We start from the raw sequence: 71667 nt of genomic DNA, 5'->3' as shown, positions 1-71667 counted from the left end.
AGTGAACCTGGCAGCAGACTTTACCCTCACGCGACCTGAGACGTGGTCTCCCATTCCGGTTATGGTGGGTACAAGTGTGGTCACTGCACGACGGCAGTCGGGGTCAGTGAGGCATTGTACGCCAAGGCAGTGAGCCCTGATCTGTTGACAGGGAATCGATGGGGACGGTTGATGTGTGTGGGGACGGAGTGCCTCGCCACGTCGTGTGTTTAGGTTTACCTTGCAAGGATAAAAACTCGATTCGAATCGTCTGCTTCTCGCAGCTAATGAGACTGCTTGATCCATTGTACTGCATTGAGTAATAAATGCAAATGAGTTGACTGGCAAAAGATGTTGATTTGTAAAAATGTTTGATACCATGTATGACTAGCTAGGTACTCATCTAGTTAAAAAGGAGCATACTAAAACTTGAAAAGCTAAAATATGATTTTAGACTCAGCTAGTGCTTTTGGCAAACCAAACCCCTCAGCCAAACAGCTGCATGTCTAGAGGTAGAGGAGTAGATTCCTCACATCGGGTAAGTCTAGCTGAGTATTAGTATACTCAGCCTTGCTTGTGGCATAATTTTTGCAGGTACTCCTTAGGATGATTGGTTGATGGTGTGACTTGGCCTCCATCCCTGCCACCGGGATAGATGGTCGAGTGGGTTACTACTTCCGCAGGAGAGGACCAGGAGGAGTAGCGCGGCCAGGCTTCACCATGTTACTCGGTTTTCTCCGTTAGTTATTTCCGCTGCATTAAAATTTATGGTTATTATTTCTGAAACCCCGATAATGTAATCACTAATGATATTTCTTAAATTTGTGGTATTATGCTTTATTGTATTTCTCTGTGCCTCACCTTCGAGTGAGCTAGTGGTATTCGATCCTGGTAAGTGGATTTATCGGACTAGATCCGAGGGACTGACAGACTATTCCGGTTTAAGTGTGTTGCTGCCCTTGCGGGTGTGACTTGGGCACTTAAAGCTAAAATAATTTGGGCGGTTCCGCCACAAGATTAATTATTTCTTTACTATATCAAAACCTATAGGAGTCATGAAATGTTACATCATGCTGATCCTAAAATATTTTTTTTATGCACATGTTTGAATTATTTGAATTGTGGTTAAATTTGATTTGAATTCCAAAGAGAAAATAAAAAGAAAAGGCATTTAGAAATTCAGAAAAATAGAAAAACCGTTTTCAGCCCGGTCGGCCCAGCTAGGCCATGCACGCGTGCCCGCCCTCCCTCACAGGTGGGTCTCGCTTGTCAACGCCAGCCGTGCCTGCACGCTCTCACCCTCTCTCTCCCTCTGCCCGGTGGGGCTAACCTATCGGCGCCAACTTCCCCTCGCTCGCGCGCCCATTTCCTCTCGCTGTCCAGTGGGCCCGCCCTGTCAGCGCTGACCGCCCGTCGCACGTCCTCTCTCGCTGGTCTGCGGACCACACCCATCAGCACCCTCCGTTTCCCTAACCTCCCGCTCGCGCACTCCGCCGTGGACGCGCCCGACCCCTTTTTGAGCCTGTGTCCCACTCACTCACTCCCCTCGCCCAGTAGCGCACCTCTGCAGAGCTCTCGCACCGATCTCGCACAACACATGCCCGAGGAGCGCCACCACCATCTGCCATGATCTCGGGTCCGTTTTGTGGCCGCCATCGAGCCTCTGTCGTGTTCGTTGCTACGGTGAGCTTCGCCTGCACACCAGAAACCCAGGACACCCCTTGGTTTGCCCCTTCTCTCTCTATTCCTCTCTGCTTGCACTCACGGAACTCCTCGTTGTGTAGTCGTGTCGCCGCCACCGTCGACCCGGGGCCCGCTGTGTTCTCGCCGTCGCTCAAGCGCTCCAAAGTCGTCTCTCGAGGTAACCCACCTCCCCATGCCCCTGATTTACCATTCTCGGCCTCGTTGCTCGCGCAATTGCTCACCGGAGTAGGCTAGCGCTGCCGTCGGGCCACTCTACTGCAGACTGGTACCCTCTGGTGCCTCTGCGTCGATGTCGTGCCCACGGCCATGTTCGTCGTGTCACCCTGAAACTCCGCCACAGAGTCTGGCGGCGCCTCCGCTGGCAGCCCAGCAAACACGCTCGGGCTCGTCATCAAATCTCGAGCATCCATCTGAGATCTGACTGCCGAACTTTAATTAGACCAGATCTGATCCTAGCCGTTCGATGGAGATTTGTCCGCTTGGGGGCGCGCCCCGGCAGTTAGGCCCCACTGGTCAGCTAGCCCCTCCCCAGCGCCACTAACAACCCTGGCCCGTCTGTCAGCCCGCGCTCGGGGTTGATCTCACCTGTCAATATGTGATCGGATGGCTGAGAACGCCCTGTACCCCTTCGCATGGTCTTTTTGTTAAAGAGACCCTTGGCTTTTAAAAGTCAACACGCCGTCCCTGGTTTTTGCGCTCAGGCCCCTGGTTTCTTGCATAGAAGCCCCCCGAGACTTTATTTTTATCATAGAAATAGGCCTAATTTTGTATTTTGAATTCAAAAACTTATTTATTTCATATATTTTGCATATGAAGTCCAAATTGGGTGGTTCAAATTGCAAAAGTTCATAAGATTATTCCCTACCGCTATTTAAATTATTATATTTCACGGTATGCATGTATTAATTTTATGTCTAGGCTATAGGTGCACTTAAAGTAATGGTTTATTATTTAAAAGGAAATAAAAAGGAAGACACTAATGATAATCAAGTGATTTACTTTGTGGGGTTAATATCATGTAATGTATGAACCCATCCCTCGTATAACTTTAATAATCCATTAAGTTGACTATAGCAAATTGTGTAATCCACTGAGATAAGCAGTACTTAGAGAACCACAAACCTCTGAGTCTATTTGTCTACTGAAAGTCGCCTAGAGGGGGGTGAATAAGCGAAACCTAAAAATTATAAACTTTGAACACGCACTTCACCCGGGTTAGGATTAGAAACAAATAATAATGAATACGGAGTGCGGAAGATAGTTCTTCTTGCTATGAGTTGCTCAATCAATGCGGATAAATTTGGGAGCTAACTCAGAAGGATTGTGAGCAAGAGACCTTTTAGAGAGAGGGGAGAGGGAAGAAACAAATCGAATGGTGATGACCAACACAAATGAACACGACGATTTGTTTCCCGAGGTTAGGTTCCAATGAACCTACTCCCCATTGAGGAGGCCACAAAGGTTAGGTCTTTTTCAACCCTTTCTCTCTCTCAATCGGTCACCTAGACCGGTTGAGTGCTTCTTCTTAATCTCATAGGAAACAAAGACCCCGTAAGGATCACCACACACTTAGGTGTCTCTTGCTAGCTTTACAATCACTTAGAGAGTTTATAAGGAGATGAAGAAAGCACAACCAAGCACCAAGAGCTACAAATGAAACACAAATCTCACTCTCTCATGTCACTAATCACTATTGATCAATTGTCTTAATTGTGGGACTTGGAGAGGATTGGAAGCTTTGAATGTGTCTTGGGAATGTATTCTTTGCTCTTGTATTGAGTATGGACAGTGGAAAGCTTGTATGCATTGAATGGTGGTGGTTGGGGCTATTTATAGCCCCAACCACTATTCTAGCTGTTGGTTGGGCTTTCTATCGACAAGAACATCAGACAGTCCGGTGTGCAACGACACAGCATTGTTCAGTGTCCGGTGCCTGCCATGTCAGTTTTCCATTAGAGTCGACCGTTTGATTTCCTTGCCCCTGTGTCGCACCGGATAGTCCGGTGGCACACCGGACAGTCCGGTGCGACCTGACGTCGCTGACTGTTTCTGAACTTCTGATGTCTCTGACCCATGGCAGTCTTGTGGTAGTCGACCATTGGTGAAGATGATTGTTGGCCCTGGGCTCACTGGACAGTCCGGTGCACACCGAACGGTCCGGTGAATTTTAGCCGCGGAGCTCTTCGTTTTCCCGAGAGCGGCCAGTTTGCTGGGTGCTCTAGCCTGGGCACCGGACAGTCCGGTGCACCAGAGGCTGGTGCAATCCTGATTCGCCCCATATTTATAGAATTGGCCAAGAGTCCTTTTTCCTTATAGATGTATATGAACTTTATGCACCTGAGAAAAGATCAACTAGGCAAACTAGTTAGTCCATAAGATTTGTGATGGTCGTCAAACACCAAAATCGATTATAGGAAATGATTGAGGATATTTCCCTTTCAATCTCCCCCTTTTTGGTGATTGATGCCAACACAAACCAAAGCAAAACAAAGTATAGAAATGTAGCTAGTTTGCATTTTGTCAGATGTGCATAAGTTACTTTGAAATGAAAGCAGTTCTAAGTATATGTGAATGTTTTGATATAGTTAACATTTTGGACCACATTTGCACCACTTAACTTGTTTTTGCAAATCTTTTGGAAAAGTCTTTTCAAATTCTTTTGCAATTAGCCAATGGTATAAGAATATGATTTCTAAAGCATTTTCAAGTTTTGAAAGATTCTCCCCCTTTTTTAAATGCTTTTTCCTTTCGTTAAATTAAATCTCCCCCTGAAAAAGTTCTCCCCTTAGTTGTCAAGAGGGTTTTTGCAAATGCAATTTTTTGTAAAAAGTTTTCAGAAAACAGGGTGGTGGTGTGGTCCTTTTTCTTTGACCTATTAATTTCTCCCCATTTGACATTAAGCGCCGAAAATAGAGAAATCGAGAGGTCTTTATCAATAAATATATGAAAGTAAATACACGAGTAGGGCAAAAGATACTGACAAATATGGAGCAGAAGCCTTTCCTTTGCCTACAACTTCATTTCCCTTTCAATGCAAGACTAAGTATAGAAATACTCTTGGAAGCACATTAGTCTTAGCTACACAAGAAGAATAAGAAATATGCATTTGTACCAAATGAAAGAGATATGACATGATCAAAGGTATAAATTGAGCAATGTGTGCAAGATTTCAATCAAAGTTCCGAGAATCTAAGACATTTAGTTCATTCCTAAGCTTGCTAAAAGTCTTTTCATGTAAAGGCTTGGTGAAGATATCGGCTAACTGGTTGTGGGTGCTAACATAAGCAATTTGGATATCCCCCTTTTGTTGGTGATCTCTCAAAAAGTGATACTGGATGTCTATGTGCTTTGTGCGGCTATGTTCAACAGGATTATCCACTATGCTGATTGCACTCTCATTGTCACATAGGAGAGTAACTTTGTTCAACTTGTAGACATAGTCCCTAAGAGTTTGCTTCATCCAGAGTAATTGTGCACAACAGTGTCCTGCATCAACATACTCGGCTTCGGCGATGGATAGAGCTCCTGAATTTTGTTTCTTTGAAGCCCAAGACACCAAGGATCTCCCTAGAAACTGACAAGTCCATGTTGTACTATTTCTGTCAATTTTACATCTGCCATAATAGGCATCAGAATACTCGATTAGATCAAAGGTAGATCCCTTGAGGTACCATAGCCCAAACTTAGGAGTGTAAACTAAATATCTCATGATTCTTTTCATGGCCCTAAGGTGGATTTCCTTAGGACTGGCCTGGAACCTTTCACACATGCATACTAAAAGCATAATATCCGGTCGTGAAGCATATAAATAGAGTAGAGATCCTATCATCGACAGGTATACCTTTTGATCTACAGATTTACCTCCTATGTCGAGGTCGAGATGCCCATTTGTTCCCATGGGTGTCTTGATGGGTTTAGCATTCTTCATTCCAAACTTCTTTAGAATATCTTGAATGTACTTTGTTTGGCAAATGAAGGTGCCCTCTTGGAGTTGCTTGATTTGGAATCCAAGGAAATACTTCAACTCCCCTATCATGGACATCTCAAATTTCAGTAACATAATTCTACTAAACTCTTCACAAGATGACTTGTTAGTAGACCTGAAAAGGGAAATGTGCCCTTGGGCCATTTCTATAATTGTTTTGGTGATTAGATGCCCAACACATTGTTCTAAGTTTATAAGTGCCAAGATGCAAATCAAGGAACAATGTATGTCTCCGGACTTAGTAAATTGTTTTTGGGTACTAACATGTTTAACTAAGTGCTAGAGGCATGGCCAAGAAAATAGGAAAAGGATTGGAGAAGAAGTGGCAGTAATCAGCCAAACAAGCACCAGCCTGTGGTGCACAAGACTGTCTGGTGGTGCACCGGACAGTGTCCGGTGCCCAAGCTGGCCCGGCGGCGAACTGGCTGCTCTCGAGAATCGGTGGGGAGACATGGCTATAAATCATGGGACTGTCCGGTGGTGCACCAGACTGTCCGGTGAGTCATCAGCGCCCGCGCCCAAGTCTCCGACGACGAACTCGTCGCTCTCACAAAATGAAGAAGGCGCCACAGCTAAAATTCACCGGACCGTCCGGTGGTGCACCGGACTGTCCGGTGAGCCAAAGGCGCCCGCGGCCAACGGTCATCTGCGCGATCAACGGGTGACACGTGACCAAGCCAACAGTCGGTTGGTCACACCGGACTGTCCGCTGCGCCAACGGGCCCGGAGGACCAACGGTCGGGTGCACTCGATATGGAAGGAAATTGAGCATCAGACATGTATTGTTCATGTCCGGTGGTGCACCGGACTGTCCGGTGCACCACTCGACAGAAGGCAAGATTTACCTTCAAAGTTGATCTCCAACTGCTCCTAGCTGCCTTGGGGCTATAAAAAGGACCCCTAGGCGCATGGAGCAGACCACCAAGCATTCTCTAAGCATCTTAAGACTCCTAGACTCTGCCTCCACACATTTGGATTGGGGTGTTAGTGATTTGAGCTCCGTTTGAGTTGTGAACTCCCTGCACCGTGTTTTGAGCTCAAGTCTTGTCTTGTGCGTGTGTGTGTTGCGGATTGAGTCTTGCGTGTGTTGCTTTCCCTCCCTTACTTCTGTGCTTCTTGTGTGATCATCATTGTAAGGGCGAGAGGCTCCAACTTGTGAGATTCCTCGCAAACGGAAAGAGAACTCAAAAAGAAAAGACCGTGGTATTCAAGTTGATCATTGGATCACTTGAAAGGGGTTGAGTGCAACCCTCGTCCATTGGGACGCCACAACATGGAAGTAGGCAAGTATTACTTGGCCGAACCACCGGATAAAAACAACGTGTCTCTTGTGTTGCTTTTCTGTGTGATTGATTCTATCTCAAGAACTTGCTTTATAACCACTTGGTTTAATCAAACTAACATATTATAAACCAAGTTTGTGTTGTTAGTATTGAATTTTGCAGGATCACCTATTCACCCCCGCACTAGGTGCTCTCAATTGGTATCGGAGTCCTAAGGGTAAGGGGATGGTGGTCAACGACAAGGAGAAGGAGTCCCTCTTCAATGAGCCAAGAGACGACAAGCCCACTGACTCAGGCTCGAGTCACAAGAAGAGGGACGGGAAGAAGAAGAGGCGCATCAAGAAGAACATCTACTATGACAGCGACGCCTCCTCTTCTTCACCAAGGGATGACGACGACAACTCCTCGTCGAAAAAGAGAACGATCAGTCAGAATTACTCTTTTGACTATTCTCGCATTCCTTAAAATTCAAATGCGCATTTACTATCAATTCCCCTTGGAAAACCCCCACACTTTGATGGAGAAGACTATTCTTTTTGGAGTCATAAAATGCGTAGTCACTTATTCTCCCTCCATCCTAGCATATGGGAAATTGTAGAAAATGAGATGCATTTTGATAGTACTATTAATCTTGTGTTTATCAATGAACAAATTCATAAAAATGCCCATGCCACTACTGTTTTGCTAGCATCTCTGTGCATAGATGAATATAACAAAGTTAGCGGCTTGGACAACGCCAAACAAATCTGGGACACCCTCAAGATCTCTCATGAGAGAAATGATGCCACCATGATCACCAAGATGGAACTGGTGGAAGGCGAGCTGGGGAGATTCGCGATGATCAGGGGAGAGGAGCCAACACAGACCTGCAACAGGCTCAAGACCCTGGTCAACAAAATTCGAAGCTACGGGAGTACAAGATGGACGGATCATGATGTCGTCCGACTCATGCTCAGGTCATTTATAGTTATTGACCCCCATCGTGAGAACCCCAAGTACACCAAGATGACGCCCGAGGAAATCCTCGAAAAATTCATGAGCGGGCGCATGATGGTGAAGGAGGCACGATACATGGATGATGCCTTGAACGGTCCACTTCCCGTCTACGAGCCACAGCTCATTGCTCTCAAGGCAACCAGCAGCAGGGAGGCGCTACCTAGCAAGGTAGCACAAGTTGAGGCTGTTGGGCTCAATGAAGACAAAATGGCGCTCATCATCAAGCGCTTCAAAGCCACATTGAAAGGACGCAAGGAATACCCCAACAAAAACAAATCAAGGGGAAAACGCTCCTGTTTCAAATGCGGTAAGACTGGTCATGTCATAGCTCAATGCCCCGATAATGATAGTGACCAGGCACAAGAAAAGCATGGGAAGAAGGAGAAAAAGAAGAACTACAGGAAGGTGAAGGGCGAGGCGCACCTTGGAAAGGGATGGGACTCTGACTACTCTTCATCCGACTCCTACGATGAAGGATTGGCTACCGCGGCCTTCGACAAATCTTCGCTCTTCCCCAACGAACTCCATATGTGCCTTATGGCTAAGGAGAAGAAGGTATGTATTCGGGACACTCCCAAGTATACTTCTTCTAGTGATGAAGAGTCATCTGATGATGAAGTAGACTATACTGATTTGTTTAAGGGATTAGATAGAAGTAAAGTAGACAAGATAAATGAATTAATTGATGCCCTTAATGAAAAGGATAGATTGCTAGAAAAGCAAGAAGATATTTTGTATGAGCAACATGATAAATTTATTAGCGTTCAAAAATCTCTTGCTCTAGAAATTAAGATAAATGAAATGCTATCCTCTAAGTTGTCTACTTGTCATGAATCTATCTCTAGCTTAAAGAATTTAAATGATGAATTAAATGACAAGCTAGAGAAAGTAACTAGTTCATGTGTGGAACATGTAGTTATTTGCAATAGGTGTAAAGATGTTGACTTTGATAAACATGCTGCTACTATTGCCCAATTAAACAATGATGTTGCAAGCCTTAATGATCAACTTAAGACTTGCAAAAATGATTATGAGAAACTAAAATTTGCTAAGGATTCCTACACCGTTGGTAGACACCCCTCAATTAAGGATGGACATTGTTTTCAAAAGGAAACCAAGAACTTAACAAGCCAAAGGACTTTCGATCTCAACAAGGGGAAAGGGAAGGCTCCTATGGCTAGTAGCTCATATTCTTCACATGATCAAAGGAACTATGCTTATCTTTATGCTCATGTTAAGAAAGTTTCTCATCATGATAGGAGTTATAATCATGTTGCGTTACCTATTTATCATGATTCATATGCTATGTTTGCATCAAGCTCTACTTATGCACATGGTAGAAATAGGCCTAGACGTAATCATGTTGTGTCTCATGCAATGGTCCTATTACTGTCTATCATGCTTGCAATGCTTCTTTTGTACTCTTATGCAAAAATGCAAAAGTAGTTGCTAGGAAGTTGGGATCCAAATGCAAGGGAGACAAGACTTGCATATGGGTTCCAAAAACTGTTGTGACTAACCTGGTAGAACCCAACAAGAGTTGGGTACCTAAAACCCAAGCTTAAATTCCTTGCAGGTTTATGCATTCGGGGGCTCAAGCTGGATTATCGACAGCGGATGCACAAACCACATGACGGGGGAGAAGAAGATGTTCACCTCCTACGTCAAGAACAGGGATTCCTAGGATACTATTATCTTTGGAGATGGGAACCAAGGCAAGGTTAAAGGATTGGGAAAGATAGCCATCACAAACTAGCACTCAATATCAAATGTATTTTTAGTAGAGTCGCTCGGGTACAATCTATTGTCTGTAAGTCAATTGTGTCACATGGGCTACAATTGTTTATTTACAAATGTTGATGTATCTGTCTTTAGAAGGAGTGATGGTTCATTAGCTTTTAAGGGTGTATTAGACGACAAGCTCTATTTAGTTGATTTTTCGAAAGAGAATGCCGATCTAGATGCATGCTTAATTGCTAAGACCAATATGGGCTGGCTTTGGCATCATCATCTAGCACATGTTGGGATGAAGAACCTTCATAAACTTCTAAAGGGAGATCATATGTTAGGACTAACCGATGTCTGTTTTGAGAAAGACAGACCTTGTGCAGCATGCCAAGCAGGAAAACAGGTGGGAAGCACTCATCATAGCAAAAATGTGATGACGACATCAAGACCACTGAAACTTCTTCACGTGGATCTCTTCGGACCCGTTGCCTACCTCAGCATTGTGGGAAGTAAGTATGGTCTTGTAATAGTTGATGATTTTTCTCGCTTCACTTGGGTATTCTTTTTGTAGGACAAATCCGAAACCCAAGAAACCCTAAAGCGATTCTTAAGGAGAGCTCAAAATGAGTTTGAGCTAAAAGTGAAGAAGATAAGAAGTGACAATGGGTCCGAGTTCAAGAATCTTCAAGTTGAAGAGTTTCTTGAGGAGGAATGCATCAAGCACGAGTTCTCTGCTCCCTACACACCACAACAAAATGGTGTGGTAGAGAGGAAGAACAAGACGCTAATCGACATGGCGAGAACGATGCTTGGAGAGTACAAGACGCCTGAGCGGTTTTGGTCAGAAGCTGTGAACACAGCTTGCCATGCCATAAACCGGCTCTACCTGCATCGTCTCCTCAAGAAGACCTCCTATGAACTCCTAATTGGTAACAAACTCAATGTTTCTTATTTTCGTGTATTTGGGAGCAAATGCTACATTCTGGTGAAGAAAGGTAGACATTCGAAATTTGCTCCCAAGGCAGTAGAAGGGTTTTTACTAGGATATGACTCAAATACAAAGGCGTATAGGGTCTTCAACAAATCATCAGGATTAGTTGAAGTCTCTAGCGACGTTGTATTTGATGAGACTAATGGCTCTCCAAAAGAGCAAGCTGATCTTGATGATATAGATGAAGATGAGGTTCTGACGGCCGCAATGCGAACTATAGTGATAGGAGATGTGCGACCACAGGAACTATAGGAACAACATCAACCATCCTCCTTTACAATGGTGCATCCCCCAACTCAAGACGATATACAGGTACCTCAAGAAGAGGGGCAAGATCAAGGGGGAGCACAGGAAGAACATGTTATGGAGGAAGAAGCACCACGGGCCCCTGCAACCCAAGTCCACGTGACGATCCAAAGACATCACCCCGTCGATCAGATTCTAGGTGACATCAGCAAGGGAGTAACTACTCGCTCATGATTAGCTAATTTTTGTGAGCATTACTCGTTTGTCTCTTCTATTGAGCCTTTCAGGGTAGAAGAGGCCTTGCAGGATCCGAACTGGGTGTTGGCCATACAGGAAGAGCTCAACAACTTCAAAAGGAATGAAGTCTAGAGCCTGGTGCCATGTTCAAAGCAAAACGTTGTGGGAACCAAGTAGGTGTTCCGCAACAAGCAAGACGAGCACGGAGTGGTGACAAGAAACGAGGCTCGACTTGTGGCAAAAGGTTATGCCCAAGTCACAGGTTTGGATTTTGAGGAAACTTTTGCTCCTGTGGCTAGGTTAGAGTCAATTTGGATTTTATTAGCCTATGCTGCTCACCATTCCTTTAAGTTGTTTCAAATGGACGTGAAGTGCGCTTTCCTAAATGGACCAATCAAGGAGAAGGTATACGTGGAACAACCCCCTGGCTTTAAGGATGACAGGTATCTCGACCATGTATATAAGCTCTCTAAGGCGCTCTATGGACTTAAGCAAGCCCGAAGAACATGGTATGAATGCCTTAGAGATTTTCTTATTTCTAATGCTTTCAAGGTTGGGAAAGCAGATCCCACTCTTTTCACAAAGACTTGTAATGGTGATCTTTTTGTTTGCCAAATTTATGTCGATGACATAATATTTGGTTCTACTAACCAAAAGTCTTGTGAGGAGTTTAGCAGGGTGATGATGCAAAAGTTTGAGATGTCGATGATGGGCGAGTTGACCTACTTCCTTGGATTCCAAGTGAAGCAACTCAAGGACTGCATCTTCATCTCCCAAATGAAGTACACTCAAGATCTTCTCAAGAGGTTTGGAATGAAGGATGCTAAGCCCGCAAAGACACCTATGGGAACTGATGGACATCTTGACCTCAACAAAGGAGGTAAGTCTGTTGATCAAAAGGCATACCGATCAATGATATGTTCATTACTTTATCTTTGTGCTAGTAGACCGGACATTATGCTTAGTGTATGCATGTGTGCTAGATTTCAATCTGACCCCAAGGAGTGTCACCTTGTGGTCGTTAAGCGAATTCTTAGGTATTTAGTTTCTACGCCTTGCTTCGGGTTCTGGTATCCAAAGGGGTCTACCTTTGACTTAATCGGATACTCAGATTCCGACTATGCCAGGTGTAAGGTAGATAGGAAGAGCACATTAGGGACGTGCCAGTTTCTAGGAAGGTCCCTGGTGTCCTCGAGCTCCAAGAAACAAACATCTGTTGCCCTATCCACCGCTGAGGTCGAGTACGTTGTCGCAGGACAGTGTTGCGCGCAACTGCTTTGGATGAGGCAAACCCTCTGAGACTTTGGCTACAATCTGAGCAAAGTCCCACTCCTATGTGACAATGAGAGTGCAATCCGCTTGGCGGATAATCCTATTGAACACATCCGCACTAAGCACATAGACATCCGGCATCACTTCCTGAGAGACCACCAGCAAAAGGGAGATATCGATGTTTACGACATTAGCACCGAGAACCAGCTAGCCAATATCTTCACCAAGCCTTTAGATGAGAAAAGGTTTTGCAGGTTGCGTAGTGAGCTAAATGTCTTAGATTCGCGTAACTTTGGATTGATCTATAGCATACATGTGTTTCATGCCTTTGATCATGTTACTTTGAGCATTTACATCATTTATTGTTTATTTGTGGTGCTCAAGGTGTACAAGTCATCCCAACCTCACAAGTCTGTATGCAAATGATGCACATGTTTAGGGGGAGATGAGCTGCAACTTGACTCCTTTGAGACTAACTTGTTTGTTTGAGTACACTTGAAGTAGTCTCGAAGGACCATTGAAAGGGAAATTGAACTTGGACGACGAAAAGACTTCCACTGCACTTCGGTAAAAGTGTATTTAATTCCAAGTTCATACTAATGCTCTCATTGCCTTTTTTCTCTTATTTGACATTTTGGTGAGGCAATGGGGTTAAAGGGCCAAAAGTTTTCCCGTTTTGGTGCTTAATGCCAAAGGGGGAGAAATTAAGGCCAAAGCAAATGGATCAACCAACCACTTGTGAATTTTGAAAAATAGTAAAGTTAGAATTTGTATTTTGTCAAAATCCTCTTATAGCAAAATTTGGTCTCTTATGGGGGAGAATTTTGATTATGGGAAAAAGGGGGAGTTTTTGGCACTTGATCAATTTTACTCTTGGAATATCTCTCTATTTGCCCAAACAAGTGTGTTTGACTTAGAGATTGGAAAAGAATTTGATTTACAAAAACAAACCAAGTGGTGGCAAAAAGTGATCCAAATATGCCAAATACTAAGTGAAGGAAAATTTGGTCTTAAATTTGCACTTCTTAAGCTGATTTTTATGTGTTGGCATGAATCACCAAAAAGGGGAGATTGAAAGGGAAATGTGCCCTTGGGCCATTTCTATAATTGTTTTGGTGATTAGATGCCCAACACATTGTTCTAAGTTTATAAGTACAAGATGCAAATCAAGGAACAAGGTATGTCTCCGGACTTAGTAAATTGTTTTTAAGTACTAACATGTTTAACTAAGTGCTAGAGGCATGGCCAAGAAAAGAGGAAAAGGATTAGAGAAGAAGTGGTTGTAATCAGCCAAACCAGCACCAGCCTGTGGCGCACCGGACTGTCCGGTGGTGCACCGGACTGTCCGGTGGTGCACCGGACAGTGTTCGGTGCCCAGGCTGGCCCGGCGGCGAACTGGCTACCCTCGGGAATCGGCGGGGCGACGTGGCTATAAATCACCGGACTGTCCGGTGGTGCACCGGACTGTCCGGTGAGTCATCAGCGCACGCGCCCAAGTCTCCAGCGACGAACTCGTCGCTCTCGGGAAATGAAGAAGGTGTCGTAGCTAAGATTCATCGGACTGTCCGGTGGTGCACCGGACTGTCCAGTGAGCCAAAGGCGCCCGCGGTCAACGGTCATCTACGCGATCAATGGGCGACACGTGGCCAAGCCAACGGTTGGTTGGTCACACCGGACTGTCCGATCTGCACCGGCAGTGTCCGGTGCGCCAACAGGCCCAGAGGACCAACGGTCGGCTGCGCCCGATATGGAAGGAAATCGAGCACCAGACAGGTACTGTTCATGTCCGGTGCACCACTCGACAGAAGGCAAGATTTGCCTTCCAAGTTGATCTCCAATGGCTCCTAGCTGCCTTGGGGCTATAAAAGGGACCCCTAGGCGCATGGAGCAGAATACCAAGCATTCTCTAAGCATCTTAAGACTCCTAGACTCTGCCTCCACGCATTTGGATTGTTGTGTTAGTGATTTGAGCTCCGTTTGAGTTGTGAACTCCATGCGTCGTGTTTTGAGCTCAAGTCTTGGCTTGTGTGCGTGTGTGTGCTGCGAATTGCGTCTTGCTTGTGTTGCTTTCCCTCCTTACTTTTGTGCTTCTTGTGTGATCATCATTGTAAGGGCGAGAGACTCCAACTTGTGAGATTCCTCGCAAACGGGAAGAGAACTCAAAAAGAAAAGACCGTGGTATTCAAGTTGATCATTGGATCACTTGAAAGGGGTTGAGTGCAACCCTCGTCCATTGGGACGCCACAACGTGGAAGTAGGCAAGTATTACTTGGCCGAACCATAGGATAAAAACAATGTGTCTCTTGTGTTGCTTTTCTGTGTGATTGATTCTATCTCAAGAACTCGCTTTATAACCACTTGGTTTAATCAAACTAACATATTATAAACCAAGTTTGTGTTATTAGTATTGAATTTTGTATGATCACCTATTCACCCCCTCTAGGTGCTCTCAAGACCCAAATATAATATCATCAACATAAATTTGGCATATAAACAAGTCTTTGTCAATTGTTTTAGTGAAGAGAGTAGGGCCAACTTTTTCGACTTTTAAAACCATTAGTGAGAAGAAAGTCTCTTGGGCATTCATACCATGCTCTTGGGGCTTGTTTGAGCCCATAAAGAGCCTTTGAGAGCTTATACACATGTGAAGGATACTCACTATCTTCAAAGTCGGGAGGTTGCTATACATACACCTCTTCCTTGATAGGGCCATTAAGGAAGGCACTTTTCACGTCCATTTGATACAACTTAAAGCCATGGTAAGTAGCATAGGCAAGTAATATTTGAATTGACTCAAGCCTAGCTACGGGTGCATAGGTTTCATCAAAATCCAAACCTTCAACTTGTGAATATCCTAGTAACCACTCCATGCTCATCTTGTTTGTTGCGGAATACCCACTTGGTACCTACAATATTTTGGTTAGGACGTGGAACTAAATGCCATACCTCATTCCTCATGAAGTTGTTGAGCTCCTCTTGCGTTGCCATAACCCAGTCTGGATCTCTTAGTGCCTCCTCTATCCTGTATGGCTCAATAGAGGACACAAAAGAGTAATGTTCACAAAATGAGCAACTCGAGATCGAGTAGTTACCCCCATTTGAATGTCACCAAGTATGGAGTTGATGTGGTGATCTCTTTGAATTGCTTGGTGGACTCTTGGGTGAGGTGGTCTTTGATCTTGAATCTCTTGTTCATCCTCCTTTTCTTGATCAACTTCATCTCCCCCTTGATTGATGCCTTCTTCTTGAGGTGGCTCATCGTCTTGATCTTGATCCTCTTCTTCTTGAGCCATTTCCTCATCTTGGGTTGGTGGAGATGCTTTTATGGAAAATGAAGGTTGATCTTGTGCTTGTGAAGTCTCTTCGGGTTCTTGTGGGCACACATCTCCAATGGACATATTCCTTAGCGCGATGCACGGAGCCTATTCATCATCTAATTCATCAAGATCAAATTGCTCTACTTGAGAGCCATTAGTCTCATCAAACACAATGTCACAAGAAACTTCAACTAATCCAGTGGACTTGTTGAAGACTCTATATGCCCTTGTGTTTGAGTCATAACCAAGTAAAAAGCCTTCTACTGCTTTTGGAGCAAATTTTGAATTTCTATCTCTTTTAATAAGAATAAAGAACTTACTCTCAAAAACTATAAAATAAGAAACATTGGGCTTTTTACCAATGAGGAGTTCATATGATGTTTTCTTTAGGATTCTATGAAGGTAGAGTCGGGTGATGGAGTAGCAAGCGGTGTTAATCGCCTTCGCCTAAAACTGATCTGATGTCTTGTATTCATCAAGCATGGTCCTTGCCATATCCAAAAGAGTTCTATTCTTTCTCTCCACAATACCGTTTTGTTGAGGTGTGTAGGGAGAAGAGAACTCATGCTTGATGCCCTCCTCCTCAAGAAATCCTTCAATTTGAGAGTTCTTGAACTCCGTTCCATTGTCGCGTCTAATTTTCTTGATTCTTAACCCGAACTCATTTTGAGCCTGTCTCAAAAATTTCTTTAACGTTTCTTGGGTTTGTGATTTTTCCGGCAAAAAGAATACTGAAAGGGAAATAGGGTTACCCTTTTCCCATAATTAATTTTGGTGGTTGAATTCCCAACACAAATATATGGACTAACTAGTTTGCTCTAGAATACATGTTCTACAGGTGCATAAAGGTTCAACACAAACCAATAAATATTGAAGTTAGGGATCAAATTCAAAGGAGCAAAAGAAACCAAGTGTGCTGTGGTCTGGCGCATCGGACTGTCCGATGTGCCACCGGACAGTGTCTGGTGCACCAGGACCGTACTGAGTCCAACCAGCCACTCTCGGGTTTTAGCAGGCGCACTCTGCTATAATTCACCGGACTGTTCGGTGCACCAGCGGAGCAACGGCTAACTCGCGCAATGGTCGACTGCAAAAGACACTGACAAGTGAACGGTGAAGAATAGTGTGCGCAGAGTTAGAGCCATAGAGTCAGAGGCGCACTGGACTGTCCGATGCCACAAGAAGACAACGACGCCAATGATCGACTGCTCCCGAACCCTAACGGTTGGGTGACGTGGCGGCGCACCGGACAGTGAACAGGACCTGTCCGGTGGCGCACCGGACTGCCCGGTGCGCCCATCGCCAGCAGCCTTCCCCAACGACTTCTTGGTGGTTGAGGGCTATAAATACCCCCCAACCACCACAACTCCAAGCATCCAAGTCTTCTGAAGTTTTCATTCAATACAAGAGCTAGTGCATTCACTCCTAGACACAATTCAAAAGGATCAAAGCCTCACCAAGTCCCAAATTCATTCCAACCACCTAGTGACTTGAGAGAGTGTGTGTTAGTGTTCATTTGCGCTCTTGTTGCTTGGATCGCTTTCTTCCTTCCTCATTCTTGTTCCCAAGTGATGTGTAATCAAAGCAAGAGACACCTAAGTGTGTGGTGGTCCTTGCGGGGTCTAAGTGACCCGTTTGATTAAGGAGAAAGCTCACTCGGTCTAAGTGACCGTTTGAGAGAGGGAAAGGGTTGAAAGAGACCCGGTCTTTGTGACCACCTCAACGGAGATTAGGTTCTTTAGAACCGAACCTTGGTAAAACAAATCACCGTGTTCATTCGCTTGATTTCCATTTGATTTGTTTTTGCCTCTCCCGGACTTGATTTTAGTTCTAACGCTAACCCCGGCTTGTAGTGTGTGTTTAAAGTTGTAAATTTCAGATTACGCCTATTCACCCCTCCTCTAGGCGACTTTCAATTGGTATCAGATCCTGGTGCTTCATTAAGAGTCTAACAACTCGAAGTGATGTCGGGAGATCACGCCAAGAGGGAGATCGTGACCGGCGACAAGCCTGCAAGCTCGAGGAGAAGTCTCTCAAGGGAGTTCGACCACAAGCATAAGGAGGAATCCTCTTCCTCCAACAAGACACATCGGAAGGGTGACAAGAAGAAGAATATGAAGAAGGTGGTATAATATGAGACCGACTCTTCATCACCCTCCATTTCATCAAGCTCTGACTCGTCCGTCGCTTCTAAACGCCATGAGCGCAAGAAGTATAGTAAGATGCCCCTACGCTATCCCCGTATTTCTAAGCGCGCTCCATTGCTTTCCGTTCCCTTAGGCAAGCCACCATATTTTGATGGTGAATATTATTGTATGTGGAGTGATAAAATGAGGCATCACCTAACCTCACTCCACGAAAGAATTTGGGATATAGTTGAGTTTGGAGCGCAGGTACCATAGGTGGGGGATAAGGACAATGACTCGGACGAAGCCGTCCAAATAAGACACTTTAACTCCCATGCCACGTCTATACTCCTCGCCTCCTTGTGTCGAGAGGAGTATAACAAGGTGCAAGGGTTAAAGAGCGCCAAAGAAATTTGGGTCGTGCTCAAGACCGCGCACGAAGGGGACGAGGTGACCAAGATCACCAAGCGGGAGACGGTCGAGGGGGAGCTCGGTCGTTTCGTCCTCAACAAAGGAGAAGAGTCGCAAGCAATGTACAACCGGCTAAAGACAATGGTGAACCAAGTGCGCAACCTCGGGAGCACCAAATGGGATGACCATGAAATGGTCAAGGTTATTCTAAGATCCCTCGTTTTTCGTAATCCTACTCAAGTTCAATTAATTTGTGGGGATCCTAGATACAAATTAATGTCTTCCGAGGAAGTGATAGGAAAGTTTGTGAGCTTTGAACTTATGATCAAAGACTCCAAACATATTGTCAACTTGGAGCAAGGCGCCACCTCCGCACCCGAGGTACAACCCGTCGCATTCAAAGCGACAGAAGAAGAAAAGAGGGAGTCTACACCAAGTAGGCTTCCAATCGACGCCTCCAAGCTCGACAACGAGGAGATGGCGCTCATCATCAAGAGCTTCCAAATGTGGTAAGGAGGGGGAAAGACTACAAACCCCGCTCCAAAAGGGTGTGCTACAAATGTGGTAAGCCCGGTCATTTCATTGCTAAATGTCCTATGTCTAGTGAAAGTGACAGGGATGACGAAAACAAGGGGAAGAAGAAGGAAAAGAAGAGGTACTACAAGAGGAAGGGCAGCGATGCCCACATGTGTCGGGAATGGGACTCCGACGAGAGCTCCACCGACTCCTCCTCCGACGAGGACGCCGCCAACATTGCCGTCAACAAAGGCCTCCTCTTCCCCAACATCGGCCACAAATGTTTCATGGCTAAGGACGGCAAGATAAAGAAGGTACAATAGGGTAGCTCTAGTGAGGATGATGAAGATGATTTACTTACTCTTTTTGCCAACCTTAACATGGAACAAAAGGAAAAATTAAATGAACTAATAGGAGCTATTCATGAGAAGGATGAACTTTTGGATAGCCAAGAGGAATTCCTTATTAAAGAAAACAAAAAACATGTTAAATTGAAAAATGCTTATGCTCAGGAAGTAGAAAAATGTGAAAATTTATCTAAGGAGCTTAGCATTTGCCATGAGTCAATTTCTAGCCTTAGAAACAAAAATGCTAGCTTAATTTCTAAGGTTAAAGAATTAAATGTTTGCAATGATTCTATTTCCTGTCTTAGAGATGAGAATGCTAGATTAAGTGCTAAGATAGAAGAATTAAATGTTTGCAAACCCGTTACATCTACTATCGAACATGTTTCTATTTGTACTAGATGTAGAGATGTTAATATTAATGCTATAAATGATCACCTTGCCATGATTAAGAAACAAAAATATCATATAGCTAAATTAGATTCTAAAATTTCCGAGCATGAACATGAAAATGAAAAGTTTAAATTTGCTAGAAGCATGCTCTATAATGGGCGACGCCCTAGCATTAAGGATGGCATTGGTTTCCAACAGGGAAGCAATGTCAAGCTTAATGCCCCTAAAAGATTGTCCAATTTTGTTAAGGGCAAGGCTCCCATGATTCAGGATAATGAGGGTTACATTTTATATCCTGCTAATTATCCTGAGCATAAAATTAGGAGAATTCATGCTAGAAAACCTCACACTGCTTCTCATCATGCATTTATGTACAAAAATGAGGCTTCTAGCTCTAGGCAATCAACTCATGTTAAATTGCCTAAAAGGAAAACTCCTACTGCATCAAATGAGCATAACATTTCATTTAAAACTTTTGATGCATCTTATGTGCTTACTAACAAATCAGGCAAAGTAGTTGCCAAATATGTTGGGGGCAAACACAAGAGTTCAAAGACTTGTGTTTGGGTACCCAAGGTGCTTGTTTCTAAAGTGAAAGGACCCAAGATTGTTTGGGTACCTAAGAACAAGGCCTAAATTGTTTTGCAGGTTTATGCATCCTGGGGTTCAAGTTGGATAATTGATAGCAGATGCACAAACCACATGACAGGGGAGAAGAGAATGTTCTCCTCCTACAAGAAAAACAAAGATCCCCAACGAGCTATCACATTCGGGGATGTAAATCAAGGTTTGGTCAAAGGACTTGGTAAAATTGCTATATCACCTGACCATTCTATTTCCAATGTTTTTCTTGTAGATTCTTTAGATTACAACTTGCTTTCTGTTTCTCAATTATCTAAAATGGGCTACAACTGTCTTTTTACTGATATAGGTGTTATTGTCTTTAGAAGAAGGGATGATTCAATAACATCTAAGGGAGTGTTAGAGGGTCAGCTATATTTAGTTGATTTTAATGATAACACAGCTGAACTCAACACTTGTTTAATTGCTAAGACTAATATGGGTTGGCTCTGGCATCGCCGACTAGGCCATGTTGGAATGAAGAATCTCCACAAACTTCTAAAGGGAGAGCACATTTTAGGACTAACAAATGTTAATTTTGAGAAAGACAGGGTTTGTAGCGCATGCCAAGAAGGAAAGCAGGTTGGCACCCATCATCCACACAAGAACATAATGATGACTGACAGGCCGCTCGAGCTACTCCACATGGATTTATTTGGCCCGATCACTTACATAACCATCGGCGGGAGTAAGTACTGTCTTGTTATTGTGGATGATTATTCTCGCTTAACTTGGGTGTTCTTTTTGCAGGAAAAATCACAAACCCAAGAGACCTTAATGGGATTCTTAAGACGAGCTCAAAACGAGTTTGAATTAAGGATAAAAAAGATAAGAAGCGATAATGGGATGGAGTTCAAGAATTCACAAATTGAAGGCTTTCTTGAGGATGAGGGCATCAAGCATGAGTTCTCTTCTCCCTACACACCTCAACAAAATGGTGTAGTGGAGAGGAAGAATAGAACTCTACTGAACATGTCAAGGACCATGCTTGATGAGTACAAGACTCTGGACCGGTTTTGGGCTGAGGCGATTAACACCGCCTGCTACTCCATCAACCGGCTCTACCTTCACCGGATCCTCAAGAAGACATCATATGAACTCCTCACTGGTAAAAAGCCCAATGTTTCATATTTTAGAGTCTTTGGTAGCAAATGTTTTATTCTTATTAAAAGAGGTAGAAAATCCAAATTTGCTCCTAAGGCTGTAGAAGGCTTTTTACTTGGTTATGACTCAAACACAAGGGCATATAGAGTCTTCAACAAATCCACTGGGTTAGTTGAGGTCTCTTGTGACATTGTGTTTGATGAGACTAATGGCTCCCAAGTGGAGCAAGTTGATCTTGATGAACTAGATGATGAAGAGGCTCTGTGCGTCGCGCTAAGGAACATGTCCATTAGGGATGTGTGTCCTAAGGAATCCAAAGAGCCCACACAAGCACAAGATCAACCGTCATCTTCCATGCAAGCATCTCCACCAACTCAAGATGAGGAACAGGCTCAAGATGATGAAGATTAGGAGGATGAGCCACCTCAAGAGGAGGACAATGATCAAGGGGGAGATGATAATGATAAAGACAAGGAAGATGAGCAAGAAATTCAGGGTCAAAGACCGCCACACCCAAGAGTCCACCAAGCAATTCAACGAGATCACCCCGTCAACTCCATCCTTGGTGACATCCATAAGGGGGTAACCACTAGATCTCGAGTTGCTCTTTCTGTGAACATTACTCATTTGTATCCTCTATTGAGCCATACATGATTGAGGATGCACTAAGAGATCCAGATTGGGTGCTGGCAATGCAAGAGGAACTCAACAACTTCATGAGGAATGAGGTATGGCATTTAGTTCCACGTCCTAATCAAAATGTTATAGGTACCAAATGGGTATTCTGCAACAAGCAAGATGAGCATGGTGTGGTGACAAGAAACAAAGCCTGACTTGTGGCCAAAGGTTATTCACAAGTCGAAGGTTTGGATTTTGATGAAACTTATGCACCCGTAGCTAGGCTTGAGTCAATTTGCATATTACTTGCCTATGCTACTTACCATGGCTTTAAGCTTTATCAAATGGACGTGAAAAGTGCCTTCCTCTATGGACCAATCAAGGAAGAAGTCTATGTTGAGCAACCTCCCGACTTTGAAGATAGTGAGTACCCTAACCATGTGTATAAACTCTCAAAGGCACTTTATGGGCTCAAGCAAGCCCCAAGAGCATGGTATGAATGCTTGCGAGATTTTCTTATCACTAATGGCTTCAAAGTCGGAAAAGTCGATCCTACACTCTTTACTAAAACTGTTGCAAAAGATTTGTTTGTATGCCAAATTTATGTTGATGATATCATATTTGGGTCTACTAACAAATCAACTTGTGAAGAGTTTAGTAGGATCATGATACAAAAATTCGAGATGTCTATTGTGGGGGAGTTGAAGTATTTTCTTGGATTTCAAATCAAACAACTCCAAGAGGGCACCTTCATCTGTTAAACAAAGTACATTCAAGACATACTTAAGAAGTTTGGCATGAAGGATGGCAAACCCATCAAGACACCCATCGGAACTAATGGGCATATCGACCTCGACACGGGAGGTAAATCCGTAGATCAAAAGGTATACCGGTCGATGATAGAATCTTTACTTTACTTATGTGCATCTCGACCGGATATTATGCTTTCTGTATGCATGTGTGCAAGGTTCCAAGCCGATCCTAAGGAAGTTCATCTTAGGGCCGTGAAGAGAATCATGAGGTATTTAGTTTACACTCCTAAGTTTGGGCTTTGGTACCCCAAGGGATCCACTTTTGACTTAATATGATATTCCGATGCCGATTGGGCAGGGTGTAAAATTGATAAGAAGAGCACATCAGGGACTTGTCAGTTTCTTGGGAGATCCCTGGCGTCTTGGGCTTCCGCAACAAGCAAGATGAGCATGGTGTGGTGACAAGAAACAAAGCCCGACTTGTGGCCAAAGGTTATTCACAAGTCGAAGGTTTGGATTTTGATGAAACTTATGCACCCGTAGCTAGGCTTGAGTCAATTCGCATATTACTTGCCTATGCTACTTACCATGGCTTTAAGCTTTATCAAATGGACGTGATAAGTGCCTTCCTCTATGGACCAATCAAGGAAGAAGTCTATGTTGAGCAACCTCCCGACTTTGAAGATAGTGAGTACCCTAACCATGTGTATAAACTCTCAAAGGCACTTTATGGGCTCAAGCAAGCCCCAAGAGCATGGTATGAATGCTTGTGAGATTTTCTTATCACTAATGGCTTCAAAGTCGGAAAAGTCGATCCTACACTCTTTACTAAAACTGTTGCAAAAGATTTGTTTGTATGCCAAATTTATGTTGATAATATCATATTTGGGTCTACTAACAAATCAACTTGTGAAGAGTTTAGTAGGATCATGATACAAAAATTCGAGATGTCTATTATGGGGGAGTTGAAGTATTTTCTTGGATTTCAAATCAAGCAACTCCAAGAGGGCACCTTCATCTATCAAACAAAGTACATTCAAGACATACTTAAGAAGTTTGGCATGAAGGATGGCAAACCCATCAAGACACCCATCGGAACCAATGGGCATATCGACCTCGACACGGGAGGTAAAATCGTAGATCAAAAGGTATACCGGTCGATGATAGGATCTTTACTTTACTTATGTGCATCTCGACCAGATATTATGCTTTCTGTATGCATGTGTGCAAGGTTCGAAGCCGATCCTAAGGAAGTTCATCTTAGGGCCGTGAAGAGAATCATGAGGTATTTAGTTTACACTCCTAAGTTTGGGCTTTGGTACCCCAAGGGATCCACTTTTGACTTAATATGATATTCCGATGCCGATTGGGCAGGGTGTAAAATTGATAAGAAGAGCACATCAGGGACTTGTCAGTTTCTGGGGAGATCACTGGCGTCTTGGGCTTCAAAAAAACAAACTCAGTAGCTCTTTCCACTGCCGAAGCCGAGTATATTGTTGCAGGTCATTGTTGTGCGCAATTACTTTGGATGAGGCAAACCCTTAGGGACTATGGCTACAAATTGAGCAAAGTCCCTCTCCTATGTGATGATGAGAGTGCATCCGCATGGCGGATAATCCCGTTGAACACAGCCGCACTAAGCACATAGACATTCGGTATCACTTTCTGAGGGATCACCAGCAAATGGGGGATATCGAAATACCTTATGTCAACACCAAAGATCAATTAGCCGATATCTTTACCAAGCCATTAGATGAGAAAACCTTTAGCAAACTTAGGAATGAGCTAAATATTCTTGATTCTCGGAACTTTGATTAAAACGTTGCACACATAGCTCATTTATATACCTGATCATATCTCTTTCATTTGACACAAATGCATATTTCTTATTCTTGTTAAGCCAAAGCTCTGACAAATGTATTTTCAAGTGTATTTCCATACTAAGTCGTAGATTGAAAGGGAAATAGCGCATGTGACGAAGACAAGGCTTCCACTCTAACGGTATCATTTATCCTTCGTCGCTACTCCGCTCACTCCAAATTGGTATAATTCTTCAGTCTTATTTACTTGTACCAATGGGAGAGAAAATAAAAAGGGCTCTTAATGTCTCCGTTTTTGGCGATTAATTCCAAAGGGGGAGAAAATATTAAGCCCAAAGCAAAAGGACTACACCACCAATTTCAAAATTTTCAAAAATAAAATTGATATTTTTCATTAGTATCTATGTCATGACAATATATCAATTTATATCCTTATCTTGAGAAAGAAAAATCTCAATTGGTATTGTTTTAAACTTCAATTGGTATCTTGTAATGACAATATTTTCAATTGCTATATTTAAAGGAAGATTTTCAAAATTTGTATCTATTAAAACCCTCTTGAAAACTAAGAGGAGAATCTCATTCAGGGGGAGTTTTATTTAGTCAAAGATAAAGCATTTGAAATAGGGGGAGAAATTTCAAATCTTGAAAATGCTTCTTGCAATCTTATTTATATGCCTTTGACTATTTTCAAAAGACTTTGAAAAGATTTTCCAAAAGAATTTGCAAAAACAAAACAAGTGGTGCAAATGTGGTCCAAAATATTAAGTAAAAGAAAGCAATCCATTCATATCTAGTGAGATTATCAATTGGTTTAATTCCAAGTAACCTATGCACTTACCTTATGCAAACTAGTTCATTTCTGCACTTTATATATTTGCTTTGTTTTGTATTGGCGTCAATCACCAAAAGGGGGGAGATTGAAAGGGAAATAGGGTTAACCTTTTCTCACAATTAATTTTGGTGGTTGAATGCCCAACACAAATATATGGACTAATTAGTTTGCTCTAGAATACATGTTCTACAGGTGCATAAAGGTTCAACACAAACCAATAAATATTGTAGTTAGGGATCAAATTCAAAGGAGCAAAAGAAACCAAGTGTGTTGTGGTCTGGCGCACCGGACTGTCCGGTGCACCAGGACCGTACTGAGTCCAACCAGCCATTCTCGGGTTTCAGCAGGCGCACTCCGCTATAATTCACTGGACTGTCCGGTGTGCCACCGGACTATCCGGTGCACCAGCGGAGCAACGGCTAACTCGCGCAACGGTCGACTGCAAAAGACGCTGACAAGTGAACAGTGAAGAACAATGCACGTAGAGTCAGAGCTGCAGAGTCAGAGGCGCACCGGACTGTCCAGTGCCACAAGAAGACAATGATGCCAACGTTCGACTGCTCCCGAACCCTAACGGTTGGGTGACGTGGCGGCGCACCGGACAGTGAACAGGACCTGTCCAGTGCGCCCATCGCCAGCAGCCTTCCCCAACGGCTTCTTGGTGGTTGAGGGCTATAAATACCCCCCAACCACCACAACTCCAAGCATCCAAGTTTTCTAAAGTTTTCATTCAATACAAGAGCTAGTGCATTCACTCCTAGACACAATTCAAAAAGGATCAAAGCCTCTCCAAGTCCCAAATTCATTCCAACCACCTAGTGACTTGAGAGAGTGTGTGTTCGTGTTCATTTGCGCTCTTGTTGCTTGGATCACTTTCTTCCTTCCTCATTCTTGTTCCCAAGTGACGTGTAATCAAAGCAAGAGACACCTAAGTGTGTGGTGGTCCTTGCGGGGTCTAAGTGACCCGTTTGATTAAGGGGAAAGCTCACTCGGTCTAAGTGACCGTTTGAGAGAGGGAAACAGTTGAAAGAGACCCGGTCTTTGTGACCACCTCAACGGGGATTAGGTTCTTTAGAACCAAACCTCGGTAAAACAAATCACTATGTTCGTTCGCTTGATTTCCATTTGATTTGTTTTCCCCTCTCTCCCAGACTTGATTTTAGTTCTAACGCTAACCCCGGCTTGTAGTGTGTGTTTAAAGTTGTAAATTTTAGATTACGCCTATTCACCCCCCTCTAGGCGACTTTCAAATACCCAAGTGAAGCGAGAATAATTATCCACAATTACAAGACAATACTTACTCCCACCGATGCTTATGTAAAGTTTATAAAGTATGCAGGGGCATTGGTTAATCCAAAGGACATCACTAGAAACTCATATAAACCATATCTTGTGGTGAATGTCGTCTTGGGAACATCTTCAAGTCGAATATTTAGTTGGTGATAGCCTGATCTTAAATCCACTTTCAAGAATACCTTGACCCCTCTCATCTGATTGAATAGATCTTCTATCCGAGGTAGAGGATACTTATTCTTAATGGTTACTTCATTCAAATCTTTGTAGTCGATGCACTGTAAGACCTAAAATTGGCAGAAAAAATAAATAAAATAAAGAAAAAGATATATTCATGATAATATTTCTAGAATATTTGAAACCTTGGGAATTTATGTGGACCTTTCCTCTACATAAACCATTGAGATTATTAAATTAAATAAGTGACCAATAAATGGATAGAGAAAGGTAGATCCCTTACTGATGAGTTTGTGGTAATTTAGAAAACATGAAATTAGACCTCCAAATTTAATGAAAATATAAAAATAGAAAATAAGAAAGGGAATTTTAATGAAACTATTTATTCCTTCCATAAATAAATAACAAGGAAAAGAATAAATACTAACATTGTAAACAGTAGATGTTATAATCACATTATTATTAACTTTGGCACTTGGGAATTAGAAGTTCAAAATAGGAAATAGAAAATAAATGAGAAGGGAAGGAAAGAAAAATATGTACTATAAAAAGAAAAATAATATTAATGCAATAATAACTGTATTGTATATACTCATTAGGGATGTGTTTGATAATTTGGAAGATCAAACATGAATTTGAATTTGAAATGAGTTTTGAAAGAAAAGAAATAGAATAGAAAAGAAAATGGAAATGAAAAACAAAAAAAGGAAGAGAAAGGAACACCAGATCTCGACATGGGCCAAATTCCCCCCTCGGCCCAATACCGTTTCTCCCGCACGCCTGCCACCATGCACTGAGGCGCTGACAACTGGGTCCCGTGGTGCTAGCTTCTCTGTGTCGCGCTCTCCCTCTCCAACCGCTGCTGGGTGGGCCCGGTTTGTCAGTAGTTCTGGTGGGGCTGCCACGTGCGCTGCGGGCCGTCTCACTGCCTTAGGGGCCCACCGACCTGGCACATCTGTTACGCGCGCCCTCCTGAACCCGCCCTGGGTCGCTGCTGGTGGACCCGACGGGTCAGACCCGTCCCTATCGGGGGTCATTGCGGCCGAACGCCTCGTCGCGTGGAGCTCGCCGTGAAGGTCGGCCAAACCATTTCCCCCGCCGGCGCAATATATAGGAAACCCCCTGGGCCGCCTTGATCGGTCATCTTGTTCTCCAGAACCACCCAGCCGCAATCGGGGTAGTGGGCGTAAGTGCGGTGAGCATTCCGCTGTCGGCGCGTGCGCGCTGTAGGGTCGCTCAGGCGTCTGTGTAGTACTCCGGGGCGGCGCTATTAAGTCGTGGAGCTTTGGCAATCATCAATTTGGCCAGAGGACCCTCGACGTCTAGGCAATTGCTCGCCGGACATCGGGAAGTGTCGTGGATCTGCAACACGCTGTGGACAACGATCTACGCTACATAGCCACAGGTGAGTCTCTGTTGCCCACGTTCGCCACCATCTCCTTTATGCGTAGCTCTATCCAATCAAGGTTTGGGAAACTATGGCGCTGGGTCGCTGTCGGCGGCAATTGCTTCGCCGCCGCGTCCGACCGGGTAAAAGGTTGGCGTGTGCATGGCCGTTGATCTTCGCGCGGACGGGCGAGATCAGAACCCGCATACCGTTTCGGGCTAGAGCATCGGGCGCCGTTCAATTCTAATCGAGTGGGCATGGATAGGTGTTAGGTTAATTAAATTCGGAACGTACGATGTGAATCAAATGGGTGGGATGAGCTACTAGTTGCGATTGGATCCGGGGCCTCAGATCACGATTGTGTGGTTACAATTACGTACCGGTTCACAGTATTGTAATACTCAAAGTTGTATACAAAGAATAATAGAGAGAGCTCCTCAATTTTATGTGCCCCCTTTGCATCATAAGAAGAGCATACCTAAAAATTTAGAAATGAATTAAAACAATGATGAAAAAAATATGCATCATGCTGGAGTTATGTGTTTGTGCATTAAATAAAAAAATAGGAAGAATAATAATAATAAGATAACAATTCTAAGGTTGGACTAAACCCTAAATTAAAATTAGGGTTTTAAAAATAAGAAGGAGAGAAACGATATGAAAATATAAATAATATAATTATATCTCTAAAAGTGGTACTTAGCATTTCACAATGTAATATGAGGATAATTTGGCACAATAGTTGAATTTAAATTTGAAGTTAAAGTGGGATTTGGGAATAAAGAAAAGAAAACAAGAAAAGAAAATAGAAAACAAAAAGGAAAAGGAAAAAAATAAAAAGGAAAGGGGGTAAGCGACTCTTGGGCCCAAAACGAATTCCCGGCCCATTCACTCTCCGCGCGCAGCCATCCCTCGTTCTCGCGCTCCCGGTGCTGACATGCGGGACTGAGACGTCAGGCACTCCCTGCTTCTTACCTCTTCCGCTCTTCGCCGACCCCCCTGGCGGGTGGGGCCCCCTTGCCAGCTTGCGTAGCTCATTCGCGCCGCACCCTCACTGCGTCTGGGCCTCCTGCGTCAGGACCTCACCTCTACTGTCGCAACAACCTTGGCCGCAATGTCCGCCACCGCGCGCAATTTGTGGATCAGCTGGCCGATAGCCAACCAACCTCACCCGACCATAAAACTCTGGTGCCCGAACCCTATGCGCCTCTCGCGCCCGTGCCAAACCCTTACCGTCGCATGTAGAGCTTAGGGAAAGATAAAGCTAGGGTGGCGGAAGCGGGGAGACACGGAATTCATGTTACCGTCGAAGTCGGGTGCCGGTGTTCGGATCAGAAGCCCGCGTCGGGTTGCTGCGAAGGTGGTAGTGGCACTGGCCGGCCGGATTGACAAGCTGAGAGACCTTAATTGCTCGTCGGAGTTTGGCTTGGGTGCCGCGCCGCCCTGCACCGTGAACGGAAAACTTGCCACCGTGAAACAAGGTAAATCAACCCCCTAGTGCGTTCGCCATGTCCTTCTTTAGGTGTATGCGTTGTTTAATTTCAATTTCGTGGAGTGGGTGCGCTTGTGGGTGATCGCCGGGGTGCTCCGCCACGGGGAAACTTGCCACCGCGCGGTAGATCGGCTCTGAGGTTGACGATGGAGTGTGAACCGTTAGATTCCAGGCGTACGATCCAGATTAGATCACAGCATACCGCTTCGCTGAGATAACCCATGTCGTTAGATCGCGATCGGGCGTGCGCGGGTGGATCTCAACTACTTAAAATCCATGCCGTCGGTTGGTTGACAGAGGGTGCAGATCGGATCGCCGGGATGTGATCCGGACCGTAGAAATCGTATCCAACGATCTCTGTCCGCACCAAAGCAGTAAGATCTATGTTCTAATCGTGGCCATCTCGGTCTGATCGGACGGTCACGATTATACTATACCCCTTCGCTTGCGCAGTTTGCAAAGGAACCCTTATAATATTAGTGAATCAACCCGCGGTTCTCTGGGTGCTATTCGTTGTGTCTCTGGAAACTTACTCGCGGGTCCCTGCACTTTTCAGATTTTGGCGCCCAATCCAGAGAGTAATCGAAATAGGAAAATAACCACATAAATTGATTTTTAAGGTATAAATAAGTGTTAGACCTTGTTTAATTTGTAGAAAACTCATACTAGCTCCAAATTGAACCATTCCAACTCCTAAATTTTTGTAATATTATTGTCTATACATCAGTGTCTCTGTTTTGACATGAAAACAATAAGAGAATTAATTCCTCATCTAATCCTATTTCAAGCACATTAAATCTTAGGAAATTCATAACTTGAAATCTATAACTCCAAATTTAATGATTCCAGTTCCTGTGATCTTATTTTAATGTCTAGTTTATTACTGTATATTTTATTTACATGTTTGGTGTAATGTTAATTTTTGCTATACTATGTATGTATTGTGTTGATGCGAGTAGACGAGCAAGCCACTGTGGATTCTGAGGTTCAACAAGTAGAAGTGGCTGAGCAGGAGCTCATTGAAGGCAAGTTGTGCCCTTGATCACTTACTTTTTCCCAGCCATGTTCTTATTAATTATAATGATCTGCATAGGATAATTTTGATGGGACCCAATAGGTTACCCTAGTTTTGGCTATCTTTATACCTTGTTTACCACTGGAATATTTCTTTGGGTAGTACCTGCTATTGCTTTATGTGGATTTGGGTATGAAGATACTTTATTCATAATTACTCTTTTATTCTCTTTTATTATTACTGTTCATGTTAAGATCATTATGTTAATGGGAACATGGAGCGACCACCCGGGAAAACAGTGCTACCACAAGGGTATAATGGGACGCCCTTGGCTGATTAACTAGGAAAGCTAGTGGAGGTCTTCCTTACCCGAAAGGGGCAAGGGCAGTAGGGGAGTGGTCAGTGTAGGGAGGTCCTTGGTTGATTTTGCTGCGATGGCGGTCAGGCAAGAACCCTGCATTGGAGCTTCCAATAAACTGTAGCGGGATTTCTGAAGCTAGTGGAACTTTGTAAAGGCCTCGTAGTGTTACCCTGCCTCGCCTCCTCGGTAGAGGTGTATGGGATTGGCCATCTCTTGGCAGATGGGTAACATGACTTGTGGGTAAAGATGCGCAACCTCTGCAGAGTGTAAAACTGGTATACTAGCCGTGCTCACGGTCATGAGCAGCTCGGACCCTCACATGATTAATTATGGAACTTAAATTCAATTTGACATTTGCATCACATTTGGGATTATTTTACTATTACTTTTCTTTATTATTATTAAGGTTTGGTATTTACTTACATTTAGTAATTGCTAATAAAATTTTGACCAACTTATAAAAGCAATGCTCAGCTTCAGCCTTTATTCCATTGATCAGCCTTACACTACATGAACTCCCACCTTTGGTGAGTTCATGTCACATTATTCCCCACGACTTGTTGAGCTATGAACGTATGTGAGCTCACCCTTGCTGTCTCACACCCCCCCCCCACAGGAGAAGAGCAGGTGGTTCAGGAGGAGCCACAAGGCGAGGAGTTTGATCTGATCTAGGTGGCGTTTCTCAGTTGACATTGGCGTCGACGATCCTTAGTTCGTTTTATATTTATTCTTTTACTTTGTAATAAGTCTTCCGCTATGTAATAAATACTCTGATGTTTTGTGACATTTATCTCTATACACTCTGTTATTATATATGTTGTCTTCTTTGGCGCATGTATGAGATGCACCCCGCTTTGTTCCTTAAAACCGGGTGTGACAGAAGTGGTATCAGAGGAAATATTGACTGTAGGAAGAAACCTAGATAGAAATGGGAAAAAACCCTTACCTACTTACCTTATTCTGATTCATTCTATACTTACCTGCTTCTGATTCATTCTATACTTACCTTACTCTGATTCTCTTTATACTTATCTTGATCCTGTCTCACCTTCTATTGTTCCCCTCTGATCATTCTTATCTTTTCTACTCTAAGACAAGAAGGATTTCACACCTTGGAATCCTACATTTATAACCTTTTTAAGAGATATGAGACCTAAAAAAAGAAATTAAAAATTATTTTCTCTATTAAAAATGTTGGTTGATTGTGCTGATGATCAATGCCTGATTTGCTTCTTTGTTTGATTGAAATAGTATAGATGGGCATCTTCGCATGTACCACCATAATGTAATGTATTAGCTTTAGTAGATAACACACTAATCTACTTAGCTAATAAATCCCCCGCAGTAACATGCCTCGTAATTACTCGCCTTTTCTACAATCCTTTCTTTCTTACCCTGTGTTCCTAACCCAGACGGGCTACCCCTATACTGTTAGAAGAGAGCAGTATAGACTTGATCCTTGGTATGTCATGGTTACGAAAGGCAAAGACAGTTTATACACCGTGCTAAGGGAACCGTAGAACTCACCAGTTCCAAAGGACAAAGATTTGAAGTTAAAGTTGCAATAACTACCACCACCAGATTAGCGGCATTCTTAGTATATGAGAAGTTTGTGGGTGGCAACATCCGTGTAGTTAGGGATTTTCCGGATGTCTTTCCAGAGGAGTTATTAGGGATGCCACCAGATAGAGAAGTTGAGTTTGTCATTGATCTCTTACCTGAGACGGCTCCTATTTCTAAACGGCCATACAGGATGTCCGTAGAAGAACTAAAGGAACTTAAGAAGCAATTAATGGAATTACAAGAGGCTGGTTACATTTGTCCGAGTTCTTCACCTTGTGGAGCGTCGGTTCTATTTGTACAGAAGAAAGAAGGATCGCAAGGGATGTGCGTGGATTATAGGTCCCTTAACAATGTCACTATGGAGAACAAGTATTCATTACCCTGCATTGAAGATTTATTTGATCAGATAAGAGGTGCAAGAGTATTCTCGAAGATTGATCTTCGATCGAGTTATCATCAAATGAAGATTAGGCCATCGGATATTCCCAAGACGAATTTCTCGACCCGATATGGTTTATATGAGTTCACCGTTATGTCATTTGGATTAACCAATGCACCAGCTTATTTTATGAACTTGATGAATAAGGTGTTTATGGAGTATTTGGACAGATTCGTCATGGTATTCATCGACGATATTCTTATCTATTCCAAGAGTGATAGTGATCATGAGGAACATCTGAGATTGGTGCTACAAAAGCTGCGAGATAATCAACTCTACGCTAAGTTCAGCAAGTGCGAGTTTTGGATTGACAAGGTGCCATTCCTTGGACATATTATTTCTAATGGAGGAATAGCAGTGGATCCTGCTAAGGTCAAGGAGATTATGGAGTGGAGAGTGCCCACTACAGTTACGGAGATTCGGAGTTTCTTGGGACTCGCAGGATATTATCGGAGATTTATTGAAGGGTTCTCTAAGATTGCCAAGCCTATGACCTCGCTTTTGGAGAAAGGAAGAGAATTCAAGTGGATGAGAAATGCCAAGAAATCTTTGATCAATTGAAGGAGAGGTTGATGTCGCCACCAGTATTGATTATGCTAGATCTGCAGAAGGGATTTGACATTTACTGTGATGCATGTGGCCAAGGATTGGGATGTGTGCTCATGCAAGAAGGACATGTGATCGCCTATGCATCTCGTCAGTTGAGGAAGCATGAATTGAACTACCCCACTCATGACTTGGAGTTGACTGCCGTTGTGCATGCACTTAAGATTTGGAGACACTATATTATGGGAACCAAGTGCCAAGTATGCACGGATCATAAGAGTTTGAAGTATATATTCACTCAGAAGGATCTCAACCTTAGGCAACGCCGTTGGTTGGAGCTTATCAAGGATTATGATTTGGAGATTCACTATCATCCAGGCAAGGCAAATTTGGTTGCAGATGCCTTGAGTCGGAAGGAGCATGTTCACTCCGCTTTCGTTGTCCAGCTACCTGATGAATTAGCAAAAGATTTTGAGAGGCTCAACCTGGGAATTGTTACACATACGGAAGGAGTTACCATCGAATTGGAACCTACCTTGGAGCAAGAAATTCGTAAAGGTCAGATTGGTGATGCCAAAATCCAGGAGATCAAGGATCTGATAACAGAGGGTAGAGGCCCAGAGTTCACAGAAGATGAGCAAGGCACGATATGGTTCAAGAATCGGATGTGTGTTCCCGATATTGATAGTCTTCGGGAAACCATATTGAAGGAGGCACATGACTCAGTTTATTCTATCCACCCTGGAAGTACCAAGATGTATCAGGATTTGAAGCAAAAGTATTGGTGGTATGGACTAAAGAGAGATGTGGCTGCACATGTGGCTATGTGCGATGTGTGCCAAAGAGTTAAAGCTGAACACCAGAGGCCAGCCGGACTACTGCACCCACTGAAGATACCTGAGTGGAAATGGGAAGAAATTGGAATGGACTTCATTGTTGGATTACCCCGCATGTCTGCTGGATATGATTCTATATGGGTGATTGTGGACAGGCTAACTAAAGTAGCCCACTTTATTCCAGTAAAGACCATGTATTCAGGAGCCAAGTTAGCAGAGTTGTACATGGCACGGATTGTTTGCCTACATGGTGTGCCAAAGAAGATTGTGTCTGATCGAGGATCACAGTTTACTTCTCGGTATTGGAAGAAGTTGCATGAGTCTTTGGATACCAGATTGAATTTTAGTTCGGCTTACCATCCACAGACTGATGGGCAGACTGAGAGGACTAACCAAGTGCTGGAAGATATGTTAAGAGCTTGTGCTCTTAAACATGGTGGAACTTGGGATAAGAGTTTGCCTTATGCAGAGTTCTCTTACAATAACAGCTATCAGGCCAGTTTGAAGATGTCACCGTTTGAGGCTTTGTATGGCAGAAAGTGCAGAACTCCACTGTATTGGGATCAAACTGGTGAAAGACAGTTGTTTGGGCCTGAGATTATACAAGAAGCAGAAGAACAAGTTCAGCAAATAAGGGAGAATTTGAGAACTGCACAATCCAGGCAGAAAAGCTATGCTGACACCCGGAGAAGACTGCTTGAGTTTAAGGAGGGAGATTATGTCTATTTGAAGGTGTCACCACTCCGGGGTATGAGAAGATTTAAAGTCAAAGGAAAGTTATCCCCTCGCTTTATTGGACCCTTCTTAATCTTAAAGCGAGTGGGAGAGGTCGCATATCAATTGGAGTTACCGGATCATCTCGCGGATGTTCATGATGTCTTTCATGTATCTCAGTTGAAGAAATGTCTTAGGGTGCCTGAAGAACAGTTACCAATGGAAGACCTTAGCGTTAAAGAGGACCTGACTTATGCTGAGTACCCCATCAAGATTTTGGATACATTGACTCGAGTCACGAGGAATAAGGTTATAAAGATGTGCAAAGTGCAATGGAGTCACCACGGTGAAGACGAAGCAACTTGGGAAAGAGAAGAAGAACTTCGTATAGATTATCTCCACCTTTTCCCTAGACCTTCCTAAATCTCGAGGACGAGATTATTTTTAAGGGGGGTAGGATTTGTAATACTCAAAGTTGTATACAAAGAATAACAGAGAGAGCTCCTCAATTTTATGTGCCTCCTTTGCATCATAAGAAGAGCATACCTAAAAATTTAGAAATGAATTAAAACAATGATGAAAAAAATATGCATCATGCTGGAGTTATATGTTTGTGCATTAAATAAAAAAAATAGGAAGAATAATAATAATAAGATAACAATTCTAAGGTTGGACTAAACCCTAAATTAAAATTAGGGTTTTGAATATAAGGAGAGAAACGATATGAAAATATAAATAATATAATTATATCTCTAAAAGTGGTACTTAGCATTTCACAATGTAATATGAGGATAATTTGGCACAATAGTTGAATTTAAATTTGAAGTTAAAGTGGGATTTGGGAATAAAGAAAAGAAAACAAGAAAAGAAAATAGAAAACAAAAAGGAAAAGGAAAAAAATAAAAAGGAAAGGGGGTAAGCGACTCTTGGGCCCAAAACGAATTCCCGGCCCATTCACTCTCCGCGCACAGCCATCCCTCGTTCTCGCGCTCCCGGCGCTGACATGCGGGACTGAGACGTCAGGCACTCCCTGCTTCTTACCTCTTCCGCTCTTCGCCGACCCCCCTGGCGGGTGGGGCCCCCTTGCCAGCTTGCGTAGCTCATTCGCGCCGCACCCTCACTGCGTCTGGGCCTCCTGCGTCAGGACCTCACCTCTACTGTCGCAACAACCTTGGCCGCAATGTCCGCCACCGCGCGCAATTTGTGGATCAGCTGGCCGATAGCCAACCAACCTCACCCGACCATAAAACTCTGGTGCCCGAACCCTGTGCGCCTCTCGCGCCCGTGCCAAACCCTTACCGTCGCGTGTAGAGCTTAGGGAAAGATAAAGCTAGGGTGGCGGAAGCGGGGAGACGCGGAATTCACGTTACCGTCGAAGTCGGGTGCCGGTGTTCGGATCAGAAGCCCGCGCCGGGTTGCTGCGAAGGTGGTAGTGGCACTGGCCGGCCGGATTGACAAGCTGAGAGACCTTAATTGCTCGTCGGAGTTTGGCTTGGGTGCCGCGCCGCCCTGCACCGTGAACGGAAAACTTGCCGCCGTGAAACAAGGTAAATCAACCCCCTAGTGCGTTCGCCATGTCCTTCTTTAGGTGTATGCGTTGTTTAATTTCAATTTCGTGGCGTGGGTGCGCTTGTGGTTGATCGCCGGGGTGCTCCGCCACGGGGAAACTTGCCACCGCGCGGTAGATCGGCTCTAAGGTTGACGATGGAGTGTGAACCGTTAGATTCCAGGCGTACGATCCAGATTAGATCATAGCATACCGCTTCGCTGAGATAACCCATGTCGTTAGATCGCGATCGGGCGTGCGCGGGTGGATCTCAACTACTTAAAATCCATGTCGTCGGTTGGTTGACAGAGGGTGCAGATCGGATCGCCGGGATGTGATCCGGACCGTAGAAATCGTATCCAACGATCTATGTCCGCACCAAAGCAGTAAGATCTATGTTCTAATCGTGGCCATCTCGGTCTGATCGGACGGTCACGATTATACTATACCCCTTCGCTTGCGCAGTTTGCAAAGGAACCCTTATAATATTAGTGAATCAACCCGCGGTTCTCTGGGTGCTATTCGTTGTGTCTCTGGAAACTTACTCGCGGGTCCCTGCACTTTTCAGATTTTGGCGCCCAATCCAGAGAGTAATGGAAATAGGAAAATAACCACATAAATTGATTTTTAAGGTATAAATAAGTGTTAGACCTTGTTTAATTTGTAGAAAACTCATACTAGCTCCAAATTGAACCATTCCAACTCCTAAATTTTTGTAATATTATTGTCTATACATCAGTGTCTCTATTTTGACATGAAAACAGTAAGAGAATTAATTCCTCATCTAATCCTATTTCAAGCACATTAAATCTTAGGAAATTCATAACTTGAAATCTATAACTCCAAATTTAATGATTCCAGTTCCTGTGATCTTATTTTAATGTCTAGTTTATTACTGTATATTTTATTTACATGTTTGGTGCAATGTTAATTTTTGCTATACTATGTATGTATTGTGTTGATGCGAGTAGACGAGCAAGCCACTGTGGATTCTGAGGTTCAACAAGTAGAAGTGGCTGAGCAGGAGCTCATTGAAGGCAAGTTGTGCCCTTGATCACTTACTTTTTCCCAGCCATGTTCTTATTAATTATAATGATCTGCATAGGATAATTTTGATGGGACCCAATAGGTTACCCTAGTTTTGGCTATCTTTATACCTTGTTTACCACTGGAATATTTCTTTGGGTAGTACCTGCTATTGCTTTATGTGGATTTGGGTATGAAGATACTTTATTCATAATTACTCTTTTATTCTCTTTTATTATTACTGTTCATGTTAAGATCATTATGTTAATGGGAACATGGAGCGACCACCCGGTAAAACAGTGCTACCACAAGGGTATAATGGGACGCCCTTGGCTGATTAACTAGGAAAGCTAGTGGAGGTCTTCCTTACCCGAAAGGGGCAAGGGCAGTAGGGGAGTGGTCAGTGTAGGGAGGTCCTTAGTTGATTTTGCTGCGATGGCGGTCAGGCAAGAACCCTGCATTGGAGCTTCCTATAAACTGTAGCGAGATTTCTGAAGCTAGTGGAACTTTGTAAAGGGCTCGTAGTGTTACCCTGCCTCGCCTCCTCGGTAGAGGTGTATGGGATTGGCCATCTCTTGGCAGATGGGTAACATGGCTTGTGGGTAAAGATGCGCAACCTCTGCAGAGTGTAAAACTGGTATACTAGCCATGCTCACGGTCATGAGCAGCTCGGACCCTCACATGATTAATTATGGAACTTAAATTCAATTTGACATTTGCATCACATTTGGGATTATTTTACTATTACTTTTCTTTATTATTATTAAGGTTTGGTATTTACTTACATTTAGTAATTGCTAATAAAATTTTGACCAACTTATAAAAGCAATGCTCAGCTTCAGCCTTTATTCCATTGATCAACCTTACACTACATGAACTCCCACCTTTGGTGAGTTCATTTCACATTATTCCCCACGACTTGTTGAGCTATGAACGTATGTGAGCTCACCCTTGCTGTCTCACACCCCCCATAGGAGAAGAGCTTGTGGTTCAGGAGGAGCCACAAGGCGAGGAGTTTGATCTGATCTAGGTGGCGTTTCTCAGTTGACATTGGCGCCGACGATCCTTAGTTCGTTTTATATTTATTCTTTTACTTTGTAATAAGTCTTCCGCTATGTAATAAATACTCTGATGTTTTGTGACATTTATCTCTATACACTCTGTTATTATATATGTTGTCTTCTTTGGCGCATGTATGAGATGCACCCGGCTTTGTTCCTTAAAACCGGATGTGACAAGTATGTTATGGGCCATCGATCATTCATCGGGCGGCTCAGGTGTCTCGGCGGGATTAGGTCTAATCCAGATCGTAGGATGTCGATCTAGCGGTCAGGGATCGGGAATACCCCTTCGGCCGAAGCCTTTTGCATAAGAGACCCTAACCAATACACAAATCAACCTGCGGTCCCCTTATGGCGTTAGCCTGAGTCTTAGGAATCTTTGCGGGTTAGCCCCTATGCTCTTTAATAATTGTGCGCGCAATCCAGAGAGGGTGAAAACCAGAGAAATAATATTGGAAATTGATTTTTAATACAAACATAATCCCAAAAACTTGTATAATTCATGTAAAATTCATATACTGTCCAAATTGACCCATTTCAGTTCCTATAATTTTATAATATTATTGTTTATCAAATAGTGCAACTGATTTGGCATGAAAGCCACTTTAAAATTTATTTCCTAATTAATCTTATATCAAATACATAAAACCTTAGGAAATTCATAACTCCTCCGTTTTAACTCTGATTTGATCCGTTCAAGTTGCGTTAGCCTCGTATAAATATTTACTATGCAATAAAAACATTTATTATACCATGTCTATTATTTTATGATTAGATCTTTACTTAACTCATGTTAGTTAGTTTTGTTAATGTGCTCATCATTATGTACCAAAATATAATTTATGGTAAATTTATAACTTAGACTAGGTGAGTGCCCGTGTGTTGCGACGGTGTACAAATTATTCGATAAATGTTAGTGCACAACAATTACATGGAAACGAACAACATATATATCTACACCAATATCTGACATATGAGGAGTGAACATGTCAGTCAGTAATAGCAAGTGATTGTTCCCCAGAAGCCGTGAAAGGTGAGATTAGGAAGAAGGGATATTGGGGAAGTAATCTTCTATTTCTTAATTGCCAAATGTTCGAATATAAGAGATAAATAGGCATTATGCCTTCTAACAAACATAGATGGAAAATCTCCTCAAATTGAGACAGTGGCTTTTGGCTGCGGTGACTCGGTCTCCATCGATGATTTGTTGCAACTCAATGTTCAGCACCTTGAGACAGTGGTTTCTGGCTGCGATGACTCAGTCTCCTATAAATTAGACACAAATCAGCTTGATGCTATAACAAAACAGAGAAAATAGAAGTGGCCAAATCAAAATAAGAGAGAGAGTATAACCATCCAGTTTAGTATCACATGAAATTATTTCATACAAGGGAATCCTGGTCAAGGTTTTGCTCTTTCTCACACAACATTGAATTATCTCAAACTCATAGCAGGGTACTTTATTCACCTCATAACCATTAGCGTAATTTTTTGGTTCCTCGCAACAAATCTTGACTTCATTATGAGGCAAGGAAGATAAATTGCAGCTTCAGCTTCTGTCAACATGTAAGACTGGTCTTTTAAGATATCAAAAAGCTCTAGTAGAAAGTCAAGAACCTAGAAGTGAAAGTAGTACACAGTACAAGAATCAAATTAGGTTATTGTGCTGCAATAAAAGGAAATAATGCCAACATGATTCTTGACAAGAGTGCTATGCATTCACCTTCAACAAACATGTTGTGTTAGATTCACAAAAGCGTAAGACAATCCACCTTAATAGTATGTCAAGAAGTTCAATCGCTTCTTTCCCACTCGAAGGAAGTGCCTGCACAGTTGCAGCAGCGTCAAAACAAGAAAATTCATAGGAATAAACTATGATAAATCCAGTGTTATTAAAACTACGTTTAAACCTCAAAAGTGTTATTAAAACTACGTTTAAACCTCAAAACTCTAATTAGGTTCCTTGATTCCTGTAACTGTAATGTTAAGGGATAAACAAAATGTGAACTAAGCAGATAGTGACGCATAAACATGTATCAACATAAGTCAAAACAACACTATGAACCTTCCAGATTTATGATTCCTCACCAAGACAAAAAAATACAATGAACAAATGAATTCACTAAATACTTTGGAAGTGGAAATGCAGATTGGCTGAGTAACTACCTCTCTTCCAATGATAGCAATGGAAGGGACTGTTAGAAGCCATGGCCCATCATTGAGCAGTGATGATTCCAAAGGTTTGGTGCATAGCAAAACTAATGTTGCTGCTACCATAAGCTATGGCAAAGAATTAGAGCGATTAAGTTAAATCCTGTCAGTAGCTCATCTGAGAACTAATAGTCTTAGTTTAGTTGTAAACAAGCCAGAAAATGGTGGGCAGCAGAGAGAAAGAAACCTTGTCGGCCACAGGATCAAGAAATGCACCAAAAGGTGTTCCTAGCTGCATCTGTATATAAACCAGATCATCATGAAACATAAAATGAGTTTAAAACACACTGGAATACAACCCAGTCTAGCATATAATTCAGAAAAATATTTTTGGCATACCTTTCTAGCAATATAACCATCTAGCCAATCAGTGACTGCGGCAGCAAGGAAGATGCCTGTTTTGGCCATAGCTGCCCATGGACCCTCCATGTAGAAAGTTGTTGGTGGTAGAAATGATAACAACATGTAAAAATAAGAGAAACAAACCAAAAAAATGCATCGTCAGTCCAATAAACATTATTAGATTGAACATAAGCATCAAACCAAAAAACTTGTAAGCAGGTATAAATAGCATCGCCCAGTAGAAACCAAAAGAAGTATATTGTGTCTGAAGCAATAGTGCATGGTTCTTAATCCTGCTACATAGGAGCAGAAGAAAAGACAAAGTTGTCCAAGAAGGTTCGTGGTCAAGTCCAACTGCATGAAAATTAAGTTCATGTTATAAGCACACATGCGTCAGCAAGCCAGTCGCATACTCGCTCAGGCGACCAGATTAAGCTTAGGATTGTGTTTTCTTCTATACAACAGCTTATATGCCAACTTCATAGAGTACCTGTAACACTCCTGGTGTTACCCACCTGTCAAGTAAAGTATATACATCTCACGAGCAGTACGATAGTGATATAAGAACAAAAGTATATGTGGTTCTGCAAGTTCAGTTAACATGTTAGCAAACAATATTTGCGATTCTGAAACGTCAATGGCATAGCCATGACATAATTTGCAAAGATAGAACTGCAGGATCAGCTCCATCATCAAGGTTAGCATTGTCCAAGGGGTCATCAGCATCATCTTACAAATTTGAGCTTTGGCAAGGATGCCTAGAAATGTTACCACTATCTGTTTTGCACGGAACCACTGCACACAGGAAGCTCCCTCGTGAACTCATCAGAAAAAATATATAAGAAACACATCATTCTCTATAAAGTTACCCCTAGAAAGCAAAAAAATAGCTTAAGCTGAACTCTCACCTTATTTACAGGTCCGGAGTATGCTTTTGTGGGATTCTTAGCTTGATCTTTCCTTATTTTATTCCTTTTCTTATTCTTACAAGCTTTCCCACCTCTGGAATCTGTGAAATGTTACATGAAGCCAATAGTTTTTTTAATAAATAATACAATGAACTCATGAAACGATTTGTTGCATCACATGCTTTTGCAAACATTTTTTGAAGGGGTTAGCGTTTATTAGAGGGAGGGGGTAAGGACACACCTAAGGGTTGATTTGGTGACCATAGATCACAGGAGAATCTATGGGAAAGGACTTCCCTTGTTACTCAATTTTGAATAGCAAGGGGGTTCCTCCCATGGATCCGCTCGTGATCCCTTATTACCAAACCTGTCCTAAGGGGTGTGGTGCTTCATGAGTTGCAAAGGATCGAGGCTGCCAGGGGAGAGAGCTCGCTTGCGAGCATGCTTCCAGGGACAATGGTTTCCAGAATCCTAGCATTTGCCCCAAGTGAGTCACGGTTTGGGCCCCTGACACCGAGCAGGTTCAGACATGCGCCATGTGAAGCAAGACAAGTGCCACCCCAATAGTGCCTACCTGAGAATGGACAGATTACTGGGACAAATTATTCACACAAAATACGACATTCACACAAAACCTGGGAACTCTGGAAAAAATACGAACATTTACAGCTGACATAATAGTCATCTAGAGGGGAAAAAAGGTTGTCATTTGCTAAGGCTGCGCCTGGCTGGAAAATCCTCTGTTCCAAACCAACCTTATAGGTAAGCTATTCAGCATCTAGCAGCCTTCTTCAACATCATTAAGTTTTAGAGCTTTGACAATAATAGTTTCCTGAAAAAAGGGAAAACAGCCTAATCAACCAGAACATAAAAAGGCATGTTTAATTTACCATGTTGCAAAGTAGTGTGTACTTCTAAGATCTACATCACCGACACAAATAATGCACTGTTCTTCCCGGATCCACAAGATAAAAGTTAACTACCAAAAGGAGCAGACTAAAGTACGCATGATTGTTATCGCCAAGCTTGTTAACAACATTATCAGTATAGTATTTCTAGTCTAAAAGCTCAAAGTGTCCCTCATAATAACAGAGGTGCCTTTGCTGTTCTTGAGATACAGAGAAATTTATTCGAACTCATCAACCAATCAGCACTGTAATGATTAGCTGCTGATTTGCTTTGTCCATGTAAAACCTCTAGAATCTGGGTATCTTTTCATTGGATTTCAAGAGCATTATTCAGGGCAGTGTGAAGCGTTGAAACTCAAACAGCAGAAATCACATCTAAATAACACCTTACGTCAACCGATTAGTTAGAAAGAAGTATCAGTGAGATCAAAATAGTTGGAATTCACGCCCTACAAATCCAATGAAATTTGTGTCAACCTTCTCTTCAAAAGTTACATCAAGGTTCAACCAACCCTAGAATTGACACAACCTCTGTGGCTGTGACCTCTGGTCTCATCTCAATATCTTTTTAACTACTACAACATGCTATGATGTTCCCAAAGTAATTGTAGCAGGAGCTATCTTATTCCATTAATAACGATAACACATAATAAATTTAAAGAACATCACATATAAAGTTTAAAATAGGTAGTGTCACAAAAGAAAACCATTTGTCGGCTGAAGAGTAATTATTGCAAACATGACAAAAGGCCTGCCACTACCAGATAAAGAACGATTTGGTCGATGTGCTCGTATGCAAGTGCCAGTTAAAACTTCATGCTGCCACAAATCCTAATTGATTATGAAATCTGCAGGTGTGATCTGCAGGCTGACACATGTTGATAGAAACCATTCTCTTTATCCAATAGGCATATCATTCTTCCAATATCCATAGCATGCTGAATTTAATGAGTGGGCAGTTCACCTAATAGCTTAAAATTTTAGGGATAATCCGGTGAAGAAACCGAGTATAATCAAGGTTTAGCAAATACAAAAAATGAGAAAAACAAACAGCTGCTTCTGCAGTGTACATGTAGAGCTAACATTTTCAAAGCAACTCAACAAGCAATTCTTGCCCCGTCAAAAAGAAACAAAGCAATGTTTGATACTGAACTTTTCTTCAATACACAGTTATTAGCTACAACAACGAGAGAAAATAAGAGAATTTCGTACAGTGAACAGAGAAAATAAGATAATCATGACATCGGTACTATTAACCAGTACCCTTCCTCCCTGCCACCGCTGCCCTCCGTGGCAAGGTGAGCGATGTTTCCCATGTTATGAGCACGTTGAAGAGCTAGGGTTGGTGGTGGCGAGAAGAATCTCTTTGTGAGTAGAGGATGGACGACGGAGGAGGAGGATGCTAGAGGGGACGTAAAGATGGCGTCCATACCTGAGCCAGGGCATGAAGACAGGGGGCCATGAGGATCCAAAAGCGCACCCCTGCCAGGGCAGCGTCGCCGGGACCGCCGCCCTTGCCTCCTCCTCCCCTACCGCTGCAGCGTCCCATGGTGAGATGCCGAAGCTTATTATTGATTTACCTATGTGGCCTCCCAGGTTCACTCATTGTGGGCGTTGGTGTGGCGGCGGCTCCCGTCCCGACCTTTCTGCTCACCGCTTGCCCTCCGTTTTTGGTGCAGGAGAAACCACGGGATGAGGCGACGGTTGGAGAGGCTGGGGCGACGAGAGAGTAGGGGGATCTACGGACCGCTTTCCACCCATCGCGGCGTGTGCGGCGAGCGTGGTGCGGACGTGCGACACGAGATCCAGGGGACGGCACAGAGGCGGTTGGAGAGGCTGGGGCGAGGATCCAGGGGGCGACGTAGTGAGGGGGAGAGGAGGAGGAGGAGGTGGCGGCGCAGTGAGGGGAGAGGAGGAGGTGGTGGCGTAGGGGCGCGGACGCGCGGTGCGAGATTTTGGGACGCAGGGGCGTGGACGCGCGGAACCAAGGCAGAACCGTGCACCACCAGGATATGTGGACGCCTACACTCCCCTCTTAAGGAGTAGTAGAGATTTTGAGTTAATAGAATGAATAATGTTTATGTTAGCTCGTCATAGTTTTGTTACCTCTAAAAATAATTGCAATAGTCTAAAAGGCAAGGCACTAACAGAAACTGCTAACTCACAATTTTAAAGGTTAATCTTGGACCATCTACTCCCACCACCTAAGCAAAACAAACATGACATAGCATAGAATAAGCTTTCAAAACCAGAGGAGACAAGGATATGTAGAGACACTGGCAAGTTTTTCAAATAGTTTGGTTGTAATACCTTTTTGCGAACACTGTAGAACCCATTGTACTGAACTGTTGCGCCCAAGAAGGAACCGATCAAACTTCCACATAGGTCGGCAGTTGTGCCAAGGGTATAGCTAGCAGCTGATTCCAGAATACATCAGGAGCACATTGAGTGGTGAAAAATCCTATCAGCACAAATGCAAGCCCAATCGAGAATCTAGCTGCTGCTGCAAGAAGCCCATCTATAGTTACACCACCAATGGTAGCCTTCTGCACTCTGAACAAATCAAAAGGAAACAGTGAAAAATTATATATTTGCTAATGATTTGTGCAATCAGAAATCGCAAAAAAGACTTAACAACACCTTGAATGTTGTGATCAGAAATCTTTATACAATTAACAATCCTACAGGCCTAGTAACTTCCTCCCCAATTGCCTTAAAAAAGACCTCCTCCCAAACCACACTGCAATACATAATCACAGGAAATTCCACCCAACTTCCTCTAATCCACCGAAAAGCAAGCACTTACGAAATAAACATCTTAGCTATCAGAACAAGATAAAAAAGAAAATCACAACGTCTGGAAAAAAAATCGTCCATCGGAAGCTCCACCAAAGCAACAATCACCTCTGCAGGAATACAAAAATTGCACCTTGAGAGCCAAACCAAAGATATCAACTTTTAAAACTTCCCCAAATCGGGAGATCTCCTTACCTCCTCGATCTTGTAGGAGCCAGGCGCCACATCTGCTAACCACAATCCTAGGTACAACAACTGCGATCCAGGGAAACCAAAACAAGAGAATAAAATCTCATGAATCACTGAATTCCTAGGGGAAACAAAGTCCAACAATTCTAACGCGTAGGTCTGAAATCCTTACGTCGAGCTGCTGCTGCACCATGCGAGGTCGCTTCTTGGGCCAGCGCGGGGGCCGTGTCCCACGGATTGCCGTGAAGTCGTCCGCGATCTCCTGCTTGGACAGCGCGACGGAGGACGCCTGCTTCTTCACCTCCGGCGTCGGCGCAGGCGCGCGCTCCGCGGCCTCGGTCGCATCGTCCGATCCCGCCTGACGCGTCGGGGCGACAGTCCGAAGGTTCCACGGCTGATGAGCGAGACGCTGGCGCCGCAGCGAACCGCCGCGTGACTGCCTGCGGGATGAAGTCTCTAGGGTTTTTCCTAGATGGGCCTTATAGAATTTAATTGATAGATGGGCCTCGTATGTTAACTAAATAACGCAGACCACACAGGCTACCGCGACGCAAATATAATGTACCATATCGGCCAGCCAAAGGTTGCAGTAGCAACTTATAAACCTTGCTGCTACAGAGGAAGCAGTTAGCTTGTGTAATCAGCTCTTGGTATTGTCAGCTTGTGTTGATTTTTTGCGCGCGGATGGGGCAGGGTGAGGAGGGCGCGGCTAGCAGGTTAGTGTGGCGATGGACGATCCAGATTGAACAACAGTGATGGACGATCCAGATTGAACGAAGGCAGAACGGCAGGCTACCCTTACCGCCTTAATAAGTAGTAGAGATTAAAGTTGAGATAATTATTTATAGAATAACCTCTTATATGATTTATATTAACCAATTTATAATGTAGTTTAATATTTTAATCACATAAATACTCCATAACATCATAACTCCTTAACCGTAACTCCGATTTTAGTGGTTCTCGTTCCCATGATCTCGTAGCAACGCGTAGATCATTATTATGCAGTATGTTCTTATGTTTGATATGATGTTAATTTTGTCTATACCATGTCTGTTTGTATTGCTACGACTAGCAGTGCGGTCACGACGATCTGAAGAATCACCCTAGTAACTGGAATCTCAAGTGCCAGGCAAGTTGTGCCCTTGACCAATTCTATTACCCAATAATGTTCTTTATTATCATTATTCATGCATAAGTTTAATTTTGATAGGACCCAATAGGTCACCCTAGTATGTTTATCCTTTTTACCTTATTTACCCTTGAATCACTTGGGTAGTGTTGCTATTGCTTTATATGGTTTTCTTTTAATATTTCATTACATCCATGTTCCTATTATTCTGCCATGTTATTTATGTTCATGATAAGATCATTATCTTTAATGCGAATATGGAGAACCACCCAAGAAAACAGTGCCACCACAAGGGTGGTATGGGACGCCCTTGACTGACTAATTAGGAAAGCTAGTGGAAGACTACCTTACCCGAAAGGGGCAAGGGCAGTAGGGGATTGCATGTAGGGAGGTTCTCGGGTTGATTTTGATGTGATGGCGGTCAGACGAGGGATTCTTGCAAGTGCTCTTCCCATAAACTGTAGCGGGTTTTCGGAAGCTAGTGGAACTTTGTAAAGGCCTCGTAGTGGATCGCTAGCCATTCACCTCGGTAGTGTCTAAGGGCCTTGCAAACCCTGGCGACATGGGATACAAGACTTGTGGGTACAGGGTACAACCTCTGCAGAGTGTAAAACTGGTATACTAGCCGTGGTCACGGTCATGAGCGACTCGGACACTCACATGATCAATTTATGTAACTTAAATTCAATTTTGTCATTTGCATTTGCATGTGATTATTTATTAATTTTGTTCTATTATTTATTATGGTTTGGTATTTACTTACATTTAGTAACTGCTAATAAAATTTGACCAACTTATTAAAAGCAATGCTCAGCTTTAACCCCTATTGTTGATCAACCTTACACATCACATGAACTCCCACCTTTGGTGAGTTCATACCCACTGGTTTCCCCACAACTTGTTGAGCTATGATCATGTGTGAGCTCACCCTTGCTGTCTCACACCCCCACAGGAGAAGAACAGGTGGTTCAAGAGGAGCCACACCTCGAGGAGTTTGACTTGATCTAGGTGGCGTCTCCCAGTTGACTTTCTGGCGCCAAGGATGGACTTTAGTTCGATCTATATTTATATTTTGTAAGACTTCCGCTATGTAATAAGTACTCTGACTATATTGTGACATTTATCTCTATACACTCTGTTATTATATATGTTGTCTTCTTTGGCGCATGTATGAGATGCACCCGGCTTTGTTCCTTAAATCTGGGTGTGACATGCACATTCTTCTAGATCCATCCTATTTATCCACAAAAAGAACAGGGGATCCCCAAGGTGATGAGCTAGGCCAGATAAAACTCCTTTCTAGCAACTATTCTATTTGTTTCTTTAGCTCACCTAAGTCTTTAACATCCATCCTATATGGTCTTTTAGAAATAAGTGTGGTGTCATGCTTTAACTCAATAGAGAACACTATATCTTGATCGGGTGGCATACCTAGTAATTCTTTTGGGAGTACATCTTGAGGGTCATTTAAAACTTATCTAAGACGTGCACGGTGTGTTTCACATATCGCAACTTAAAAAGTGCTTAAGAGTACCCACGTTAATGCCCCCCATGCAAGGGAGCCGCCGCTGATCGGAGCGAGTCTAACGACCTTGAAGAGCGTTGTCCGTCCCCTCTGAGGTTGTGCGTTCGTCTCCGCCGAGGTTGCGCTGCGCTAGACCGGAGCACGTGGACCGCAATCAACAGACTCTTCACTCTTGTTCTTAATCAACAGACTCTTCACTCTTGTTCTTGGTATATAAACGTAATCCAATCTACTAATTCATTTTTAGATCATCTCTAAGAGACTAGATTAGCCAAATGGCTCGTTAAACCAAATTTCAACTAATCAACAGTAAAATAACACTTTAACATATTAACCATCTGACTCGTCAAACTATCTTACTCTTTAAATCGACTCTCTCACTAGATAAACTTGGCTAGCTGCTGTGACTTACCAAATTAGAGCAGTAAGATACTATATATAAAGTGTGATTTTTTTTAAAAAAAAGATAAATAGAGAGTCAATATAAAGACAAAAATGAGGAGTCGTGCTGTGATACACGCGTTTTCAGTTGCTGGATCTTGGAAGAAGAAAACAATATCCGGTTGCTGATTTGTTTAATGCAAGGTGAACGCGAAAACAGCTGGATCTGGGGAGGGGACGGGCTGCCAGAGCTCGTGCCATTTGCTCCAAACAAGGGTTGACCGGCGCGCAAAGCAAATCCATTCGCGCCCCCGCAGCGTTGGAACGCCAAGATTGAATAGATGGTGGTGGTGGACAAAGAAAGCTTAGTGCCTGGTGGCGGCGGCATCTGATTCTGATTTCTGGAGACTCCCTCCTTTTTTTTAGCAGGTGAGAGTGAGCTTATCTTATCTGTTTGTCGAATGCTCCAGAGTGACCTGGTCTGCTGGACATTCGTGGTTGTGCTGAGTAATGATTGCTGAGTAGTAGACATAGAGCATCCATATGTAGTCCAATCAGAAATCATATGTTGGAAGATTATCACTAACAGCCGTGGTCTCTTTCTCACTGTGTATGGAAACTAAGTCCATGTTATATATACTTTTTGTGGGGCGCCAGTATTCAAGGAGGAGGGGTGGCTAGATCTGCTGTAGCGGATGCCAACAGAAATGGACAAGGAAAGAGGTGCCAGCGCATAAGGAGAAAGGGGCAGGTAACAGCCATGGCTATAAATCAGGGATATGATTGTTACTCAGTTTCCTTAGTTTGTTTCAAAATAATACTTCCTAGTCCCAAAATATAGTTCTTTCTAGGCTATATTTTATCTGTCCACATCCATTCAAATCAAATAATAATGAATATAGATATGCATGCAAACTACATTCATATGTTACTTAATGAATGTGTAATTAGTCTAAAACAAACTATATTTTGGGACCGAGGGAGTAGCAGATTAGTTTTCCTAAAAGTATTAAATGGTTTTCTTAAGCTATAAGTTGCCTACATCTATAAAGGCGCAGGTTGTAGTTCGTATTCGGCATCAAATGAATAAGATAAGATATCCCAGTTTGGGGCGGGATCACATATGATCATCTTGGCTAGAGATGGCCAAACGGTCCGTCCGGCCCGTGTCCGATGAAGCCCGGCCCGTGCTCGGTGAAGCCCTGCCCGTTTTGGGCCCGGTTAGAAAATCGGGTCGGGCCATCCAAACCCGCGGGCTCGTTTTTCTGTCTGAGCCTGGCTCGATGCGGGCCTAAACGGGCCGGGACAGCCCAGTAAGCACGGTTTAGTGTAAAAAACGGATTTGACGGGCTTAGAGGTAAACGGACCGTGCCGGGCTAGTTCATCGGGCTTAGTTTCCTGTCCGAGCCTGGCCCGCTTATTTGTGCTGGGCCGGTCTGGGCTCGTACCAGACCAAATAACGTGCTTCGTGCCGGTCTTTCGTGCTTCGGGCTTTGTGTACATCTATAATCTGCTGGGCACAGCGCCGGCACAGCCGCGCTGGTGATCTGGGTGATCGACGCCCCTACACCTTGCGCTACTCTCATCTTTCTCTTCACTCCGCCTTGAGAGACACTAGGAGACCAGGTTACGAGCTTACCAAGGGGGGGAAGCTCATAACAGTCCATTACCCTAATCAAGATCCCGGCTCTGATCGGAGTCAACAAGTATAAAGTTAAAGTGATAAAATTCAAAAACATCCACATGATGATTTGGGACCAGATTCATTAGTTTTGTGGTTTGTGTGTGCTCAATCCTCCTCGACTAAGAATATATTTCACTCTCAATCTCATCTAGAACATCAACAATCCGTTTATGCGAATCCTTTCCTTCTTTGTTTTGTTCCTGTAACTTCTTCACTGATCACATGCACACGCACTGGTCTCGCGTAATTGTCTGAAGGGTACGGACACATTTGTTTATAGATGGACTCTGAAGACAAGATACACGACCACTTGGAGATCACGTCTAAATGCGACCATGAAGTGCTTCTTAAAAATGAAAAAGAATTCAAGCCGATTTACGTGCCAATGTCATTTCTAAAGGCGATCACGAAAAACTTCTCTGATACTCTGGAAATCGGCACTGGCGGGTTCGCAGTGGTTTACAAGGTATAAGAAACTCTCATCTGCCCTCTCGATTTAGTCATTGTTTCTGTAGAAAACTCCTGCTTTCATGCTGGCAAGGAAAATGCTGTTACCTATGACTGTAGGGACTGCTTAAAAGAGGTGGAACCGTAGCCGTGAAGAAGCTACTGAATACAATTTGTATGGATGATAGTCAATTTCAAAAGGAGGTTAGTTGTCTGATGAGGGTGAGACACAAAAATATAGTGCGGTTTCTGGGTTACTGTGCTGATACACAGGGGAAAATGGAAAGCTACAAGGGAAAGCTTATCCTGGCAGATGAGAGACAGAGGTTTCTCTGCTTTGAATACCTTCCTAATGGAAGCCTTGAAAAGTATATCAATGGTATGATAGTGTGGTGTGTTGTTATGTTTCTTTCCATCTCTATTTCCTTTTGGTTGTTGATAGTCTTGTCCATGTGTCCTGGATGTATAATAGCATTACTATAAACTAGGGATCCTTTGATTAATTTTGTTGCTTCTACAGATGCGTCTGGTGGCCTAGAGTGGAATAAACGCTTTAAAATTATCAAAGGAATTTGTGAGGGCCTACAATATCTTCACGAGAACAATATTGTTCACTTGGATCTCAAGCCTCCCAATATACTGCTCAACGATAACATGGTCCCGAAAATATCTGATTTTGGTCTCTCAAGGTGTTTCGAAGAAATGCAAAGTCGAACTATGACGTCAACACTAGTTGGATCCGTGTAAGCTAGCTTGTCCTTCGATGAAGTTCCTCTCTATTCATTTGACTAGGCATGGATTGTTGCAAACTTTCTTCGCATTTATCAAGTTTCGAAATTCATGCAGTGGATATTTGGCACCAGAATTCTTTAGTGGACAGGTTTCAAAAAAGTTGGATATATATAGCCTTGGTGTTGTAATCGCGGAGATGCTGACTGGGCAACAAGGACATTGCCCAGTTGAAAATGTAAGTTTATGTCACCATGCCAAAATTATGTGTTCAAATAATTATGTTATGTTTTGACTGTGCATAGTTAGAGTATAAGTTAGCGTCAAGCAATGTAAATTAAATTTTTTGTTGCAAAAGGATAAATCATACTTTCCCCAAGTTATGAGAATAAGGTAGATTTTTTAAGGGCTAGTTTGAGAATCACATTTTCCCAAGGGATTTTCATTTTGTATCAACACTAGTACTAGTTGGAATATGTGAAACTCTAACCCTAATCCAGGATTGGGAGTGTATTATAGAAGAGTTAGGTGTGCCATGCCCATTACAATAGGGGTAATTCCGTAATTAGGTAAATAGTAAATACAGGAAACCCTAACCCTAACTCTAAACATGAGTCTAACACACTCCCGCAGTCTCAACTCTATCATGTACAAATGTTGAGGTTGGATTGGAACTCAGTGAAAACACTTGACGACAGCTCTTTGGTGAAGATGTCAGCGAATTGCGGGGTGGTTGGACACGGAGAACGCGAACATCACTGACCACGACACGCTCGCGGATGAAGTAAAGGCCAATCTCCACGTGCTTCGTGTGCTGATGCTGCACATGATTGGTAGAGAGGCAGATCACATTGACGTTGTCGCAGTAGACGAAGGTGGAGCGCTTGAGGGCATTGTGGAGCTTCTGGAGAAGCTGACGGAGCCAGGAGGCCTCGGCCACGCTGTTGGCCACAACGCGGTACACGGCCTCAGCGCTGGAGCGGGAGATGATGGGCTGCCGCTTCGAAGCCTAGGAGAGGAGGTTGGCGTCTAGGAACACCACATAGCCGGATGTTGGCCTGCACGTGTCATTAAAAAGCATGGACACCATAGAACTAGAACACCACGAGACGAAGTGGTCAAAGACATGGCCATAGCAGCAGTTGACTGTGGGAGTGTAGAGTGGAGCAACGATAAGAGCACAAAACAAAGCGGCACAAGCTGCAGTTTTTACTGAAACCTAACAAAAACGGTTAGAACCAGATATGCAAACTTGGATCTGATCAAAATTTAATCTAGAATGGGGGCTACAGGCGCGAGCGGGATTCAACCTCACACGGGAGGAGAGTGTCGGGCGTCCTTGCGTGAGACTGTAATAATGCAAATACAACACATGTCAAAAAATCATAGAGAAGGGAACAAGAGCTCTAACCCTGAAAATTGGTTGTTTATACCATGTTATAAATTGCACTGTATTTAATATGAGGACACTAGGCCCGAATATATACACCGATATAGAATAGAGATCGTGTGCAACAAGGACTCTATCTATGAGACCAAATAGAATAAGAAATACATAAACATCTAACAAGGACTAATATAAATGAGACTAAATACAACAAAGACACATGCATAAACATCTTACAAAGGGAAGGGAAGCTTCATGTGCAACCAGCAAGCTACACAGTAGTACAGTACAATACCCATTCCAGCCCCTTCGAGTACCAAAAGAGGGCCTTCAAGGAAGAGAGAAAAAGAGAGAGAAGAGGGAGAATAGAGGGGAGATCTTGTAATAGATCAAGAATCCCTAAGGTTGTGAAGCTTCATATATGTCCTTGGTGCCTCTTATCTGAGTTCCACCAGCATTTGATGAGGCCTTTCCACTCCCTAAGTAGCAGCCTCAAATCTTATTGGTGTTGTACAAAATCTGTACAATTAATCTTGATGTATGTTTGTCTCTAGTGCTATCTAGAGATGAACTTGTTGGAATACCACAAGCATATAGTGGAAGAAGGTTTGCCTGCCTTGGTCCCCTGTTTTTTTACGCCAATTTTTTTAGGGTGTGTGTGGGGGGGGGGGGGGGGGGGGGCTCTGATTAGCTGTTGATGTGACAATAACTGCCTGGAACTAGTTTGTGTCTGGTGCTATTTCCTCTACTTATATGTGTGATGCATGTGATTCCTTCCATGAATAGGTGATGATCTTGGGCTGATTTCACATTGAGGTGAAAGTAGTGCTTTCACTGTCATTAACAAGCTGTGTTAATGTGGTTTTCCCTACATCATAGAACTATCGTCTGGGGAAGGGGTGGTCCAACAATCCATGATGAAACAGGGCCTGACATTCTAGATTAAGTTAAAATCTAAACCACTTTAACTGCACATCCGGCATAAATCTCGGAGCTGCAACTGTGCCAAATGGGCTATATACACAAATGCGACATGCAGAGTATCTTTATTGTTTGATTTTCTTCAGAATTGAAGTGCATTTTCTAAAAATTTACTACTATATAACTTTTAAAGAACATGATGCTCCTTTAATTACTTAAACGCTAGCTAATTATATTGCAATCATGTAGGTGCTTGAATGCTGGAGACAACGATTTGGAGAATCATCCCCAGACACAGATAAGCTGTTGGAACAAGTAAGAGTATGTGCTAAGATAAGAATGAGCTGTGGGAACCTTGACCCAGAAAAGAGACCAGATATACAACAGATCACCGCAATACTCAGTGAGCCGTCTGACTCTGATGAGTTTCCGGAGGTAACTATGTTCACTCGTGGTAAATAACTTGTTACCTAGCATAACCTCTTTGGGAGGAGAGATGTGTCGTCATTTTCACAAATTGTTACCTAGCATAACCTCTAACACCAATAACTTAGAAACGCAACCAACCGAGGGTCTATGTAAATTCGCTCCCGCAGAAAGTCGAACACAACCTAATATGCTACTAAGGCTCTATAGACCCATCACTAACTAGCTAGATATGCAACAAGGAACCCTATTTTGCTCGTCATTTTATCACACCTCAATATTCAAAACCTTCTTTTTCAGTTGGTCTGCCTTTTCATTTATTTACAACAGTATCTTTTCTACTAATTGTTTGTTGATATTTCTTATTTTCTTTGTCTGCGATGTTCAGACAGTTCTGTAGCTTGAACTTGTCAGGTTCTGTTTTTTTTTCCAATTTTCTCCCTTCCACTTCCATATGAATCATATGTTTTGCAGTTACAGATTACTCTTCATTCACGGCACCCTCTTATAAATACCGTAATCAATCATGACTAGGTCGACTTCGAGGAGGTTTTCTCATCTTTTGTGAGACAGCAGCAGCAGCACAATGGAAGCATGCAAACAAAGAGATCCAAGCACTCATGGTGGTGGGACTCCCATATTAGTTCCAAAAGCAGCAAATGGTTGTCTGACAATGTAGAAGGTATGAACTATTTTCTCTTATGTTGAATAATCTACATCTTTTTTGTAAGATGCGGTATGCATTTTTAAATTGTGATACCCGTGTTGTTTGCTAGGCACCTAAGCATCTTTATCGCATTCATCCTGACGTAAACAAAGGATCGTACAATTTTTTTTCCTGACTGCTGATTCTTCCTCTGTACATAGAGATGGAGCAGCAGATTAAGATATGCTTAAGTACATTGACGATTGTGGCGATTCTCTTGCAATAAGGGCCGAGATGTATTACAAAAGACGACCTTTGCTTATTAAGCAGGTTGAGATATTCTATCGGAACTACTGTTCTCTTGTTGAGCGTTATGATCACTTGACTGATAATTTGCGCAGGAGCATTCAGATATCATCACCGCAGTCTGATGGCCTTGGTATATTGATGTCTGATTCTGAGGCAGAGTCTAATGACTCAGATGGAAAAAATAAACTAGGGGCCCTGTGAAGAAAGGGTCAAATTTTAGGGTCAAGACACAACCTTGGCAACTAAACATTATGGACCCTAAATTGCACGCTGTGGCCATTAGAGTGAGAAGTTCAAGTAGTGCCGTTAGCTCCAGGGAGTTGGCAAGGACTAGCGTGGTTGCGTTTTTTCATACTTTGACAATTATTAAGCATTCCGAAATTTTAGGAGTCTACTCGTAATAATTCATGTATTACAAGAAACAATTTAATTGTGATTTTTTTTACTTCTTTTCAGAAGATGGTTCTTTTCAATGGAGAACTTGAAAAGCTGTATCGCTTAAACCTACACTCTTGTGCGTCTAGCAGCTTTGGAACTTGGAAGCACCGACATGAAGTCTATGACATCATAAATATAAATTTTTGAATTGTTTGCGTAGAGTCTATGACATCATCAAACTAGGGGTCTAGCAGCTTAGAGGCTTCTGATCTGGATTTAGGTGGCTTGGGTATACCTAACTTAGATTATCTCCAGCAGCTTACCTATCCGCGCACATTCTCATATTCAAACTTCACTTTAGTCTGCACTTGAAAACAATGTTTTGAATAACCGTATTGGTAATCTATTGAACACGGTCTTAGAGTTTATGGCATGGGCCTTGCAAACAAGATGACAGTGGCATAAAAAGACTAGAGCAGAAAGGCCATGGAACGATCTGAAACTTCCCACCCATTTCAATGCTCTAGCCCTATTTGCCATAGATGTCTCTTCTGTTATGGGAAATGAGAACACCACACTCTTCTGGACAGACTGTTGGACTCTTGGGCGCTCTATTGAAAATCTTGCACCTTTGGTTCTTGCACAAGTCCCACTTAGAGCTAAAAAGACTCGTACAATGGCTATAGTAATGGCTATAGTGTAAAGCCCAAAATTGGTATAAGAAAAAAAAGAAAAATGAATAGATAAATAAATAAGTGGGTGTTTTTCCTTGAATTCCTTTTTATTTTTCTTTGTGCATACTCAATTATGAGAAATAAAGTAGTTAAATAGCAAATAAATAAATATGGAATTATGCATCTCATGCTGAAGATATTGTACTATTGCACTTTGTATTCAAATTTGTGAGACTGGTTTAAATTCAGAAATTAGAATTTGAAAATGGAAATAGGAAATAAATGGGATGGAAGGAAAAATAATATTAATGCAAATATTGGATGTTATATCTTTATTAGGGATGAGTTTTATATTTGTAAATTGAAATTTCAAAACATGAATTTGAAATTGGTTTGGATAATTCAAATTGGAAATAGAAAAGAAAATAAAGAAAAAGGAAAAAATGGAAAAGAATAGAAGAAACCAGCACTTGGGCCATTTTCCCTGGTCGGCCCATCTTCACCATCCCATCATTCGCGGCCCAGTTAGATAAATCTCTTCCCGCCGGCCCACTTGCGTTTTTCCTCTGGAGTCAATGGTGGGTGGGGCCTGCTGCTCGGGCTCACCGCGCGCAAACGGATGACGAGCGGCTCTCCCTCGTCCACTAACTGCGGGGCCCGCGTCGTCAGACACATCTTCTCCGCGCTACAGACTCGTTCGTGAATAGAAGAGCGCAGAAATCGCGCAGGCTCGGCCAATGGATCCGCAACCTGATCTTCACCACCCCCCAGCCGAGATCCTCGCGGGGCTGCCTATAAAACTTAGTTGTGCGCCCTTCCTGCTGTCCACCTGGTGCCGCGTTGTTTCCGCCGAGAACGCAGAAAGAAGCAGACGTCGCCGCCACCGTCGACACCCGATTTCGTCGTCCATGGGGGGGGGGTCTACCGTCTGCTCGGGTGGATTCGTCCGTTGGTGCGGATCATATAGGAACAGGAAACCGGGCACGCGGACTCTCTGGTCATCCTCGATTTCTCACCGGCGCGTTGCGGCCACCACAATCCGCGCAACTTCGTGGGTGGAGACCATCACAACACAATCGCTGGTAGGGTCCACCTCGTCCTTCTCACCGTTCGACTAGCTTTGTGTAGCTCCGTTCAATTTGATGGTGGTGCTCGGGGGAGGTCGATTGGTGTCACGATCGTTTTTCTCCACCGCGCGGTCATGGCGGCGGTGCCCCTGCTTGGTTGGCGGGGGGAAGATGAACTGCGACCGTTGATCTGGCCTGGGCGGCTGCGATTAAAACACCACGTACCCCTTCGATGGATTGATCTGGGCTGCTGGATCAGACCGAACGGTTACGATTGGATCGCCCCCCATTAAATCATAGCCGTTGGGCGGATCGGACGGTCAATATCGCGTAATGGTTCGTTTTTAATAAAGTCTAATCCTGGCCGCCAGTTTTGATCGTGCGGCTAGTATTGATCGATACCCCTTCGGACGTGCAGTTTTATAAAAGAAACCCCTTGGTTTCTAGTATTCAACCCGCAGTCCGGAACAGTGTTAAAATAATTGCAGGTTAGCCCTGGATTTTGCAGGATAGACCCTAGGGAAGTTACAAATGATGCACGCAGTACAAGCTGAGTCGCTGATTTAATAAATTAAAATCAGAAAATGATTTTTTTTATATAAATTAAACCCAAAACTTCATAAATTCATAACTTCTTTATTTCAACTTCAAATTAATTCATTCCAGTTGCATTAATTTTGTATTAATATTTTTTATCATCAAGTACCACTGTTTTGACATGAAAGTCACATTAAAATTAATATCCTATTTAATCTTGTACCAAACACATAAAACCTTCAGAAATTCATAACTTAAAATCTATAACTCCAAAATTAATGATTCCTGTTCCCAGGATCTTATTTTAATGGGTAAATTTTTATTATATGTTTTGTTTACATGTTTGGTGTGATGTTAATTTCACCTTTATACTATGTTTGTTTGTATTGCTACGTACGACTAGCGCGAGGTCACGAGGATCTGAAGAATCATCCTGGTACCTGGACTCTCAAGTGCCAGACAAGTTGTGCCCTTGATCACTGCCTTTTTACCCAGTCATGTTCTTATTAATCATAATGATCTGCATATGTTAATTTTGACGGGATCTAATAGGTTACCCTAGTTTTGGCTATCTTTATACCTTGTTTTACCACTGAATACTTTTGGGTAGTATATGCTATTGCTTTATGTGGTTTTGGGTATAGAGATATACATCACTCATGATTAAACTTTTTATTATCAGTTTATTATTACTGTTCATGATAAGATCATGATGTTAATGGGAACATGGAGAACCACTCGGGAAAACAGTGCTACCACAAGGGTGGTATGGGACGCCCTTGGCTGATTAACTAGGAAAGCTAGTGGATGACTACCTTACCCGATAGGGGCAAGGGCAGTAGGGGAGTGGTCAGTGTAGGGAGGTCCTTGGGTTGATTTTGCTGCGATGGCGGTCAGGCGAGGGATCCCAGCACTGGAGCTACCTAGAAATTGTAGCAGGTTTTCTGAAGCTAGTGGAACTTTGTAAAGGCCTCGTAGTGCTACCCTGCCTCGCTTCCTTGGTAGAGGTGTATTGTAACACCCTGAATTTGGGGTATGAAATTTCTTTCTAATGATCACCGAAATTCATGTGTTACTCTTCTCTCTCTCACCCTAGGTTCTATCTCTATCTAGGTTCTCTCTCCCTTCTACCCCCTTTTAAGTAGAATTAGCTTAAGTTAGTGGAGGTTAATTATTTATTTTTGCCAAAACACTATGGGTCATGACATGTTGCATCATGCTGAGTTTAAATATTCTTTGAATTATTGCACATGTTTGAATTAGTTTGAATTTGAAACTTGAACTGAATTTGGATTGAAAACCCTAGAGAAAAGAAATGGAAACGCAATTAGAAAATTTAGAGAAAAAGAAAAAGGCAAAGCAGCCCAGCCGGCCTAGCTCGGCCCAGCCAGGCCGCATGCCCGCGCGCCCATGCCGCCTGACAGGTGGGCGCCACTTGTTTGCGGCGGGTTCTGCCTCGCACGTTTCCCCCTCCCTCTCTCTGCCCAGTGGGGCCAACTTGTCGGCGCCAGTTGCTTCCCCCCTGCTCCCCTCTTCCCTCTCTGCCTCGTGGGCCCGTTCTGCCAGACGCCGAGCCGTTGCCCCGCGCGCCCCTTCTCTCTCTGCACCGTGGGCCTTCCCTGTCAGCTCCGCCCTCCCCGCGTCCGCCATGGACCAGCGAGCGCGCACTCACGCACATCGTCGGGATCCTCGGCCCCGTCGCTCTGCCCACGCCCCAGCTCCTTTTGAGCCCCCGCCCGTGCCTGCACTCACTCCCCCGCCTCATTTCACGCAGTCCCGCCCTGGCTCGCGCTCTACTCACGCCGCCAGACCTCGCCGGAGACCCGCGCCCGCCTTCCCGGCCATCTAGCTCACCGGAGACCGTGCCAAGTCACCCCGAGCTCCGCCCTGAGGTGAGACACCTATGCTCGTGCTCAGTTTCCCCAATTTCACTCTGTGGTCGGTCAATTTTGGCTTCGCCGGAGTTCGGCCGTGGCAGTCCGCTGCGCCCGCGCGGTGACCAGCCAAATTAGCCCGACCTAGTGCCCTGGCGTTGGTCCCTAAGGTACCCCTCCCTTCGCTGAAGCTATCCCAGGCCTTAGCGCGCCTCAAGCCCCCTCCCCGTGGCCGGAATCCCTCACTGGAGTTCCTCCGGCCCGCCCGAGGCCTTCTCCCCGCCGTTCTCCCCTCTCTGTCCTCGGATTCGTGGTCATTTCCCCGCCACTGAGTTCGTCGTCTCGTTCTCTCCCTCTCTGCCTAATTCCGGCGACCCCGGAACCACCCTAGCACGTGCCTACCCAACTCCAGCGACTTCACTGTCGCGGAGAGGAGCAGCGCCGCCTGCAGCCGTTCACCCCCTTGGTTCGATCTCCCCCGTCCGATCTTGATCGCATGACCCAGATCGCAGATACCGCTTCGCGCACGCGCGCCGTGAGCCCCTGGCCCGCCTGTCAGCGCCCATGTACCCTGGCGCTGGGCCCGCTCGGTCAGTGCGCTCTCCCCCTCGGTCGCTGACACCCCCTGGCCCGACTGCCAGCGCTCGCTCGCCCCCGCGCGCGCGCCCTCGGCCGCAGATCTAATCTCAGCCATTGGTTGCTGATATAACGGTTTGAATCGCCTCATACCCCTTCGCGCAATAGTTTTATTAAAGAGACCCTCGGTTTGTTCAGAATCAACCCGCCGTCCCTGGTTTTCGCGCGCAGGCCCCTATAATCTTGCGGATTGAACCCTGGACTTTTAAAAATTCATAGAATTAGACCTAGTTTCATATTTTGATTTCCCAAACTTGTTTATTTCATATCTTTTGCATATGAACTCCAAATTCAGTGATTCAAATTGCAAAATGTTCATAGGATTATTCTCTATTTAAATAAATTAGTTTCAGTTACTGTCTGCACATTCTAATTTTTATGGTTAATTATGAACTAGTATAGGTGTAGATTTAGTTATTTAATAAAATAAATAAAAGGAAAACCCTAGAGGTTAAAGTGTGTTTAACCTTGTGAGATTAATAATGTGTATTACATGAATTCATCTCTGCTCTAACTTTTAGGTCATAATAAAATAAATTGAACTAGGTTATGTATTTGTGGGCAATACTTAAAGAATTAATAATCCAATTCTAAAGATAGTTAGTTCATGTTATACTTTGATCCCATTATTCCTTATTTATCATTGTGTCTTTTTAAGATGTGTTCCTATGTTTGTACATGTTTGGTGTGCTGTTCATTTGTACTTTCCAAACGTATTGAATGCATGCTCACTTTATTTAGACTACGAGCAGTCCGAGGTTCCTGAGTGTGTTGTTGGAGACCTCCCTGAGCAACAACCTAGTGAAGGCAAGTGTCCTCTGACCTATTGTGTCCTACATACTTTATGTTTCACTGTCCCGCATTACTTTATGAAACCTAAGGATTGACTAGCTTTGTATTTACCTTATCCTTGTTTACCTTTTGGGTTATCATGGTTAGCATTTTGCTATTGCCTTAACCCAATCAATGAACATGATGTGAACATTTATGATACGATACTGTTATCTTAATTATGTTGATGATCTTGTGATACTTTAGGGGGCTCAGGCCTTTTTCCTGAGTACCTCTCCGTAAGGACCTGTTCGTGGAGTGACCACCCGGGATAACAGTGCAGCCATGAGGGTGGAATGGGATGCCCTTAGCTGATTAATTAGATGAACCTTGGGGTGTAGTTGGCTTTGCCGGAGGGCAGTCAATGGGGGCCGGGGTGTAGTGCTCACTCTGCCATGGGGGTGCAGAGGTTCATTCGATTTAGTTTTGTTAGTCACCCACCTTGGGGAGGTGTACTGCGTTTGTACGACTGGCAAAACCTAACGAGTAGCTATGCACCAAGAGAGTCTTTGTAAAGGCTACATAGTGTATTCCTGGCCATTCACCTCGGTAGTGAAGATCGAGTCTGTACAACCCAGGCTGGAAAGGGATCATGACTCGTGGGTAAAGTGTATAACCTCTGCAGAGTGTTAGAAACTGGTATATCAGCCGAGCTCACGGTTAAGAGCAGCCTTGGGATCCTCTTTGATTAGAAGAACTTTGGATACTTTTATGATGATGGTTAACAATGATGTTATAAATTTGATCTCTTGTATTTTCCTCTTTTGAGGGAGTACTTTTGGGTAATAACTGGGTTTATTACTAAAACTTGGCTCTACTAATAATAATAAATACTTGACCAACTAAAAGCAACTGCTTAACCTCAACCCCACATACAGCTAGTCCACTTTAGCCAAACGGGGCATTTGCTGAGTACGTTGATGTGTACTCACCCTTGCTTTACAAACCACCCCACCCCAGGTTGTCCCCATTGTACTCAGTGCTCAGGAGGTGAAGCTAGCAACATGGAGGACTTCGAGGAGTTCTAGGATTACGACGAGTTCTAGTTTCTTCTTAGTGGCAAACCCCCAGTCAGCTGCCTGTGTAGGCTTGTCATCTACGATTCGTTTCTCCGCACTTTGATAATTATGCTAAAAACAATGGTTATGTAATAGACTCTGTGGATGTCTTGGACATCTTGATGTAATTAAGTACCTTTCCGCTATTTATTTCAAGCATTGTGTGATGGTGTCCAATTATGTAATCGCTGTGTACGTGAGTTTCTGATCCTGGCACGTACATGGTTCGCATTCGGTTTACCTTCTAAAACCGGGTGTGACATAAGTGGTATCAAAGCCTTGCTGACTGTAGGACCGCTAACATAGACTAGAATGGTCGACCTAAGGACTATAGACCCCTACTCTTACCTTGACCTTAGTGTCCTTTCAAAAGTTTTGTCTCACTTTTCTTTCTGTTTACTTTCTGGTCTCATAGTTCTACTCTTACTCTTGTGCTTACGATGTCTTCTGTAGATGGCCCGTATCAGGTGCACTGCACGTAAGTTTGTGATCCCCTTTTTGCCTTCTCGCCTAGTGGAGTGTCCACTGCGTCGCACGGTGCCAGGTCAGTCCAGTCACCTGGAGAGACTGCATCGTCGCCTGCATAAGGAGAAGGAGCGCCGATGCCAGGAGTAGGAGCAGGAGCAGGAGCAGCAGGACTCCTCCCCCTCGCCTAAGTAGGAGGTGGAGTCTGAGAGACTGCCTTCCCCTGCACCTCAGCCAGAGATGTCCCCTGCACCACCATAGGGCATCCCGGCCGTTGGAGGAGACCCTGACGGAGACCGAGATGACGACAACGCTGGTGGCAGTTCAAGCCATGGCACGGAGCTCTCGGAGGAGCCGGAGCCATAGGGATGGATCACTAGACCCATCACTCGTGATGCCGCTCGTGGGTGTCACTTCCACGATGCTCTCGATACCTTGCTGCGTTAGGCCTTCGACTGGCACACTTGGTCCATCGAGTACCATTGTGTAGTCTACTAGCAACATCGTGGGTTATACCCGGACCAGTGGGAGGCTACTTGCTTGGTGCGCCGTCCAGACGATGATCTTCGGGGTGCAGAGGCCTTCTCACAGCATTATTCTATTACTAAGAGGGTTACTGCCGAGGTAGCCATGCAAGATGCAGCACGATGGGCACTTTTTCAGTATTGCTCGTTGTTCAGCGGGGTAGCTGATGGCCTCGACCTGAAGTACTATCCTCGCCGTTCGACCGGCAGTGCTGGAGGTGTGATTGTCTCGCCAGTGGGTGAGGGCAAACCCAGGCTAAACAACATGGTCAATCTGGCTGTCGTGCTCAACACAGAGTTGGACCACGCCCTTGACGAGTTGGGCAAGGTTTGGGCGGTGGTTGCGGAATTGCGTGCTGAGTGCGCAGCACGCCACTATCTGGATGGTGGTTCTCCCTCCCCTGTCGGGATTCAGCTCCCTTACCGTTCACCACCCCGTAGTCGCTTCGACTATGGTACCCCAGACTGCAGGACCCGGATAGATTTGGATCCCTAGATCGACAGAGTCGGAGTCTGTAATAATGCTTAGTTCAGTGTCTTAGTCTAGTCAGTTTTAGTTAGAGTTAGTTTGCTTATCATATGTTGGATTCTTGTTATGATGGACATGTACTGAAGTTGGATCTTTGTAATGATTGTCACCAAGGTGTGGGTATCCCCTGCAACTTGGTGTAGTTATTAATAAAGTCAGTTATTTAGTTGGGTAATCCATTTATTTCCACTTTCCTCTTTATCTGAGAAGCTGTCAGTGAAGATGCTCATTTGTTCAGTGCTATGAAGATTTTCCATACATCTTTTCTTATGCTGAAAGACTGCAGAGTCAGATTTGATATATGTGTGCAATTTCTACAGATGTCTAAGAACAGGCGTAGAGGTGCGAGGCGTGCTCATCTAGAACAGCAGGCACCCCAAGAGGAGACAGCCTCGCGCAGCATTTGCCACCGCCACCCCCGATGACCATTGAGCAAATGTTCCTGATACGGACTCAAGCAGTCCAGGCAATTGGTCAGACCCTAGCAACGATGCAGCAAGTGCAGCAGCAACCACCACCGTCTCAGCCTCAGGTGCAAGTCTAGATGCCACAAGTGCCCAGAGACAAGCGGGCAGAGTTCATGAGGGGCCATCCCCTAGTCTTTGCCCATTTTGCTGATCCCATGGACGCTAAAGATTGGCTGCGTACCGTGGAACGTGAGTTGCACACTGCCTAGTGCAACGATCGTGAGAAGGTGTTGTACAGTCCCCGACAGCTGAGGGGAGCAGCCCAGTCTTGGTGGGAGTCTTACCTCGCCACCCATGCCAACCCTGAAGCCATCACTTGGGAAGAATTCAGGGACAACTTCCATTGCTACCATGTGCCCGAGGGACTGATGATAGTGAGGAAGGAGGAGTTTCTCGCCTTGAAGCAAGGTCCCTGTCCGTCAGCGAGTACAGGGACAAGTTTCTGCAGCTGTCATGTTATGCCCTAGAAGATGTCAACACGGATGCCAAGAGGCAATACTGCTTCCTGAGAGGATTGGTTGACCCCCTCCACTATCTGCTGATGAACCACACCTTCCCTACCTTCCAGCATCTGATCAACAGAGCAATCATGACTGAAAGGAAGCGTCGGGAGATGGAGGACAGGAAACACAAGATTGGTGGATCTCAGGTCGGGAGTAGCAGCTATCCTCGCTACCCAGGCAACCCACCTCAGGCATTCAAGCAAGGTCACCAGGACTAGCAACAGTGTCAGAACCAGCAGCAGTAGTACCAGAGGCAATTTCCTCAGCAGCAGCAACAGTACCGTCAGAATAACCAACATGGAGGAAATCAGTACCAGCGTCAGAGCAACCAGGCAACCCATCTTCCTGCCCCAGCAACCAACCAGAACAACCAAGCATCGCCAGCGCAAGGAGGAAGTCGTGCGTGTTTCCACTGTGGGGAACAAGGCCATTGAGCGAATCATTTCCCAAAGAAAGCAGCTCAGCAGTAGCCAGCTCCCAATGCCCCAGTGAGGCAGAATGCAATGCAACAAGGAGGCAACAACTGTGGGCAGCCTCGTGCCCAGTATGGAAAGGTGAACCACTTGGAAGCCGACATAGTCCAGGAGACTCCAGGAGTGGCACTAGGTACATTTTTAGTCGAGTACCTTTCTGCAAATGTATTATTTGATACTGTAGCAACACATTCTTTTGTGACTGCATCATGGGTAGAATCACATAATATACTAGTATCACCTATGTATCCACCTATGAGAGTTAGTTCAGTTGGTGGAAGGACCCAAACAGATAGATTTGCCCTAGTGCAAGAGTTCAAATAATGGGGATAGCGTTCCCCACTGATTTAATAGTCATGGGTAACTAGGATACAACTATAGATGTCATCTTAGGGATGAATTGGCTAACCAAGTATCAAGCCAGTCTTAGCTGTGATAAGAGAACAATGAAGTTAGTGTCCTTATCAGGAGAAGAAGTGTTAGTGGAGTTGGTCTTGTCTGGACCAAGAAAAGGGAGTTGTCACCAAATCACCACCCATATTGAGGTGATTAAACCATCAGAGGCTATCAATGTAGTATCAAAATTCCCAGATGTGTTTCCCGAGGAGTTACCGTGTATGCCACCTGAAAGGAAGGTTGAATTTGCCATAGAGCTTATACCAGGCACCGCCCCTATTTCCAAGAGAGTCTATCGAGTGTCCGGACTAGAGTTGGTGGAACTCAAGAAGCAGATTGATGAGTTGTCGGAGAAGGGCTACATCAGACCGAGTACCTCGCCTTGGGCAGCCCCAGTGCTGTTTGTGGAAAAGAAGGATGGCACAAAGAGGATGTGCATCGATTACCGAGCCTTGAATGAGGTTACTATCAAGAACAAGTACCCCCTGCCCAGAATTGAAGATTTATTCGACCAGTTGAGAGGAGCCAGTGTGTTCTCGAAGATAGATATGAGGTCAGGCTACATCAGCTTAGAATTCAAACCTCAGATATACCGAAGACAACATTCATCACCAAGTATGAACTGTATGAGTTCACGGTCATGTCATTCGGTTTGACGAATGCGCCAGCTTACTTCATGTAATTGATGAACAGCGTGTTCATGGACTACCTCGACAAGTTCGTGGTGGTGTTTATTGATGATATTCTTATATATTCCCAGAATGAGCAAGAGCATGAGGAGTATTTGAGGAAAGTACTTCAGAGGCTACGAGATTGTCAGCTGTATGCCAAGCTTAGCAAGTGCGAGTTTTGGATCAGTGAAGTCCTATTCTTGGGTCACATTATAAACCGAGAGGGATTGGTTGTAGATCCGAAGAAGGTAACAGCTATCTTGGACTGAAAAGCACCAAAAGATGTCCGAGGAATCAAGAGTTTCATCAGAATGGCCAGTTATTATCGGCGTTTCATTGAAGGTTTCTCCAAGATTGCCAGGCCAATGACAGCCTTGTTGGCAAAGAAGGTTGAGTTCAAATGGACCCCAACATGCCAGAAGTCCTTTGAGACATTGAAGGAGAAGTTGACAACGGCACCAGTACTGATTCTACCAGATGTTCACAAGCCATTCTCACTATATTGCGATGCTTCATACACCGTACTGGGCTGTGTGTTAATGCAGGGAGGGAGAGTAGTGGCATACTCGTCCCGACAGTTGAAGATTCATGAGAAGAATTATCCTACTCATGATCTGGAATTAGCAGCCGTGGTTCATGCATTGAAGACCTGGAGGCATTATCTTTATGGGCAGAAGTGTGATATATACACGGATCACAAGAGCCTCAAGTACATATTCACTCAATCAGAGTTAAACATGAGACATCGAAGATGGCTATAATTGATCAAAGATTATGAGCTGGAGATTCATTATCACCCAGGCAAAGTAAATGTGGTTGCAGATGCTCTTAGCAGGAAGAGTCAAGTCAATATGTTGGCCGCTCACCTGATGCCGTATGAGCTAGCGAAGGAGTTTGACAGGTTGAGTCTTGGATTTCTAAACAACACCCAAGGAATGACAATCAAGTTGGAACCCACTCTAGAGCAAGACATCAGGAAAGGTCAGAAGGATGATGAGAAAATCAACGAGATCCGGTAGCTGATCATAGATGGGAAAGGCAAGGATTTCCATGAAGATGCAGAAGGAGTGGTATGGTTCAAGGATAGACTGTGTGTTCCCGATATCAAATCGATCCGAGAACTGATTCTTAAGGAAGCTCATGAGACATCATATTCTATACACCCTGGTAGTGAGAAGATGTACCAAGACCTAAAGAAAAGATTCTGGTGGTACAAAATGAAAAGGGAGATAGCAGAGTATGTGGCTGTATGTGACAGTTGTTAGAGGATTAAAGCGGAACATCAGAGACCTGCAGGTTTGTTGCAACCGTTGCAGATTCCTCAGTGGAAATGGGATGAGATCGGAATGGATTTCATAGTCGGTTTGCCTCGCACTCGTACTAGTTATGACTCTATCTGGGTAGTAGTGGATCATTTGACAAAGGCGGCCATTTCATACCAGTCAGGACCACCTACAACAATGCGATGTTGGTCGAACTATACATGTCTCGGATTGTGTGCTTGCATTGCGTTCCAAAGAAGATAGTATCAAATAGAGGCACTCAGTTTACCTCTCATTTTTTGAAGCAGTTGCATGAAGCTTTGGGCACACACTTAAAATTCAGCTCAGCTTATCACCCGCAGATAGATGGTTAAACAGAGAGGACCATTCAGATTCTGGAGGATATGTTGAGGGCTTGTGCTTTGCAAGACAAGATAGGTTGGGTCAAGAGATTACCATATGTGGAGTTCTCTTACAACAACAGCTATCAAGCCAGTCTGAAGATGTCACCATTCGAAGCGCTTTATGGGAGGAATTGCAGAACTCCATTGCATTGGGACCAACCCGGCGAAAGGCAGGTGTTCGGTCCAGATATTTTGCTTGAAGCCAAAGAGAACATCAGAGTGATCCGAGAGAATTTGAAGGCAGCGCAGTCTCGACTGCGAAGCTATGCTGACAGCAGAAGAAGGGAACTCAGTTTTGAAGTGGGAGACTATGTCTACTTGAAGGTGTCACCCATCAGAGGAACCAAAAGGTTTGGAGTCAAAGGCAAGCTAGCACCTCGATATATTGGGCCGTATCAGATTCAAGCAAGACGTGGAGAAGTGGCTTATCAACTCAGCTTACCAGAGAATCTGTCCGCTGTGCACGATGTGTTCCATGTGTCTCAGTAGAAGAAATGCTTGAGAGTGCCAGAAGAGTAGTTTCCAGCAGAGGATCTTGAAGTTCAAGAAGATCTAACTTATATTGAGAAGCCAACTCAAATTCTGGAGACAGCAGATCGGGTCACTCAGAGTACAATCAAGATGTGCAAAGTCAAATGGGGTCACCACTCAGAAGAAGAAGCAACCTGGGAAAGAGAAGATGATTTGAAAGCCAAGGACCCTGAGCTCTTTTCTAGCTAGCCTTGAATCTCGAGGGCGAGATTCTTTTAAGGGGGATAGGTCTATAACACCCTGAATCTGGGGGTATAAAATTTCTTTCTAATGATCACCCAAATTCATGTGTTACTCTTCTCTCTCTCACCCTAGGTTCTATCTCTCTCTAGGTTCTCTCTCCCTTCTACCCCCTTTTAAGTAGAATTAGCTTAAGTTAGTGGAGGTTAATTATTTATTTTTGCCAAAACACTATGGTCATGACATGTTGCATCATGCTGAGTTTAAATATTCTTTGAATTGTTGCACATGTTTGAATTAGTTTGAATTTGAAACTTGAATTGAATTTGGATTGAAAACCTTAGAGAAAAAGAAATGGAAAAGCAATTAGAAAATCCAGAGAAAAAGAAAAAGGCAAAGCAGCTTAGCCGGCCCAGCTCGGCCCAGCCGGGCCGCGCGCCGGCGCTGCCTGACAGGTGGGCGCCACTTGTCAGCAGCGGTTTCTGCTCCGTGCATTTCCCCCTCCCTCTCTCTGCCCAGTGGGGCCAACTTGTCGGCGCCAGTTGCTTCCCCCCCGCGCTCGTCTTCCCTCTCTACCTCGCGGGCCCGATCTCCCAGACGCTGAGCCGTTGCCCCGCGCACCCTTCTCTCTCTCTGTGCCGTGGGCCTTCCCTCTCAGCTCCACCCTCCCCGCGCCCGCCGTGGACCAGCGAGTGTGCACTCGCGCACGTCGCCGGGATCCTCGGCCACGTCGCTCTGCCCATGCCCTAGCTCCTTTTGAGCCCCCGCCCGTGCCCGCAGTTACTCCCCCGCCACATTTCACGCAGTCCCGCCCTCGCTCGCGCTCTGCTCATGCCGCCAGACCTCGCCAGAGACCCGCGCCCGCCTCCCCAGCAATCTAGCTCACCGGAGACCGCGCCAATTCACCCCGAGCTCCGCCCCGAGGTGAGACACCTATGTTCGTGCTTAGATTCCCCAATTTCGCTCTGTGGTCGGCCAATTTCGGCTTCGCCGGAGTTCGGCCGTAATGGTCCGCCGCGCCCGCGCGGTGACCGGCCAAATTAGCCCAGCCTAGTGCCACGGTGTTGGTCCCTAAGGTACCCCTCCCTCTGCTGAAGCTATCCCAGGCCTTAGCACGCCTCAAGCCCCCTCCCCGTGACCGGAATCCCTCACCGGAGTTCCTCCGGCCCGCCCGAGGTCTTCTCCCCGCCGTTCTCCCCTCTTTGTCCTTAGATTCGTGGTCATTTCCCTGCCACTGAGTTCGGCGTGTCGTTCTTTCCCTCTCTGCCCAATTCTAGCGACCCCAAAACCACCCTAGCACGCGCCTGCCCCAACTCCGGTGACTTCACCGCCGCGGAGAGGAGCAGCGCCGCCCGCAGCCGTTCACCCCCCGGTTCGATCTCCCCCGTCCGATCTTGATCGCACGGCCCAGATCGCGGATACCGCTTCGCGCACGCGCGCCCCGCGCCCCTGGCCCACATGTCAGTGCCCGTGTCCCCTGGCGCTGGGCCCGCTCGGTCAGTGTGCTCTCCCCCTCGGTCGCTGACACCCCCTGGCCCACCTGTCAGCGCTCGCCCACGCGCGCGCCCTCGACCGTAAATCTAATCTCGACCGTCGGTTGCTGATCTAACGGTTTGAATCGCTCGATACCCCTTCACGCGGTAGTTTAATTAAAGAGACCCTCGGTTTGTTCAGAATCAACCCGCCATCCCTGGTTTTCACGCGCAGGCTCCTGTAATCTTGCAGATTGAACCCTGAACTTTTAAATATTCATAGAATTAGACCTAATTTCATATTTTGATTTCCCAAACTTGTTTATTTCATATCTTTTGCATATGAACTCCAAAATTAGTGATTCAAATTGCAAAATGTTCATAGGATTATTCTCTATTTAAATAAATTAGTTTCAGTTACTGTCTGCACATTCTAATTTTTATGGTTAATTATGAACTAGTATAGGTGTAGAATTAGTTATTTAATAAAATAAATAAAAGGAAAACCCTAGAGGTTAAAGTGTGTTTAACCTTGTGAGATTAATAATGTGTATTACATGAATTCATCTCTGCTCTAACTTTTAGGTCACAATAAAATAAATTGAACTAGGTTATGTATTTGTGGGCAATACTTAAAGAAATAATAATCCAATTCTAAATATTGTTAGTTCATGTTATAGTTCATGTTATACTTTGATCCCATTATTCCTTATTTATCATTGTGTCTTTTTAAGATGTGTTCCTATGTTTGTACATGTTTGGTGTGCTATTCATTTGTACTTTCCAAATGTATTGAATGCATGCTCACTTTATTTAGACAACGAGCAATCCAAGGTTCCTGAGTGTGTTGTTGGAGACCTCTCTGAGCAACAACCTGGTGAAGGCAAGTGTCCTCTGACCTATTATGTCCTACATACTTTATGTTTCACTATCCCGCATTACTTTATGAAACCTAAGGATTGACTAGCTTTGTATTTATCTTATCCTTGTTTACCTTTTGGGTTATCATGGTTAGCATTTTGCTATTGCCTTAACCCAATCAATGAACATGATGTGAACA

The 71667-nt window shown here is 44.0% G+C and overlaps 3 protein-coding genes across 10 annotated transcripts; 1 reads left to right on the top strand and 2 right to left on the bottom strand.

Moving 5' to 3' along the window:
- Nucleotides 1-40198: 40198 nt before the first annotated feature.
- Nucleotides 40199-44606, bottom strand: LOC103629220 (cardiolipin synthase (CMP-forming), mitochondrial-like). Its single transcript, XM_008650394.3, has 4 exons — nt 41285-44606; nt 41133-41183; nt 40901-41014; nt 40199-40351 (listed from the first exon to the last, which is right to left on the bottom strand). Exons 1-4 carry the CDS (start codon nt 41408-41410, stop codon nt 40199-40201), a joined length of 444 nt encoding a protein of 147 aa, XP_008648616.2. The 5' UTR covers nt 41411-44606.
- Nucleotides 42974-46656, bottom strand: LOC103630989 (uncharacterized). The gene is made up of 4 exons (XM_035960273.1): nt 46621-46656; nt 46261-46524; nt 46095-46154; nt 42974-43027 (listed from the first exon to the last, which is right to left on the bottom strand). The coding sequence occupies exons 1-4, from the start codon at nt 46654-46656 to the stop codon at nt 42974-42976; spliced, it is 414 nt and encodes a 137-aa protein (XP_035816166.1).
- Nucleotides 46657-49257: 2601 nt separating this feature from the next.
- Nucleotides 49258-56443, top strand: LOC103646603 (putative receptor-like protein kinase). 8 transcript variants are annotated; one of them, XM_008671310.4, is made up of 10 exons: nt 49275-49555; nt 49784-49877; nt 51091-51276; nt 51378-51636; nt 51778-52000; nt 52104-52224; nt 54544-54729; nt 55255-55402; nt 55588-55696; nt 55768-56443. In XM_008671310.4, the coding sequence occupies exons 3-9, from the start codon at nt 51091-51093 to the stop codon at nt 55650-55652; spliced, it is 1188 nt and encodes a 395-aa protein (XP_008669532.1). In that variant the 5' UTR covers nt 49275-49555; nt 49784-49877; the 3' UTR covers nt 55653-55696; nt 55768-56443. The 8 variants fall into 8 exon arrangements, 7 of the variants coding, with proteins under 7 accessions (XP_008669531.1, XP_008669530.1, XP_008669532.1 ...); XM_008671312.4 differs by having other exon boundaries at nt 56132-56231; XM_008671311.3 differs by having other exon boundaries at nt 55778-56130.
- Nucleotides 56444-71667: the final 15224 nt, after the last annotated feature.

This window comes from Zea mays, chromosome 6 (genome assembly GCF_902167145.1).
Source record: "Zea mays cultivar B73 chromosome 6, Zm-B73-REFERENCE-NAM-5.0, whole genome shotgun sequence".
In the NCBI taxonomy this organism is placed as follows: Eukaryota; Viridiplantae; Streptophyta; class Magnoliopsida; order Poales; family Poaceae; genus Zea; species Zea mays.
This window is presented reverse-complemented; position numbering and strand designations above follow the sequence as displayed.

Coding starts and splice junctions, on each gene's coding strand:
- LOC103629220 (XM_008650394.3), bottom strand. CDS start 41,410: ATGTTGTTATCATTTCTACCACCAACAACTTTCTACATGGAGGGTCCA. Junction 41,015..41,132: donor TTGATCCTGTGGCCGACAAG/GTTTCTTTCTCT, acceptor TCTTTGCCATAG/CTTATGGTAGCAGCAACATT. Junction 40,352..40,900: donor TTGCTATCATTGGAAGAGAG/GTAGTTACTCAG, acceptor TTTCACTTCTAG/GTTCTTGACTTTCTACTAGA.
- LOC103630989 (XM_035960273.1), bottom strand. CDS start 46,656: ATGGTACATTATATTTGCGTCGCGGTAGCCTGTGTG. Junction 46,525..46,620: donor GCGTCGCGGTAGCCTGTGTG/GTCTGCGTTATT, acceptor TCCCGCAGGCAG/TCACGCGGCGGTTCGCTGCG. Junction 43,028..46,094: donor GCTCCTACAAGATCGAGGAG/GTAAGGAGATCT, acceptor CCCTTTTTTCAG/GAAACTATTATTGTCAAAGC.
- LOC103646603 (XM_008671310.4), top strand. CDS start 51,091: ATGGACTCTGAAGACAAGATACACGACCACTTGGAGATCACGTCTAAA. Junction 51,637..51,777: donor CCTTGAAAAGTATATCAATG/GTATGATAGTGT, acceptor TTGCTTCTACAG/ATGCGTCTGGTGGCCTAGAG. Junction 55,403..55,587: donor GTTGTCTGACAATGTAGAAG/GTATGAACTATT, acceptor CTCTGTACATAG/AGATGGAGCAGCAGATTAAG.